At 35.5% G+C, this 72,089-nt stretch overlaps 1 long non-coding RNA gene across 1 annotated transcript; it reads left to right on the forward strand.

Annotated features, from left to right (window-relative positions):
• The first annotated feature begins 21,687 nt into the window (after positions 1–21,687).
• On the forward strand, positions 21,688–23,021 carry LOC146761463 (uncharacterized). Its single transcript, XR_014944999.1, has 2 exons — positions 21,688–21,795; positions 22,648–23,021. It is a non-coding gene; the product is annotated as an uncharacterized LOC146761463 (long non-coding RNA).
• The last annotated feature ends 49,068 nt before the right edge of the window (positions 23,022–72,089 follow it).

Consider the following 72,089-nt stretch of genomic DNA (forward strand, 5'->3'; position numbering starts at 1 on the left):
AAGAAATGGATAGATCTAATATGGGAAACTCAGGAAGATATTAAGTCCTTCTTGCTTGTTTCATTGCCATGCTTGCAGTGGGGATGAGGGGGAAGGAGTAGAAGGAAATTACTAAAATCAAAAAAAAGTCTATTGTAGTCATAAAATAAAGGCAGAACTTCTATAAAAGCTCTTCTGACTGTTTTCATGTAAGCCTTTTCTTCTTCTACTTAGTGGAGAAGGTACTCCTAAAGAGAGCAGTAGTTATGCCCTACGACAGACCCAACTGAGGTCCCAAGTGCATCTTCCTGAAACAGTTAAATGGAAAGAGTATGAAGGGAAAGGGTTCAGTGTGGATGTAATGGGAGAGTAGGAAACAGTGCTCTCTGTAGAGGATGATGCAATAGATGATGTTTCTGATCTGCAGGACATAAAAAGATACAAAACATCAAATGTCACCAGTTGAATTTCTCTATTATTAGTTATTTTAATAGTAATTCTTCTTTTTAAGAGAGAGAAAATGAATAAAAGATTTCAGGGTGGGCAAGGTATTTTTCTTATTTTAAACATGAAAAGGATGCCACAATTGAATTCCTCATAGATCAGAAAAGAAGGGAAAAAAAATTAAAACCAACAAGTATTTGATAATATATATATTTGATAAAATTTCTCCAAATGGGCATTTTATTTTATATTCTTTTCAGAATACTTCATTACACTTCTATATGTTAAATGCTTATTTTATTATTGAAAAGACTGGCAGCATGAAAGTGAAACAAACAAACAAACAAACAAAAAAAACCAAACAGAGTGGCATTAACTAGCATTTGAATTGGCAGTTGTGTGATACTAGGAAAACAAAGCAAAAATAAATTGACTTCAGCAACATTTCCACTAGAATTAACATAATAGGATAAGATAATACTTTGCATATTAGCTACAGTGTAGCAGAAACAGACTGTGGGACATGCCTAAGTACAAAAAATATACCAGTAAAAATATCAGTAAAGATTTGATCGTCAACATCATTGTATTTATTTGAATCACGAGATCTGAGAACAGATCTTTCTTTTTTTTTCTTTTTTTCTTTTTTTCTTTTTTTCTTTTTTTTTTTTTTTTTTTTTTTTTTTTTCCTGTAAATTCTTTATAGGCCACAGCTACTCATAAAAGGAAAAGAGATAATGTTGGGGCAGTAAATACTTCTCCCAAGAAGACCTTGTGCCTTTCCTCACAAAGAGATGATTAATTTGCGCATAGAGTCATAATATGGTTTAGGTTGGAAGGAACCTCAAGGACCATCAAGTTCCAGTACCCCTGCCACAGGCAGAGTTGCCAGCCAGTTGTCCTATTGCTATCTACCCATGTGAAATGTTGATTTCCCTCATGTTTATAAACTACCTTTAAATACTGGAGGACTGCAATGAAGTTTCCTTGCAGCCTTCACTTTTCCAGGCTGAACAAACCCAGTTCCTTCAGCCTATATTTATAGAAGTGCTCCAGCCCTTGGATCATCATGTTGATCCTCCTCTGGACCATCTCCAAAACCTTCATGTTTTCCTGTGTTGGGGTCCACAGTACTCCAGATAGGTCTTCATGAGGGCAGAATGGAGGGTGACAATCACCTCCCTCAACTTGCTGGTCACCTTTATTCTGATGGAAACCAGATACTATTGGCCTTCTGAGCTGCAAGCATACACTGCTGACTCATTATAAGTTTTTCATCAGTCAGGATCCCTGAGTCCTTCTCAAGAGGACTACTCTCAAGGAGTTCTCCCATACTGTATACATAACTAGAATCACCTCAACTCAAGTGCAAAACTTTGCACTTTTCGTTGTTGATCTTCATTAGTTTCACAAGGCCCCACCTTTCAAATTTATCAAAGTCCCTCCAGATGGCATCCGCTCCTTCTGCCTTATCAACCACTCCACTCAGCTTGATGTCACCAGCAAACTTGCACAAATCCATCCAAACTTTCTCAATCCCATCATCTATGTTATTGATAAAGATGTTAAAGAATACTCGACCCAAGACAAACTGGGGTACACTGCTCATTAACAGCTTCCACCTGGACATAAAGCCATTGACCACCATCCAATAGCTGCAACTTTCCAACCAACCCCTTATCCATCTAATAGTCCACCATTCAAATCCATATCTTTCCAATACAGAGATAAGGATGTGGTGGGGAACCATGTTAAAGACCTAGTAGAAGCCCAGGTAGATGACATCAATTGCCTTCCCTTTGTCCACTGATATCATCAGTCTGTAGGAGACCACCAATTTGATCAGGCACTGCCTTCCAGTGGTGAAGCCACGCTGGCTGTCTCAGATCACCCACTCATCCCTCATGTGCCTTAACATGTCTTCCAGAAGGAGCTGTTCTATGATGTTCCCAGGCACTAAGGTGAGGCTCACTGGACAGTATTTCCCTGGCTTCTCCTTCCTCCCATTCTTGTAAATGGGAGTGATGTTTCCCTCTTTTCATTTCCTAGGGACTTTGCCTGACAGCTATGACTTTTCAAAGACAAAACATTCCTGTATTTAAACAAAATTATATGCGCAGGAAAATATTTTTTATATAGCCTCAAATGCTAGCTGGACTCAGTGCTTCCATACTTTTCATTCTCTATCGAGATACATATTTTGACATTGTGTAAGGAATTATTATTTTTTATAAGTTCAGCTCATGTCAGTCAAGAAGAGTACTAAGCAGTAAAGAAGTGATTTTATTTCTAAGTTTATTACCTCAAGGGAATAATTTTTTAAAAACTCAGAAGTATATTAATTTAAGGAGTGAAACTTCTGTCAATTAAGGCTTATGGAAAAAAAAAAAAAAAAAAAAAAAAAAGGAGATTTTCCCTTCTTCCCATTAGAAGATTAGAAATAGGGAATCAGAACAAAGTGTTTCAATATAAAGGGCAGCTGAATTAAACGAATTGGAGATCATAATTACAAAACATGACTTTACAACTTTGAGTCAAGGTTCTTTTGGGCAATAATTCATAGAAATGAAAATAGAATTGCGAGAATAGTCATAGAAAGGTGATGTGTCCCTGTATAAAAGCAGTTCCTTATTTGAGATGTATGCATGGGTCGTTTTATGAAATCCTTGTAGGTGGAAAACATGAGGGTATGAGCAAGAGCAGCAAGCAGTGGGCAGCTTTGAAACTATTGTCAAAAACATCGCCTACAGCATGGCAAAGCTTCTCAACCATGGCATGTAGATTTGGGGAACAGTAACATACTTAAGTGAGGGGGGAAAAACAAACAAACAAAAAAAAACAAACCACCATGATTCTGGAAAAGATAAAAATGTTCCATCCAACACAAAAATTTGTTTACCTCTAAAATAAAGTGAAGGATGGAAATCCACAAAGACAGTACAACAGATTCTACATAGTCAGTTACTGATTACAGGAAGAATAAAAATAATATTTTGAAGAGGTGGACCAATTGCCACTTAATTATATGGGAAATATAAAATTTAAGGATACTGAAGTTTCAATAAGAAACTTGGTTTTGAACCAAGAAAAATACCAAAATTTTTTATTTTATTTTATTTTTTTTCATTTGATCAATCATCCTGAGGAGGAAACAACGTACTATTTATTAGTGGGGCCATGTGCTTCCATGCAAGTGTTATTAATAACACAGGTAGATGTTGAACTTCAAGGCTGAAGCAATTAATAAATACCAAGTAAAAATTTCTAAATGTTTCTTAATAATCCAAATCCAATTTTTATACATGACTTTGAAATTGTTATGGTTTCTTTTGTAGGATGCTGAAATAGAATACTATGTGAACCATTCAATTTAAGTCATCAGATGTCATGTTCATGCATTTTTTATTTTTTCTGTAAGGTATCTCACTCCCAAAAATCTCTCATCCATGTATACAGCTAAATATACACAGACACATATCTTCCCAAGCAGTTGAGTAGATCTCACATTTTCAAACAGCAAACAGTGTTTGTTTGGAATGGCCAGAACATTATACACTGGAGATCAATAAGACACATTTTTGTCTTTGAGTACACATTTAGAAGTTTTAGACAAGCCCACTAACTTTTTTATCTCTGAAAATTACAAAATTAATACATAACAGAAAATTCATTAAGCAAAGAAAACAGTATCCAAAATTGAGTGGTAGTCCAAACTTCATCTTTATTTACCCAATACATTTAATGTTTAGTCAGTTTTCTAAATTTACAAGTGTTTGCATAAGTAGTCTTTTTCAATTACTGATCTGTAATTTACTCTGATTATTTGTCTGTGTGTCGCCCACACATTAGATATGCCTCTTAACAGATTGGTTTATGTTCATATATAATATAGACATTACAGCTTGAATAAATCCCAGAGGCCTGACCCTGGATATAACCAATAAACAAGGTCTCAAAATCTGTTTTAATGCAATAAGTATGGATTTTTGTGTGCTAAACAGTCTTAGAGCTTAATCCCTTCCATGTCTGATTAATCAATAATATAAACATTAGCTGCTACCTTCTGTTTCATAACATTAGAGCAAAAGCAGTCTTTCAGTTTTAAAATCAGGAGCTATCTCTCTGAAAATCTTTAAGTAATGTAAGTTCATACACAAGAACGTATGAATAATACTAGAAATATATATATATAAATAAATGTATACGCTTATATTTAATTAGTAAGTGGAAAAGAGGCAATGATTAGTTTGGAGAAATTGTTAAAAAAAGGACACTTTTATGAGCTAATCAGGACATTAAAAGATGTTTTGAAATTATCTGGATCTGTCACCCTGTGTATTTATGAAATTTCCATTTTGCAATGACATATTTGTAGGTGATAAGTGAAGACAGACTGTTGTCCTTTTAGGGATGGATAACAGAATTTCACTAATAAATAAAGCCTCAAGACTTAGAAGAACTCCCGTCCATGCGTCTATAATTACAGTGTCAGTGGAACAAGGTTGGACCCTTCTTGGCACAAGAGAAAAATTGTTTCCACAGTGAATGAAGTGTACTACTTCCCATCCCCTTGCCATGCAAGTAAGTCACAAAGCTTGGTTCATGTACAGTTGTCTACATTCCTTTCTCATCTTAAGGAAGCATGGTCTTACTCACCCATACTTCTTAGATCTGCCCTGGTAATGTATTTCTGTATGATGTCTGAGTGCTACCTGAAGAGAGCATGCTGGTTGGTGCCAAAACTATGTCAGGAACCATGCTGACAGACAGTGCCAGGACACATATTTTGCTTATGAGTGCTGATTAGTCTGGGAAACTAAATCACAGCTCACCTCAGTGAAGAGTTTTGTTTATCTGAAGATGTGTGGCATTTCAGTAGCTAGTACTGTTTACCAAAAAGGTGTCCTCATATGTCACCAGTCCCCATGGCACATGGCTGAGGCTTCTTTGACTTACTGATAACTACAGACTATGCTCTTTTACAGTTTCTTTAGTTTTCTAAATCTCTCTCACGTAAATAATGAGTTCTTAATTTAAACATTCTTTTGACAGACTTCTGTGCAAAGGCTTTTTGCTTGTAGCTGTGTGCATGACAACCTATTGAACATGGTTGAAATTTGCTTGTATATGATTAGCAATAGAAATCTAATTATGAGTTTCAGGTAATACAAACAGAAATTCAGTCCTTTGTTTCAGATGCAAATACATTGAAGCAAAACATCTCATTTCATCATTCTGTTTACTTTTTGTTTTTGCTAGAAGAAGACATCAGGGTCGAAGACAATCATATATGACCACTTCAGCCTAGGGATATATATTCTTAAAAATATCCAGTGATTTCTACTTCAAGATCCTCCATGATGCCTTTTTTTTTCCTCTTGATTATGTGAATAACTTTGCATAGGCTGATGCGATCCCTAAAAAATAAAACTCATTCTAATATAAATATTCAACAGAAATAAGCATCTGATTTGATTGCTTACAGATTGATCTCATCCAGATGTTTGCTAATGTTTTCTTACCATGGTGCACAGCTATTTAGACTTAAGTTGTGGCTAGCGTGCACTGGATAAGGGGTGTGTATGCATGGAGAAGGGAGAGTATCTTCATCATTGGAGATAATTGCATCATTTCTATTAAAAAGCAGTTGGACATTTTAACTGAGTGAACTGAAGAGAGGAAAATATGAGCTGTCAGGTTCAACTTACTATTCAGCCAGCAGCTAAGTCCAAGTTCAGTCTGAGTATGTGAGCCATTCTGGATCCTACAGCAGCACAGACTTTGTTTCACAATACAGCAGCCAGGCTCTATTATAGGCCAGACTGTTGCATGAAGATAATGGTAGTGCTTTACACCGTGGGAACTCCAGTACTCCTGAACTCATTTTGGAACATTTTGTTCATTTCTGAACTGCCATGACTTTCTTCCATAGATGTCTTCTATCTCAGTATCTCCATACTTTGTTATTCTGTAAAACTTGGATGTTTCTTTGGATTTACAATTTCAAAGACTTTTACATAAGTCTGTCAAATAAACCAAGTGATAATTCTACTTCTAGCAAAACAGACTGAGATTTATAAGCTTCTCCTGACTGAAAATCACAAAATACCTATATGCCCCTGGTAAGGCAAAACGATGTGATCATAATGGCATGATATTTTTTATTGCCCAAGTACTAAATGATGTGAAAAGTGACACAAACAATTACAAATGATAGTAGAATCGATTTTGATGATAGAACTTAATTAAAAAGTATAATTGTATATTTTCTAATGGAATGCTCAAATTCCATTGCGTTCATGAAGTCATGGTATGACTAACATTTTTACTGGTTACTAAACTATTTCAAAACAATATCCCCCCTGCACACTCTATTTACACTGTACCACTGTACATCTTCTCTAATTTTACTTTGTTTGGGTTTGGAAAGCAGAAATAAAATGATATTTTCCAAAAAATATATATTTTTAAAAATTATATATATATGTATATTATTATTTTTTTCCATTTATGTGACTTCATGAACTAATGAAACCTCAGCGCTAAAGCAGTCTAATCTGTTAGTTGCCACTACTCACGGTTGTGTTCAGCAATAACGAGAGTATAAAATTGTGTTGAATATCTCCTGCTGTTGTTTCCATACAGGAGCTTTAGCTTTGCTGCTGCAGCAAGGATGTTTCTTGTTACCAGGCAAAATGAATTTAGCAGTTTGACTTTTTTTGAGGAAATACATTCTGACAAATATCTGGAAATATTCTAGGGAAAGAATGCCTCATGTCAAATACATTGATCTGCTGCACTGACACACACAGTGCTGTCAAATTCAAGACAGAATTCCTCCTTACCAAATTACACAAACTATCAGTGTACTAATGTCAAAATATTTTGCAGTGGAAATCCAAAATTTAAACTAAAGTGCAAATATTTTTGGCAATCCAATTGTATAGAATGGGGAAATATTCCCCACTGTTTACATGACATTTTCTAGTTCACATTATCCAGTAGTTTATTGGCTATGCATTACTCATGCATGTCATGACTGACAGAAAACGCAATGCAACAATAAATATGTACATGTTCAAATGCACATATCAAGTTTTCCTTAAGACAGAACATGGTCACACAGAATCACAGAATCACAGAATTACCCGGGTTGGAAGGGACCTCAAGGATCATGTAGTTCCAACCCCCCTGCCTAGCAGGGCCACCAAACATACACATTTACTAGATCAGGTTGCCCAGGGCCCTGTCCAACCTGGTCTTGAACACCTCCAAGGATGGGGCATCCACAACCTCACTGGGCAGCCTGTTCCAGGACCTAACCACCCTTCTAGTAAAGAACTTTCCCCTAACATCCAACCTAAATCTTCCCTCCTTCAACTTAAAACCATTTCCCCTAGTCCTGCTATTATCAGCCCTTTCGAAGAGTTTACTCCCCTCCTGGGAGTAAGTTCCCTTCAGGTATTGAAAGGCTGCAATGAGGTCACCTCGCAACCTTCTCTTCTCCAGGCTGAACAAACCCAACTCCCTCAGCCTGTCCTCATAGGGGAGGTGCTCCAGCCCCCTGATCATCTTTGTGGCCCTCCTCTGGACCCTTTCCAAAATCTCCATATCTTTTTTGTACTGAGGGCTCCACACCTGGACACAGTACTCCAGATGGGGCCTCACAAGAGCAGAGTAGAGAGGGACAATCACCTCCCTATCCCTGCTGACCACCCCTCTCCTGATGGAGCCCAGGATCCCGTTTGCTTTCCGGGCTGCCAGAGCGCACTGCTGGTTCATGTTAAGTTTCTCATCTATCAGGACCCCTAGGTCTTTTTCAGCCGAGCTGCTCTCAAGGACAACTCCTCCCAGCCTGTACAGGTGCCTGGGGTTCTTCCGGCCCAAGTGCAAAACCTTGCACTTTGCCGTGTTGAACCTCATTAGGTTCACCCGAGCCCAGCTTTCCAGCCTGTCAAGGTCCCTCTGAATGGCATCCGTTCCCTCCACCGTATCGACTGCACCACTCAGCTTGGTGTCATCAGCAAACTTGCTGAGGGTGCACTCCATTCCCTCATCGATGTCATTAATAAAGATGTTAAAGAGCACCGGTCCCAAGACAGACCCTTGAGGGACGCCGCTCGTTACCGGCCTCCACCTGGACATAGAGCCATTGACCACCACCCTCTGTCTGCGGCCTTTCAACCAATTGCTTATCCATCTAGTTTTCCACCCATCAAATCCACCTCCCTCCAATTTGGAGATGAGGATGTGATGGGGGACCATGTCAAAGGCCTTGCTCAGGTCCAGGTAAATTGGTCTTGAATTACATAGACAATATTTGAGATCTCTTCCAACACAAGCTATTCTATGATTCTATGATGTTTTTCTAGCTATGCTTTTGTTTATATGAATTTTTGAAGATTCAGGAAAAGGCTGTACTAACTGTAACCTAGTACAAAGGCTTAAAATTATTATTAGCATTTTTCTGTGTGTAAGGTATAGCATATTAGTCAACTGATGAACAAGATGCAATAATTACTTTTCAAATATATTACATAAGAGGACCTGTAGGGTCATCACATTTTATACTGTTACCAACCAGTAAATCCCCTTCTGTATCTGTCTTCAAATAAAACATTAAAAAATGTTAAATTGTGACTAAGTATATATAATTGGGGAAAAGATAACTAAAGACAATATTTGTCTTGTTAAAACAGTAAGATTCACAGCAGCACAGAATTGTAGGGGTTGGAAGGGACCTTTAGAGACCATTGAGGTCAACCCTGCAAAGCACACTCCTTACAGCAGGCTGCACAGGTGGGGTCTTGGTAGTCCAGGAGGGTTTTGAACGTCTCTGCAGAAGGAGACTCCACAACCTCTCTGGGCAGCTTTTTCCAGTGCTTTGTCACCCTTACTGTGAAGAAGTTCTTATGCACACTTAAGTGGAACTTCCTAACCTTCAATTTGTGGCCATTTCCCCTTGTTCTATTGCCACGCAGCACTAACAGTAATCTTGAAAGTGTACACTTATCTAAATCTTCTTGTCCTATAAATATGAGACCATGTAAAAAGTCACTCCTTGGTGTTTATAATCTCTCTTCAAGTACTGGAAGGCCACAATGGTCTCACTACACCAATGGTTTCACATCTCTTTTGACGCAGTCCATGTTACTGCTGGCCTTCCAGGATGCAAGCACACACTGCTCCTGAGGGACACTACCTATCACTGGTCTCCATCCAGGCCCCAACCCTCCAGCTGCTGCCATCCAATCATTCTTTTTCCATCAAGCAGTCCACTCTTCAGACCTGTGCTTCTCCAATTTAGAGATAAGGAGGTGGTGTGGGACCATGTCAAAGGCCTTTGGAGACAAGTCCAGATGAACAGCATTAGTTGCTCTTCATTTGTCCACTGATGCTGTCACTCCATTGTAGAATTCATTTCTCATTCTTCACACACTTCTAATCTCTCTGTTTGATCATCATGTCCTCATTCAGCATACAATATTTTCAGTTTATTTCCTACTTTCTGAAACTGAGAGGTAACTGTTTTTAGCAAACCAGATCATGCACTGAGGGGCTCTGCAGAGAAACCAAAGAGAAGAATATCTGCTTTGTAGGATGGATGCAGAGTTCTTTAGAGATAATGACCTCTATTCATGGAATGAGTACACTATGTGCTGATCCACTGAGTTCACTACAGCCATGTATCAAACTTTGATTTGATAATCATCAAAGTAAAATTAATTTCCTGCTAGTGTAATTCATTTTTTTCCAAAACAAGCATAGTAAATCCTTCCTTGGAAAACCACACTTTTTTTTTTTTTTTTTTTGTCTTCCATTGTACATCTTGATAAAGTTCTTGGCATAACAATGTTTTAAAAGATTTTTTTTTTTAATCCAACACTTTTTTTTTTTTTTTGGTCTGTAGGTTTAAAATCATTTTTCACTTTTAAATAGTGGATATAGTATCCTGGGTTTATTCTTCTTGTCTTTATTCTCCTGCAATTATTTCCCAAGAACTAGATTATCTGGAAACTGAGCTTCCATTTCATATTGAACTGAAGTGCTTAGAAAATATTTCTTTACTCCTGATATGTTAAGGAACTTGCTTTAATGAGAGATTAAGCCTAATGACATTTTACACAGTACAATAGCTCTGTTACTTTCAACATGACTGTTTACACTGCTAGTATCTAAAACAAACATTTCCTGACCCATTTTTGGCTCCTTTTCAGCATTGTGTTATATGTAATACAGTGCTTACAGGCCAAGTCAGTTTGGCAAAGTCTCATTTCCTCTGAACGTGTTGGTTGTCAGGGAGTTACTTTTCAGATCTGTAGTTTTGTAAAAACCACTCTGAAAGGATAGATATGGCAGTGTGGACATACTAATTCCTAAAACAATCTTGTTTAAACTGTACAGGTGCAATATCATAGTAACAGTAACTTACCAGCATGTGTCATACTGGATTTGGATATTACATAGCAAAATACTTGTTCTGCTCTATTTTATTGTTTAATGATGAAATCCAGAAGTAAGCAAGACCCATACACACCAGGAAGATTTATTTTCCTGCTGCTAAGCCTCTGGCATAGATAATGGCCTCACCACTAGTTTGCAACCCTAACCATCAAACAGGCTGATGACAGATGCAGATTTGTTGTATATATCAACCTGACAGGGCTAGAAGGGCACCTCCTGCGTTCTACTACTTTTAATATTTATAATTTTCCTAAGTAGGGTATAAATATATATTGCTAATAAACTACTTCCCCTAGACATCATTAAGAACTAATACTATTGAGAATAATGTCTACATCTGTGATATTTTATAATATTCCTCTGCATACTTCTTCCATCATCCTCATTTTTACTCTTTTGCCCATCTCTATTTGCAACTTTGCTAAGACTGAGATGTAAGCTAGCTTGAGTTGTAGGCCTATTCCTTGTGTTTCTGAATTATCTGAAACTTTAATAGTCTCTCATCCTTAAAAAAAATAACACCCACACCTGCCATTCACCTTGATCCTAAGCTTGGTTGTGTTGCTTAGAAAACACCATTTTTTTTATTCTTACTGCTGCTCCAGGGTTTCCAGAAGACTAAGGTATTTCTTACTTTTTCCATGCCTCAGGATTTTCCTTTACTCCTACTGTAAACATCAGTTATAAAATATTTCAGTACAATTAGCCTTGATTTGGGTCACATTCCAGCAAAACTTTCAGATTCCTTGTTTCACTTTATCTTCACACTAACATCAAGCTCAGCACTGGTGAGGCCACATGTGGAGTACAGTTTCTGTTCTAGGCCCCCCAGTACAGCAATGACATACTGAGAAGAGTCCAACTAAAGGACAGCAAGATGGCCAAGGGACTAGTTCATCTCCTTGATGAGGAGAGGTTGGGAGAACCGGGATGTTTCATCCTGGAAAAGGGAAAACTCGGTGGGAGGTTCCATTGGTGTCCATACATACTAGGAGGGAGGGTGCAAAGGAGACAGAGCCAGGCTCTTTTTAGTGGTGCCCACTGCCAGGGCAGGGTGCAATGGGTGCAGATGGAAACACAGGAGGCTGCCCAGGGAGGTGGTGGAGTCTCCTTCTCTGGAGATATTTAAGACCCGCCTGGACGCCTACCTGTGTGACGTGGTGTAGGGAGCCTGCTTTGGCAGGGGGGTTGGACTCGATGATCTTTAGAGGTCCCTTCCAATCCCTACAATTTTGTGATTCTGTGATTTAGTGCCAGCTGGCCCAGGTAACTCAGAAAGGCTGTGGAGTCTCCTCCGTGGAGATCTCCTTGGACCTGCACATCCTGCTCTGGTGTCCCTGCTTGAGCTGGGGTTGCGCTAGATGGACCCAGAGGTCCCTTCAAATCTCAGCCATTCTTTGATTCTGAAAAGCTTCACTTCACATGATATCATGCACTTATGGTGATAGGCTACTCAGCTTAAAGAGTTAATACTACTTATAGTAGAGGAAAAAAATGTTTCAGCTGAGGTTATATTTTAAATTTATCAATGCAAATGATTATATATGTGACAAATGCTTTGTTTTGTTTTCCAAAATGTTTTGAAAAGCCTTAAGAAGAACATTTCATCTCTGTGGGAACTCAAAAACATCAGAGTTACCCAAATAGCTAACAAAAATATTAACATTAAAATTTAGTGCACATCTAAGTAAAAGCAAATTGAAAATTGTGATATGGAGAGTTATATATATGGTTGGTTGCTTTTATTTTTCTACAGGATTCTACACTCAGATAAAAGTGAATTTCTATATTGTATTTCAACTGTCTTGTATCTGAGAGACACTGAATCTTTTTTTGGAAGGGAGGGCTAGGGGCAGGACAGACAGGGTAGACAGAGAAAAAATTTGTGCATCCTATTAGAGGGCTTTACAGAGAAAAATATACATTTTAAATTAATTATACATAAGTATTATCTAGTGTCAAAGTTATATATGTTTACACTACATCTTTTACAGCAATTCTTCATATCGATGCTGGAAGTGTAATTTGCATCCTAACAAGAGCATTAATCTTCCTTTGAACTTGAGGAAATGTGCCCCTTTGGGTATGATATATTCCTACATACGGAGCAGTTTATCCTTTTGCATTTACCATGTTAATTTGAAAAATAAAAATAGTACTTAATTTAAATTTCTCATTTCATAAGCAAAGCAATAGATAATGTAAAATTAAATACTTTCTAGCAAGCAAGTAAATTGTACTTACAGAAGACTTTAGATACTGTTTCAAGTATTTCAGTAAGGTGGTTAGAAACTTAGAAATAGTATGTGAATTACATTCATTATAATAAGAGGAAAATAAGAGAGTTAAATGATCTGTTATAAAAACTTATATAAATTTACTTTTTTTTCTTTTTGGCTTAAGCCTACAGTCTGTGGTAACTACAATGTCTTTACTGAGCTTTGCACTGTATTTTATTTTTCAACAGTTTTCTCCCTTAACACTTTACTTCTCTTTCTATTTTATTCTATTATTAGGTAACACAGAGTATTTCATAAAAAATCCTGTTCTTATGGCAGTTGAAAAGCTTTAGAACTTCAGGCAATTTAGATGAATTTGGATAAGAATTTAAATCATGAATTAGACCTTCAGCATATTTGTCTTAAACAATCTGAAGGTTCAGTTCTCCCCTTATTTATTAATTTTGTCTGTAGACAAAGTATCTTCATTATATTTTTTAATGACTTAAGATCAAGTGTACAACTTTCTCTGGAAATATTCAAAAGATACCTTCTACAGTTTATGGCATTAAAAAAACAAAAAACAAAAAACAAAACAAAACAAAACAAAACAAAAACTCGAGTGCAATAGGTGGAGAACATGCTAGACTCATTAGACCAGACAATTTGAAACTTCAGAAATGTACACTTTTGTAAGGGATACACAGAAGTAAATTACAGAACGTTTGTTATCTGCCAACTGCATGTACTTATCACACTACACATGCATAATAGCTGATTTCACGGGAGACACAGAAGGACGTATGTATGCATCAAGAATTAAGCCATCAGACAGGAGACAGTAATGCATTCACACAAATAATAATTTTCTGATAACTGCTTTATAAAACTATCATCAATTGTTTTAAATCTTTCACAATGAACATCTACAGCTCAGTACGTTAAAGAACACAGATTAAATTGTCTGGGCTGATGAAGTACAGAGGGACAAATAATTACAGGAATAGTATTTAAAAACACATGTGCTAGATGGAATAATGACAAATAATACATTATTCATAAAAGTTGCAGGGTTCATAGAGGATACAGGCCTGGGGTGCTGCCTAAAGGAGCTGTCATAGTGCCTGATCCACCCTTTTTTCAGTCTCAGGAAACTTCATACGTCTCAGATGATACAGAATTCTGCTGAATTTTAATTTCAAACCACAAGGCCTGTATTACTTCTTCAACTGTCTGTGAAACATCATTTAAGGCTGTGTCTTTCTGCAGGGAGTTGTAGTATCAGCTGTCGCTCATGATGATATTGTCATTCCACCTTTGCGCATGTGAGGCGTGATCAGCAGTGCTTAGTAACCTGTATGCTCTGGTTTGGCACCATCCTCCTTTGTACTTCACCATTTCCTTTTATTGCTGACTGAAAAAGCAGATGAATTATCATTGTGCTTAGGGTATACGCTTTCCTATCATCATGGAATGTAGGCAGTGACTGTATCTCCTTTCTCAGTAAAGAATCTGCAGTGTCTGTTAGGGAGATCAGTGAAAATAATCATAGTTAGTGTCTGGTTGATTGGCAGGTTAATTTCTTCCCAGAATAATATGCAAAGGCAATAGTCAATCAGTGCTAGCCACATGTCTCACAAAATTATGTTACAGTTAAGCTTGCACTAACTTAACTTAAAAAGTTGTGCTGTACATAATACAGTTAAATTAAATCATGATCAGTTAGATGCTTTCATCGAAATCTTAAACTTGTTCCTTTAATATATATGTATATAATTTTAAATTACTAAATAAGCCCACTGGGAAAAAAAAATAAAATAACAAAATGTCTTCTGACAACATTTTAAAAAAATTTACTTGTAATGTAAAGATATCCTATATTGCCACACTACCCTAATTGTGAGAAAGTATTTTATTTATATCCAATCTTAAAAAGATGTATCCTTCCCTCTTATATACCCCTTTATATACTGAAAGGCATCATTCAGGTCTCCCCAAAGCCTTCAGCCTTCTCCGGGCTGAACAGCACCATCGCTTGTACCATTTCTGTGGCCCTCCTCGGGATGCACTCCAACAGGTCCATGTCTCTCTTGTACTGAGTACTCCACATCTAGACAAAGTACTCCAGGTAAGGTCTCACCAACATAGAGGGGCAGGATCACCTCCCTTGACTGCTGGCTATGCTTCTTTTCATGCATACCAGGATACAGCTGGCTTTCTGGGAGCAAGGGCACATTGCTGGCTCTTATCCAGCTTTCTATCCACCAGTATCCCCATGTCATTTTCAGCAGGGCTGTGCTCTGTTCTTACATCCCCAGTCTTGTACTAACAGCAGAGGTTGCCATGACCCAGGTGCAAGACTTGGCTTTGTTGAGTCTCTCGAGTTTCACCAGGGCCCACTGCTAAAGCCTGTCTAGGTCCTTCTGGAAGGCATCCCATCTCTCAAGCATGTTGACCACACCACACAGCTTGGTGTCGTCCATAAACTTGCTGAGAAACCACTTGATCACACTGTCAGTGTCACTGATAAAGAGATTAAAGAACACAGGCCCAGAGTTCCTGAGGCATACCACTCAACACTGATCTCCATCTGGTCATTGAGCCATTGACCACCACTCTCTGGGTACAGTCTCATAATCAGATCCTGAGCCAGTATGATTTCGAAGTATTGTTTATTGTGACTTGTGGGTTAATTTATATACAGGAAATTAAGAGGCTTTGTCTGCTGCATTTTCCAACTAGATGTTTGAAAGACCCTGACTACCTCAGATGTGTCAGAGGGGGACATTTTCTGCTAGGGAATCACTGTAGCTGTTTCTGGTAGGAAGTGGGCATAAGTCATGATCACATGTGTAATCTGAACATGAGAACTTAGATGTTTAAATGAAACTTGTCTGGTGGAAATATTCTAACATCATTCTAGCCAGTAGAGATACATCTGTTGTTACCAATACAGAATACTCCTATAAAATTTCATTGTAAAACACACATGGTGCTAATATTTTGGAAACAATTTTTCCAAAGCTTCAAAGTTGGTTTTTTTTCCTGTACATTCAGAGACATCTATTCATGAAGCAGAAATGAAAACTATGGAAATAATCCAATGGTCTGTACAATGAAGATGAGTTGCAAAGAGCTACAATAAAAAGTAAAATATATAGGTCACTCTGAAAGTAATTCTTCCTACTTATTTCCATACAAACTTCAACCGATACAAAGAGCATAATAGCACTGTCTGATTCTCAGACACACACACACACACACACACAAAAGTAAAATAAATTCAACATTAGCTACACGTTTTCACTGATGATGAACAAGAGCCTGCATGCATCGCCTGTGAAAATCTGCACCAGCAGAAGTGACCCACTGTCACACTGGCCACTGCTGAAACACACTGCCCAACACCCCACTGAGCTCACGCTGACTTTTTTTTCTCCAAAAATGTTCAGCAAGCATCAATGAATGTCAGTGGGTGCAATGTTTTCTGCCTGGAAGAATTCAATGACACTCCTTTGTTTCATACACACTTCCATGTCAGATGTCACTGTCAGACTATCCCTCTGCTGCAGTCTGGCACGCAGTAGCAAAATGCAATAGAATATTGGTGAGGAGGTTCAACATCTACTGCCATACCATTACATCTGCCTCCAAAGTTGTGGGCTAACAGAGAAATATAGGAGGCATTAGTTTTGGAGCAGTCTTCATCATTCCAATTGCTCTGCTGCAGGCAAGATTGCCAGTCACTAGATCAGGCTGCCCAGTCTCCTATTCAACTTGACCTTGAAGGCTTCCAGGGATGCGACATCCTTGTCTGGGCAGCCTGTGCTAGAACCTCTCCATCCTCTGAGTGAAAAACTTCCTCCTACTATCTAAATCTCCTTCTCTGTAATGGAATATTGATGGAGAGGTTCATCCTCTACTGTCATATCACCGACATCTGCCTCTGATGTTGTGGTACAACATAATAATATAGGACAGTCATATTTTTGGAGCAGCCTTCATATATACATGTTGCAAAAAATATCCCCCAGTGGATTCAAATTATAGCTTTTGTTTTGCTGGTGTTTATTTTTTCAAAGTATTTTATAATGAAAGTTCTTGATTTGTTTTTAAAAAGTATTAGATACAGAATAATATGATACCAGTTTGCAAATAAGATCCAATTTTACAAATGTCACAGTTATGATGGGAAGTAAAATTCAGCCATCATTTCCTGATCTGTCCTTTCTCCTCAAAGTTTTCTTCTTCCTCCACTTATTTATTAAATATTATTAAAGACAAAGCAAAACACATTTTTATTTAGTAGTCCAGGCATTTAAATTCTCTCTGAAATTAATCTGATTGTGTATCCCACGATACACATTGAACTCTCTGAGGAGCTTGGGAAAGAACATTCTTTTGTTTTTATGTGGTGTTTTTAGTCTTCTTCCTGGAGCAAATCCTCTGTCCTTCCTTCCTTCCTTCCTTCCTTCCTTCCTTCCTTCCTTCCTTCCTTCCTTCCTTCCTTCCTTCCTTCCTTCCTTCCTTCCTTCCTTCCTTCCTTCCTTCTTTCTTCTTAACTTCTTTACTTTCCTTCTTCCTTCCTTCCTTCCTTCCTTCCTTCCTTCCTTCCTTCCTTCCTTCCTTCCTTCCTTCCTTCCTTCCTTCCTTCCTTCCTTCCTTCCTTCCTTCCTTCCTTCCTTCCTTCCTTCCTTCCTTCCTTCCTTCCTTCCTTCCTTCCTTCCTTCCTTCCTTCCTTCCTTCCTTCCTTCCTTCCTTCCTTCCTTCCTTCCTTCCTTCCTTCCTTCCTTCCTTCCTTCCTTCCTTCCTTCCTTCCTTCTTTCTTCTTAACTTCTTTACTTTCCTTCTTCCTTCCTTCCTTCCTTCCTTCCTTCCTTCCTTCCTTCCTTCCTTCCTTCCTTCCTTCCTTCCTTCCTTCCTTCCTTCCTTCCTTCCTTCCTTCCTTCCTTCCTTCCTTCCTTCCTTCCTTCCTTCCTTCCTTCCTTCCTTCCTTCCTTCCTTCCTTCCTTCCTTCCTTCCTTCCTTCCTTCCTTCCTTCCTTCCTTCCTTCCTTCCTTCCTTCCTTCCTTCCTTTTCTTCTTAACTTCTTTACTTTCCTTCTTGCTTCTTTAATTCCTTACTTCCTTATTTCCTTACTTCCTTACTTGTCTCTTTCTTTCTCTCTGTCTTTCTCTCTGTCTTTCTCTCTCTCTTTCGTTCCTTAAAAAGGTGTTTGGAGTCCTTGAATTTATCCCTGGGCCCAACAGCCATCCTAATTCTCAGTTCTAATCCCTGAACACCCTTAATCAAGACTTCAGTAATTTTAATTATTATTCAACATCTTATTTAGGATTAAAATTTTCAATGATTGTACAATGAATACAGATCATGAAATACTCATTGTATAACAAAAATTAAAAGAATAATCCTTCCAATAAAGTTTTGAGCTTACTCAGGGTTTAAGAGAACTAAGTGACTGGAAAGGAAATCTGTTGCTTGGTAAAATGTCCTCAAAGTTAAAACAAATGTTAAGTATTCTCAGGAAAAAGGGAATTACCATAATGTACCAAATGTGAAATCTGTCAGATTTGATAGCCTGTCTCTTATCATGGCCAGTTCAAAGAGTTTCAGAAAAAAAAAAAAAAAAAAGGTCTAAGAACTTCACAGCAGGAGATTGTAGGAAAATCTACAGTTACATTTAGATGTCATACTGATCTTTGATATCAGAGAAAACTTAAACCCTGAAGTCTGAAGATGAAGATCTCTTCAATAAAATTGGTATTAATTATAAAAATCCTTATACTCTTGATATCAATCTGTAAGTCGAGCCTTTTTAGTTAAGTTTATGAACTCAAAAATGAGTTTCCAGAGGACTAAGAGATTTACAGAAAGAGCAGCATAACTGTGTATGAATTAAATATTTAAGCAGATGCATATTCTTCCATATAATACCTGAATTGAGGAATAAAGGTATAAAAATGCACGAGGTGTACAATAATGCATTGTAAATTTGAATCTTCTTCTCCTCTATCACTGAAAATGTGCTTTTATGAGGCTTATTAGATATATTATCATTAGATTTACATAAAATAAATCTGACTGATTCAGTAAAAATTGCATTTAAAATGTGTATTTCAACCCTACAGAAGTACAGAATTAGTTGGACTCAAAGTTATATGCAAGGATGAGATAGTTAGAGGTGGCATTATTCTCTTTGTGCTGCTCTCCAGCAACCACTTTCCCTAGCTGAGCATATAATGTTCACAGTCCGGTACAGGCTCCCACGGGCCCAGTGTAGCATACACTGCCCTTGAATGGGTTTTTCAGGAATAAAAATGTTTTTGGCCTAGATGAAATATTTGAGAGTACAACATTTCAAAGGCTTTCAACTGCAATAGACTCTATTTTTTCTTCTAGCCCTTCTTTTCCTACTCTGAGCAGCAGTGTGTATTTGGACTTGCAGTATTATTCTACCCTTCTTTTGCCTCTCCACATCTCTTTGAATAGAAAGCATTGTTTGAGTTCCCATTCAATACTCCTTTTCAGTGTTTTCCCCATTTTGAGTTCATTGTACATATTAAACTGCATATGTGCAAACCCCCACAAAGTAACTTCAGAGGGAAGTATTCATATTTTGCAAAAGCAGTCCTCCCATGTGAACAGCTGAGACCTTTAAGAAAGTTGATTAGGAAAAAATGGTCACAGATTTTTCAAACCACTATTGAAAAAAAGTTTTATCTTTCAAAGGAGGACTTGGAGGAGTAAAAGAAGGAAATTAAACTATGCAGAAGAGAATTTTGTATCAGGTGACTATTTATGCCACTTCAGCAAAGAGAGAGAAAAAAAAATAAAGAAGCAAAAAATTAAAACATGACTCAAGGTGATTCATTAAGTTCCGCTCTCATTAATGAAGATGTCATTAAAATACTAAAATACTGAGAAATTTTCCCTGAATGAGACATTAGCCATTTAATCACACTGGGCTATAGCCTAACACTCACTGCCCTATATATCTATATCTATCTATATATATTTATAGATATCATACTGAGAGATTGCTTAAAACCACGCTACATTGCTTGTCATCATTTTTCAGTGTGGGACTTTGTGAGTTTTTGAAGACAGTAATGAAACCTGGGGATTGTATGTTTTTGAGCAAGTGGGTCACCAAAACGTCACAGATGTTCATAGCCCTATGAATTTAGGTCAATTTCTAAATCCCCAGTTCAGTGTTATCTCTAGAAATTACCCTCTGTGGTGAGTGGAAGAAAAACATTATTTTATTTATCTGAAGACTGAATTGGGATAAGCAAAGTGCTCAAAAAAATAATTCACTGTAGCATCAAGACTTTTCAGCAAAGAAAAGTAGTTTTTCTTTGAGGGTGAGGATGTAATAGTTTTTAGTATAATAATTTATTAATTATTATTTGTCTCCAACATAAAAAAATAATCAAGTTTTATACAAGCAAATAGAGAATATGTGAGATATCATATAGGTCTGGTTTTATACTCTGCTTATACTCTATCTGTTAGGAAACCAAAAGTGATGTGTATACAGTCTTCTGAAGGTATGTGTCAGGTCACTCACAGAGTACCCAGAGGCAATCCAGATCTAACCTTAAACTACATGGGTGGGAGAGGGGCTTGTAAGAGATGGGTCAGAGCTAAACTAGCAGTTGCAGCACGGACATGAAAATCAGACAAGAAGCACTATTCAGCAGAAGAAACATTGTTTGCAAAGGCCATATATATATATTCTTAGAAACCTGTATTCATCTATGATCTCAGATTCTTAGTACTGGCTCTTGAGCAGATTTGGCTGAAGGCAATCAGCACTCTTTCATACATTTCCTCCACCAGTTAGCATGGGCCAAAGTAGTTTTCATAAAGTACTAATTATTCCTGAAACTCCACACTGAGATTTTGAGGAACAAATACACTATTAATTTTTACTGAGTTTGATATTTCTCCAAGATCTGGTTTAATACGATAATTAGGCTACTATCTTCATTAAACTAAATAAATGAATGAAGAAGAAAGATGAAATGAGGAACTGATGAAATTTATGGCTATGCCTCTCTTTGATTTCTTGCAGCCATGTTTTCTATTCTAATAATAAAATTCAACAGACAACCTTTTTCCATCACATAGTGGTGTCAGCAAGTTGAAGGAAACAATGAAAAATGCAAAAGTATTTCATATAAATATTGGAGTTAGCATGGTATTGTTGAATTTGTTTAAAATTACCAGTTCATATCTCCAGTGAATAGGAAGACTTCTGGTGTTACAGAGACCGATGGTATAGACTGTGCTCTGTACTCACAGGGAATTATCGGACCTTTCCAAATAAACTATTTCAACAGTACGTAAGTAAAATAGTTGGCACTGATTCAGATAATATTCTGTAACTTACAGACTGACACCTAAAAAAGCTACCAGACTTCTCAGTTATTTCACAGCACTAAAAAGGGAGATTGACACACATGGAACAAAGTAATCCACTTGGTAACAATAACAACTGACTAATTTATCTCAGTAGGCTCTAGTACGATCGTATTGGTTTTACCTTTGTTCATAAGTTATTAGTTGACTTGAAACAGAAACTGAAACTTTCAGTAGCTGCGTTAGTTCAGCCAGACGTCAGCTTTCCAGGACACCTGGAAGTAAATATGAATTGTGGATGTTATAGGTTCCTTACTGCTGTCCAGTAAGTACAACCTGTGCTTGCTTTGTTGATGTGAAACCTTTGCTTTGATAAATAATGCTATTGCTGATTTGCCCTGATTTGGTATACTTAGTAGGAGCTGATCTGATTGATGAATGGCTCACTTCACATGTCTGTTACTCAAGGATCTCCAGTGTTACCACTTCATTTCAGTCCTCAGGGACAACAATTGACCAGTAACCTTGAGTATTTCAACCCCATCCTTTCTCTACCTGCTGAAAGATTCTTACTGTAACATAGTTCCATTTCAAAGTTATAGTTTTTGTACTCCAGAAAGTACCAAGTTAAATCCTAACCAGCTGGATCTGTCCCAGTTGCTTATTCTGTGTTAATTAATGCCTAGCACCCCCGCTGAGGCAAAAGGCCTTGCCAGTGCCTCCTGCAGTGGTCTATGTCTTAAAGGCACACATTAATCGTTAATTAACTAATTATAATTTAAAAAATAAACTCCAAACAGCTAATTATGGTGACATTTAAATTGCTCCATTCAGTTAAATAGGATGACAGTTTATTTAATAATGATCACATTTCTTTTTCTGTTATTTTTCCCCTTTTAACAGCATTCTGTTTTGTTTTTCTTTTTAAATAAGTTACTGTCAGCAAATGCAAATAGCCTCTTTACGAAACAATATTGCAAGAGTTGATTTGACTCAGACTTCCATTGCTTCTTGAGGGAAGGGACGATCTGGAAGAACAATCTGTTCCTCTAAGGAGCCAACATTGAGTATTTTACTGTGTAAAATATTAATTATAGAAAATAATATCTTTTTGGTTAAATGAGGATTGTAGGATTCAGCTGACTTTACAGTTCTAAGGATATTTTTTCTTTTTAAGAATGATTGGACCCTGTGAAATGCAAGATGCAAACAACACCACAGGATTTTTCTGGATAGAAGCATCCTTCTGTATGATCCCCCCATGAAAAGCGGTCATGCATCTTCTGAATATGTTTTACCCTCCTTCTCTTCTATGGCTAGTTTTTGGAAACTGCAGAAGGCTCCAAGCAATTCTTTACAATTCCCTAAATAAAGACATCACTGCATTGGCAGAAACAGTACATGAACAGAAATGGGCAGCTGTTTCCAAGAGCAGGGGGAAAAAAAAAAGAAAAAAAGAAAAAAAAGAAAAAAAGAAAAAAAGAAAAAAAAAGAAAAAAAGAAAAGGGCACTTACCAGCTTAGTAAAAAGCTTGAAAGCTGTGAAATGTCATTATACTGTTATTATTGAGTGCATGTCAATATGATGCGTCCTTCCAGTTTAAAATGGTGCTTCAAACAGAAGATTCAGAAGATTTCTCACTTAAGATATATTAGCCTAAGTATATGAGCTGTTCTGTGAAGGGAGTCTTACCAGTCCATCATAGGTAATTAGAGGCAGAGAGTAAACTTCAAGGACAAAATTTGAGGAAAAAAAAAAAAAAAAAAAAAAAAAAAAAAAAAAAGAAGAAGAAGAAGAAAGAAACGTTAAAAAAAAAATCCTTTCATTTGAGAATATTACAAAAGATCTATTAATATCATCTTACAGAGAATACAGTAAGGATGATCATTATTAACCCCCTCCACCCCTGTTTTTTTCATTCCATTTTATAGATCAGATGCAAAATATAGACAATGCTTCAGCATTTAGTTTAAACTGAACTTTCTTTATACTATCTTATTATTTGTTACATATACATATTCAACTAATAACTTAAATATTTGCTGCTGAAATTGTCATCCCCACCTCCCAGTACTTAGTTTTTTCTTGGATCAGTTCTACTGCTAGTCAAATAATCCATTCCTCGTGTATAATGCTGTTTCCTAAGTAGCTGTGCCAAGTATTCAGTTTGTTTTGTGAAACACATACCTTTAACATTGTCTCATCTCTGCTTGTGTTCATTATTGTACTCTTTAATTACAGGATCAGACAATGTTTCTCAAATAGAACACTATGATTTTATTGTATTTATTCTTGGATTTTCATTCTTTATTATTGTTATTTATTTTTTTTTTTCCCCTCTGGAAAGACTCAAAGACACATACCTGCAAAATTAATTTTTTAATGTCATTGTTTGATTCACTTAAACTGTACAAAAAACAAACAAACATTCCTTAATTCAATAAAGCACATTCTTCCTCTCCTCTTTTCTTGGCTGCTTTCAAAACTGGCCAAATACCTTGCATAAACCGTCTTTGCACAGAAGACTGTTAACAAGCAATAAAAATAATGGCAGTATCAGTAATTATCATAGATAAAACAGGAAACATTTCAACATGAAACCTGAAGTTTTCAGAAAATCTATGAGAGATTACAATGAGATACTATAAAAAGCACTAAATTAGACAAAAATAGATTTGTACAGCTCCCACTTAGTATCTCTCTCATGTAGAGTAATTGCAAATTGTTTAAATATACTGTAGGAAAACTGAATGAAAATGTATTTACCTATTGAATAATATTTTTTTTATTCACATTTTCAAAATCATAATGCATGAAACTGTGCTTAAATATAAAGATTTTATAACATACTGTGCTCCAAAAACCACTTTCAACTAAGTATCTGATTTTATCAAGACAGGTTAGGGTTAAAGGACTAAATCTTGATATTGCTCTTTATTCATGATTCAGCAGTGGGTGAAAATCTTACTTTTCCTCCAATGGAATATAGCCAATTGAAGGTTCCTGTTTCTTTTGATCTCAGCCCAAAATGCATTAAAATCAATATTTGTGTTTCCATTGACCTTGAGTATTACTAGTACCAGCTATTCTGAAGGATAAGTGGAGTGGATTTCTGTGTGACATGAATACAGTTTTACAGAAAACCATTGGTAACTTTGCTTCCCAAATGCTTGTTCATAGTTTTCAGCTCATTACAAAGAGCAAGACGAGCACTTAAACTGCAGGAAAGGAATTAAAGGAAGAAACTGGATAACAGTAAAATTATAGTGTCTTTTGTTTATGTTTCTATTCTATTTTGAACTAATTTAAAATCAATAGGCAGCATACAGAGTGTAAAATATTTCTGCAGATAGGACAGTTTTCTGTAGAAAAATAAAATTCCTAAAAGCAGTATTGAAGGGTGTTAAACACCCTATCACTTCAAAGTTTGTAAAACAATTGTTTCGTAAAAATTGAAATCAGTGGAGATTTAATATAAAAACAAAATCATCAAAGAAATATATTTTTTGTTTTTATATATATTCATATATATAACTAGAAAGGATTATTTTTAAAAGTGTTGTAAAAATAGGTAGAGTCTTTAGTTTTTAAGTAAAACATAACAATAAGCAACAAATATTAATAATAATTAAAAAAGCAGAGATCAGAAAGAGTAACTATATAGTAATTAGAACTAAAAAAAACCAATCTTTCTTTTTGTTTTTTTTTTTTTAATTCAACTAAAATATTCAAACAACAGATTGACTGATTTGTATAAGCTGATTTGTACTTATCTTAATTTTCTTCTCTACTCTGCTACATTTCCATGTTGTGTTAATTTAAGTTAGAGATAACTTTCCTTAGTCTGTATGTTTTATACAAATCTTTGTTCAAGCTACTCATATACACAAAATTGAGCACATTTATTTGCAAATGCTTGCTTTATTTTCTTTCCTGTAAATTTTTCAGATGAAAGTTATTCTTCTTATATAGAAAACTGGTGGGTTTGTTTGTTTGCTTGCTTTGTTATTATTATTATTTTTATAGTTAATATTATTATAATTTAAACAACAACAACAACAACAAAAGAAACAAAAAGAAAGAAAAAGGGAAGAAAGCATTTTGAGTCAGGGTCTTGATTCATTTCAGTAGATTTCAGGTTCCATGACAAAGTTTTACTTTTCAGCTTAGACAATGGTTATACACTGAGAAAAATATTTTCTCCTGAATGTTATTTCTACAGATAATTAATAACTCTGTGTGTCCCGGACTCAGTTCTGAATTTTGCTTCTTAAGGACAAAATGAGAACTGGATGCATGAATTATTTTTCTCAATCCTTACCATCATAAGGGTGACAAGCATGAAGTAGGCCAGAACCACACTGAAAAGATGCAAATGATCATCTTCCTTGATAGTTCCTAATTAGTTTCTGGTAAACGTCTACTGCTATATCATCATCTGGACAGAGCACAGATGTGTAGTCTCTGTGATTCAACCTCATATGCAGAGAGTGTATGTCTTTTTTTCATATATGCTTGATAAAGACTAATGATGAAGACTAATCCTGAATATAGGCATTAGGAAATCACCATCATCTCCTTAAGTTGCATTATGAAAAAAATTTTTTGTAGACCAGAACGCTGTATCACTTGCAATGATAAAATATAAACAACCAAAATGCCATAAGCAAATTTCTGTCCTTGTTTTCACACATTAAATTCCCAGTTCCAATGGCAACAGTGTGTTTCTCAGTGCTTGAACATTTACCTGAAAGACCCAAAAATAAATAAATAGATCTATAAATCTTCTTCAAAAAAAAATATTAACTAGTGATTTATGTTTAATTATAATTAGAGCAGTCAAATAATTAAAAGGAATTGAAAGAAAAGGAACACAATTCAAATGAAATGAGAGGCAGTTTTACAGTGTCTGTACTTAGCACTGACTTGTCTGGTAACATTTACATCCTCGATGATCAACATTAGCCATGTCTGAAAAGAACAGGAGGCAGCTCAAAGATGTAAAGTTTCTAAAAGTTTTGCCAACTCTGGAAACTCAAGAAAAGAACAGAAACCATTGTTCCCTCAGAGGAAAGAGCAATTATAACAGCTAATTTGGAGAGGAACAGAAGGTGCTGTGAGATTGGGAGCTCAGTGTTGTGAATTTTGTGTATGTGGGAGGGGGCATGGTATTAGTTAGGAATATCGATGTAGTCTCACAGGAAAACTGTCTTCATTAATTCTGCTAATTTAACTTCTCAACTAATTTAACTTAAGCACAGTTACAATGAGGCCAAAGCTCTCAAATGGATAAATGCTCACTATAAGCTGATTGTTACAAATCTGTTACATACATACAGATATGTATTTATCTATATTTGCATATATAGGCATATATGTATATATGTGTGTGTGCATGTATATATAAATGTATATACAGATGTGCAAATGTGGATACATGATTCTAATAGGGAAGGTGCCAGTAGATGGCACTCAAGAATATGTGTAACTGATGGGTGTGTTGGCTGCCTTTTCATAAAGAAATCAGTAAGAAATCTTATCAGATTTTTGAAACAATGATGGTCTCCACCCTAGACAAAATGCAAAGTCTCTATGTGAAACTAATTAAATGATTCCCTAACCTCCAAAAAGGCTTTCTCTGCATTGTCTAGGGAGGCATACCAATGCTTGGGTAGGACAATATTTAAGGTATGGCTCCCACCAAATAGTTTAGTTAGTGGTTCCATTTATTTAGTTCTTTGGTTGGTCTCTGACCGCACCTGTCCTGCTATGATGTTTCACTACCAAGTTAAACTTCCTTATCACCCAGATAAAGCAGCCGCATTTCATCTGATGCAGCTGCATCCACATTGCCCGGTAGAAGCTTACTCAGCCTTGCCAACTGTTGCCTGACAAACTCAGGGTGAAAAATAGTTTACTTGAAACAAAACTGTGAGGAAACTGCTAATTGTATAAGCAGACAATCCCATCCTTGGGACTCCTTACTTTTTGGTTATGATTTCTTACTTTGCTTTTGTAATTGACATTATTTATACAACAGTAATAATGAAAACAGTCATAAGGATTACACTGTTTTCAGGACAAACTCATTGGTGAAGCCCTGGTAAAAACAGATTTGAGAGAAAGCAGTAACACCAGTAAAAAAAATTATTTCTTCTTCATTAACCTTTCTAGTCTAGGGAAAACAACTTAGTCTACATGCAGTATAAACATACTATACCACACCTAGACTTTAGTCTTGGCAACCCAATCAGAACATCTTCATGTCAGATTGAGACACAAGAAAATCTGAGAACAACACAGCCCCACAGCACTGCAGGCCTAAACAAGTGGGAGATAAGAAACTAAGAAACTCTCTTGATATAGACAGAGCTAGAATATGCAAAGAAAATAAATAAATGAATGAATAAATAAATAAATAAATAAACAAACAGTTTGAGATCTCCATGAAAAATTACAAGCAGACTGCAAAAGCACTAAAAAACCTTGAAAAGATACCATGTAAAATCATTCACAGGAAAAAATAGTTTAACGTTGCAAGTAAATAATTGTGAATGATTCTTGCTTGATTGTTTATTTTAAATTATACTATTTTTATTTCTTCTATTTTCAGGAAAGCAGTCTTTTGTTCTACAAGAACAAATGGTTTTTATTTCTTATTTTGCTACTGATATTCCCCTCCTGTGAGATTTATTTTTTTTTTCAGGTCTAAAAGCTCAATCTGACTACTCAGACTGGGACTGATATCAGTTCCTTTAGACAGGAAAAGGAAAAGGAAAAGAGAAGGAGAAGGAGAAGGAGAAGGAGAAGGTGAAGGAGAAGGAGAAGGAGAAGGAGAAGGAGAAGGAGAAGGAGAAGGAGAAGGAGAAGGAGAAGGAGAAGGAGAAGGAGAAGGAGAAGGAGAAGGAGAAGGAGAAGGAGAAGGAGAAGGAGAAGGAGAAAGGGAAGGAGAAGGAGAAGGAGAAGGAGAAGGAGAAGGAGAAGGAGAAGGAGAAGGAGAAGGAGAAGGAGAAGGAGAAGGAGAAGGAGAAGGAGAAAGGGAAGGAAAGAAAAGAAAAGAAAAGAAAAGAAAAGAAAAGAAAAGAAAAGAAAAGAAAAGAAAAGAAAAGAAAAGAAAAGAAAAGAAAAGAAAAGAAAAGAAAAGAAAAGAAAAGAAAAGAAAAGAAAAGAAAAGAAAAGAAAAGAAAAGAAAAGAAAAGAAAAGAAAGGAAAAGGAAAGGAAAGAAAAGAAAAAAGGAAAGGAAAGGAAAGGAAAGGAAAGGAAAGGAAAGGAAAGGAAAGGAAAGGAAAGGAAAGGAAAGGAAAGGAAAGGAAAGGAAAGGAAAGGAAAGGAAAGGAAAGGAAAGGAAAGGAAAGGAAAGGAAAGGAAAGGAAAGGAAAGGAAAGGAAAGGAAAGGAAAGGAAAGGAAAGGAAAGGAAAGGAAAGGAAAGGAAAGGAAAAAAAGAAAGGAAAGAAAAAAAAGAAAAGAAAAGGAGATGCTCACTTCTTGTGAATTAAGATGTCTCTTTTTAATGACTTAAATAATTCTGAGGTATGCTACACTCTGAAGCAACCATGATTCCTGATCTAATTTTCTCACATTATTTTTTGTCTTTTCTCAGCTATAATAAAAACACCAACAGAATAAACTGAGATGAAAGTAGAGGTTAACCTATTGTGAGTCTCTCTAATGACTACTTATTGCATCATTTTGCATAATGGCTTAATTAACTAGTTATACCGTATATATGCTATCCATAGCGAGCACTTATTTAAACTTTAATCTGTATTCACACAAGCAACTCTGAACATAGCTTAAGATATAAATGAATTTTGTTGGGCTTTTTGTGCGTTTGTGTGTTGTTTGTTTGTTTGTTTGTTTCCTGATGCTTTTTCCTCCAATTCTCTTAGCAATCAGCTAACCGTAATTATATTTAGCCTACAAAAGGCTGCTGTATGCTGTTGTAATACACCACCTGAGAGAAATCTCCTTGAACTTTGGTAGAGTTTAATAAAAAACTAGTAAGTGAAGGATAAGTCCCGGAAAGAACTAATGCCACAAAGTCTCTTCAGTTACAGGGGAGTTCTCCCTTTGTGGCACAGTCATGTGCTACTCCTAAAAGCTATAACTGGTTCAATAGACTTCTGTTTTTCACTACATTTCTTGTTCAGCCACACTTCTTTAAGAAAAGCTACTTTAGATTTGTACTGTAGACCAGTACTAATACTCTTGAACAAAAAATAAAGCAAATTAGCTCGTGCAAATGCAGTTATATTACTTCCAATTTTAGTTGTTTTACTCAAAATAACTAAATAAAAAAATAAATAAATCTACCCTGCTTTGTATCCGGTGTGTTTTATCACTAAGGTAGATCAGGTTTGAGGGAGGAAATTCACAAGGAACATTTTTTTTTTCCCCCTACGGTGTAGCCACATTACTGACAATCAACCTGTGAAAAGAGTGTTACATTCTTATTAAAGGCAAAGCTGCAAACCAAAGTAGGTCAAAAGAAAGAGGCACCTAACACTGAGTACAGTGATCATAGCTAAGAAAAAGAAACATGCCTCTGTAGTACTATTGCTAATGACATGCTGAACTTAGCCGAAAAGGCTCCTTTGAGGGAAGAACTAGGAGGAGGGGCAGTGAAATACAGTGGCGCATGCTTGCCTGAGTTTCCTCCTACTCAGCCCTGCTATCCCTCCATCAATCACAGCTGATGACTGCATTACATTCTAATTCCTAAGACACATCTCCTGTCATCTGAAAAGATCAAAGGGAAGCTTGCTCAGGGACAAGGGAACATGTTAATCGCAAGCCCACCCCTTTGTTTGTAAATCCTTTGCAAGATTCCAATTGCAGTGAAATAATTAAACTGGTTCTCACACAATGACATTGGTTCTACTTATGTTTCTGTCCTCTTTCTTTCTTACTCTCTCTTTTTTAATCCCTTAAAAGATATATACATTGTAGTATCTCAGGCAAATAACATTTCAAGGATATGAATATGATCTTGAAACATTATGATTACAGAGCACTGGGAATCTACATGTATTTTTTCTCACACAAGCACTGCATTAACATTTCACTTACTTTACCTCCCAGTAGAATTGTGAAGGCATCATTTATAAGAATTGTATAGGTAGTATAGGAAGAAGAGAGGATTGACTGATTCACAGGGGAAAATCATATTTCTTTCAGGCATATTCCTAAATTGCTTGACACACATTTGCTTATATGTGAAGGCCATACTTGAAAGGAAGCTGACAGCTGAGCTTGAATAAAATATATTTCAAGGTAGAACTGGCAGAGTTCTAAGAAGTGGTGAAAACTGAGATTCAGACTACACAGATATTGTATATGCAAGCAAAATATTTCAACAAATTAGCTTCCAAATTTTTTTTACCCAACACTATCTCATTAAACACATTTATTTCAATTTCAGACTGAAATAATGAGTATTAATTTATGCCTGTTCTTCCAAGCATGTTCCCAGTTGACTTACATCTATCTTAAAGACTTTGTTCAAATACATAAGGTATGGAGAGTGAATTTAAACTCATACATCTAAGCTGGTGTATACACCTGCTGTAGATTCTTCAGTACCAGCAAAAATATTCTTTAATTTACTTCAAGAAAGGGAATTTATTGTGTGGAGACAAAGGCTAATTTTAGCAATGGTTCCATTAGGATCCTTTTGCTCATCTACTGTATTGGTGTTTCCATAATGGTAGAGTGTTCTTAATACAGATGCTTCTTAACACTCTGAACCCAGAATAAGAGCAACATCTCACCTGTATAAATTCAGTTAAAAAATGAACAAATAAATAAACTCAGTTTAAATGAATACATTTAAAAAAAAAAAATTTAAAACGTCTATGCCATACTGAAAAAAAAAAACAAAAAAAAAAACAACCCCACAACAAAAACAACAACAAACAGACAGGAGTTTGTTTATCCTAAAATATATTATTTTATGAAGAAAATAATAGATATTTAGAGATATTATGTTTTGTTGTTATTGTTGTTGTTGTTTTTGTTTGTTTGTTTTTTTAACAGATATTTACTTTAAAATTGGAATCTCAGGAAGAAATGAATTTACTTAATGATTTAACTAGACAACAAAATGGAACTTGTAAAACCACATGCTTATGGTTTTTTTCCGAGCAAAGAAAGGAGAAAAGAATGGTCTTGAAGAGAACATATATTAGTTGGGCCTTCAAAGTTATTTAAAAAGGAAGAAAAACAAAAAACAAAAACAAAAACAACAAAACTTTGAATAATATTTTACAGTAACATCACCTCAACTTGTTACTGGTATTCCATTTGGGTAAGAGGAAAATTAGCACTGCCTTCATATTTAGATTCTTATGTTAAAACAGTGTTTCATTCTATACCAAGAATTTTTAGAGTCAATTTTTGTAAGAATTTTTAAGTCGGTGCTAGAGATCTTTAAAGTTCCCTTGTCAAGGTGAATTTTCCTGGTAGTTTGACAAGAAACATCTTCATGTTAAAATCTTATAGCATACATATATATATATATATATATATATTCAAATAATTTCTGCCTGATTTTAATGAAATGGTGTGTCCATTCCTGTCTGCCAAAATTAAAAATAAAATTAAAAAAATAATAATAAATTGTTTTCTCCTTTTTCTTCTTTAAATTAAATTATTATAGACTGTTAATAAACTTTTGCCTCTTTAATTTGAGTGCAAAAAGTCCTGTTCAGTGGAAATTCCTCATATCCACATAGCTGGTTGCACCGGGAGGCTACTGAAAGAAGGAAAGTACTCAGTATTCATAGTGATTAGGACAGGTATCAGCAGTTTCAACTGCAGCAAGAGAGTTTCAGGCTAGGAGGAGAGACAAACTTTGTAAGGTAACATTAACCAATCTCTGAACTACATTAGAGGTTGTGTGCAGCACTACAGATCTTTCAGAACATTGTAAAAATGTATACATTGTACAAGAAATATTGGTTATGATTTGTCTAGGGGATATATTATGTGGTAATCTGAGAACTATTTTAGTTCTGCTGTTCTCTGATTTTATTATTAATAACTTCCTTTAATCTGAGCTTTTAGCGGGCAGACTTTTGGCATCTCCCTTTAGAGCCTTTCTCTTTATTTGTGCTATATACTATCTATAATGTAGATAATTAAACCTTTGTGGCACTTGTTTAGCTTTGTATAAGTTCTTTTAATTGTTCCACAATTTTATGTAATTTTTCTTTTAAAATATTCTGCTTTTGTCCTTTTTCTTCTTGAGACATTTGCCTAACTTTCTAATTAAAATAAAGAAGATTTTCTACATTAATAAAGTCAGAATATTTTAATTACATATTTCTACTACTACTACTAACACAGGAGAAAGCCTTTGGATGAGTTAACACACTAAGCATCTTTTGCCACAGTAGCTAGAGGAAGTAATAACACAGATATTTATATACATATGCATAATTGTGCTAATATTTCTACCACTACTGTTTTAAACTCAAAAAGGTTGATCACAGAATCCTAGAATCATATAATAGTTAGAGTTGGAAGAGACCTTTAAGATCCTCTAGTTTCAATAATTGATATATCTGATTCTTTATAAAAGGTGACATGCATACTTACATGATGAAAGAGATAACCGTGGAGCACCTTACAGTGGGCACAATAAATCTGGAGGCACAATAAAATTGAACGTGTAGTTTTTAAATGCAAGTCAAATTTCATTTTATTGAGTATAATACATAACTTTTAACCTTTTTCTAATAACATCTCACATTTTTGTCATCTCAATACAGAATGGGTTCTTCATTAGCTTTTCTGCTTAGGTAGTGTTTTTCATAGGACTACTGTAATGCAAGACTCAGTTTATTTTCCATTTCTTCACAAAGAGGTGAAATAAGACATGTTTCATGAGTGAAACATGTAAATTCTTAATGTATCTGCTTTATTTTCCACAAAGTGAGTTTGTAATTGATAAAAGAGACTACAGAAACAATAATCTAGCAAATTAGAATGTTCACTTCTAACTGATTCAAAAACCATCACAACCTATTATTCAAAGTTCTGAAAATGAACTATCACAGAATCACAGAATGACCTGGGTTGGGAGGATCCTCAAGGATCATGAAGTTCCAACCCCCCTGCCTGGCAGGGTCAACAAACTTCCAGATTTACTAGATCAGGTTGCCCAGGGCTACCTAACTATCCCAGAAAGGCTACTGAAATACATATCCCATACATATTTTTTTGTATTTCAGTACCAGATTTTTAAAGATATTTGGGAGTCATTCAAGTTATCTAATGCATGACACTAGAGATGTACATCCAAGCTATATACTTTGTTCTGTCTTTCTTCCAGTCAGTCAGTCAGTCAGTCCTTGTAGGAATTAATTGATCTGTGAATAACATAGGATATTATTCTAATGAATAATATAGGATTACATGAACTTACAGTGAGTACCTATCTTGTTTCTGATGATAAAAAAAAAAGTCTTCACAATTAGCTCAAAGATTGTAAATATAAATCTATATAATGCTTGCATTTAGTAAATAAAACCTACACTATTTTTAGTACACTGTGATTTTAACAATATGGATTTGTATAGGGCCTAAGTAATCCGTCAGCAGATTACTTTAAAGTTGTAGGTGTGAGAAGTGCAAATTATTCTGTGCATTATGGAAAAAATAAAATGGAGCTTGGTATGACTATACATGTTTATCATTTGGATCTTATTGCTTAGAATCAGTACCATTTAATAAATTTGCCTTGCCAGTGAACCACATCATCTGCACAGCTGTATTTGAAATGCATATATGAACTTCATTAGTGAAGCATTGGTAGGAAGTAGATGCTTAATCTTCCACTAAATAGCTTTACACTGAACTTTGAATTACACGTCTAATTCAGAATTTGAGGTTCACAAACCTAAATGGACATTTCCTCCATAAAAACTAAGCCACATCTCAGATTGAGTAGTGGTATCTGAAATGAGATGAGAAAAAAAGAAGAATCCACTTACCAAACAATAAAATTGTATAGTTCTCAAATCATTAGGTAAATGGATGACATACAGTCCTAGACCTAAATCTAGTGATCAGACTTAAGAAACAGATGTATCAACTCTTTCTGTTCACAGTCACTAAAACCTCACCTGTTTATACACTAATTTTTAGATGAAATGAACTGTTCATCTTGAAGTACTATTGTTTTCCTATTAGCTATGCAGAGTACCTAAATAAACATTTTAGATTTTGTGCCATTTAAGGAGCTGTAGAAGGGATGAATGAATCCCTTTGTAGGTAATCATTTCATTCTCTAAATTGAACCTGGGTTCTACATGACTACATCATAAGCAGGGAATTATTTTCTGAGGATCTGACAGACAAACAGAAAATATCTAGAAAGCCTTTAACAGTTTTCTTAACTCCATGAACTCTCCTAAAAATGCCATGTAGTAGCTCTAAAAAGCTCCATTTCAAGGGATCATGACAATTAAGAAAAGGTAGTGTGATTGCTTAAGCTGTTTTGAAATGTTGGCTTGCTGCCTACACAAAACTAAACAAAGGCTTACTCAGCTTTTAGGTCAGGCTAGTGTAGGCCAAGCTTGAGCTCTGATTTACCCCATACAAGGAAATATAATGGACTGGAAGCAGCAGCTACTTAATATAGGAGTTAAAATTACCCGTGACTGAAGTGAGCACATCAATCAAAAGTTTTGGCATGTAATGAGCTAGAAAAACTGGTGTGGTAGGTTTGGGGGCAGGAAAAAGCTTCACCCTGTATTCAGCAGTTTCCAAATTACCATGACATCCCTTTGCATAAACCACCCGACTTCCAGCAGGTGGATTTTACAGGCATTGTGCTGCCAGCACAAAGATGGATCAAGTGGGATCATTTGAAACAGCTTCCTGTTTTGTGTTCTTCAAATCAGAATTCCATGAAGTCTAACAAATTTTTTAACATTTTTAAAAGCTATGAAATAATAAAGTGACCATAAAATCAAGGATGAAAAATGTGTCAGATTTATTACATTACATAAGCAAAAGTACTTGCTTTTTCTGCCCAGGGGAAAAAATAAATAAATTACAAATACAAAAAGATACATTCAAATGCATTAGAGAGAAATGCTCTAATCTTTCTGAGGTATCTTCCTAATGCATACATGTCATTCACAATTCATTGCAAGAACAAATAGCATTTCCACTCTTACCACCTGAATAGTTTTGGATTCATTATTCCTGTCTTGATCTTTTAGACAAGATGTTTACTCGTCTAAAATTATTAGCTAAAAAACCCCTCCTAAGTATATAATGATTGCAAAAGTGCATTTGTGAGGAGAACAGATGCACATTAAGTCACTATTCTATATATGCCTTCCAGGCACCTATATATATAGGGGATCAAATTTCCTTTTTTTTTTTTTTTTTTTTTTTTTTAAACAAGGCACTCTAAGATATAAAAGCTGATTCTTCTGTTTCTATCCCCTTTGTTTAAAAAATGCATAATTTAGTTGAATGTTGCTATCATTGTTAAGACACATTTTTGAATGAATGTTATGTTAGACACTGCTTGGTTCTGCAACACTGCTACCATACTCAACTGAATGTTCACTCTGAATCAGTGCAAAAGGCATAAAATAAATGCTCTCATAACTGCACCGCATTAGAAAAATAGTCCTACAATTTCTAGCTGCTTAGAGCAATGGTTTGATTTCAGGATATACTAGGCTGTAAAACAAAGCATTACAGAATAGAAACAGTTACTTGGAAGTGTTTTCCTTTTCTTCTTATTTATGTCCACTGCAGGATACTGGTCTAAAACAGGGCAGGAGCTAGAAGGCTTGAAGGAGAAAGATTATTTGAAAGAAGAGGAAAATTTCAGATCTACAAGAACAATAGGAAAAGACTCTGTAATTCAGTAGTGGTGTCCAAAAGCTGAAGAGAGGGCATTTAGTAAACAAGATGTTTTAAACTAGAGTCAGAATATAACTTCATAAATGCTTCAGTATCTAGAGCTGGACACAATTGTTATCTTGGGAAAAACAAAACAAAACAAAAAAAAACCAAAAAAACACATGAAATCTAGGCTCCTTTGCAATCAATAGATGTTTGCTATTGATTTCTGTGAAGGTAGAATTTTCCCCCAGCTTCTCATCAACATATTACTGGAAAAAATCCCTCTGTTGTTCCTTTGTAACCCAAGAATGCAAACTTCAGAGGAAGAGACAACTGCCTCCAATTTCAGCTGACTTGCCATGCTCTCATGTCATCTGTTCCTTCTCTTCCCACAAAAAAAAAAAAAAAAAACTAAAAAAAAAACAACCCACCTGCTTATAAACCATTTTCTCTTCATAAAAAAAACAAAACAAAACAAAACACTTATAAACGAGCTTTTAAGAAGTGTTACTCATCACCCATTTAATTTGTTATACTGTGCAAGAAAGAAGAAACTAAGGATAGTATTTTTGAAGTGCAGAATATTACAGGAATAGCAACATTAAAAAGCAGGTTTTCTGTTTGTCTTATTTGCTTACTTTCATAATTATCACTTCTGTTTGGTCAGAGAATTACAAAATATATATATTCATTTAAGAGCATGCATTTGTAGTCTGGCACTCAAATGACATGAACTGGCTCTATATCAAGAAAATTCTTCTAATGTCTTTTCTTTCCTGACTCACTAAATGTACAACACCTACCCAAGGCCCCGTCTATCTCTTTCCCTACCTTTAATGGAACAAAGTGCTCTGAATTAAAGCCAAAAACATTTTGAATTTAATCAGTGGTATTGACTGTTGATGTCTCCTTTTAAGACTTGATAGCAATTTGTTGGTCTGAATATTTCATGCAACTTAAAATGGAATCCAAATATTTCATTAATACAGATAAAAAACAATGATGAAGTTGTTATTTTAACTGCAGTAAAGACCCTACCTAAATAAATGATTTCTAGGGACTTCAGTGGCAGCTGTGTCAAATTCTGTGTAGTTTGCATTACATTTTGTCTTTTCCCTTTTTCAGAATATGAACAAATAAAATAAAAACATCAAAGAATATTTTAAAATTGTTTAATCATTACTCAAAGACTTAGATTCCTCAACATCTATATCCACTCTATTACTTTTAATATTGCTTTCATAGTTCAATTGTCTTTCTGAGATGAGGGTAGGGGAAGAAAGGAATAGAGACGCCATGCCCAGGCACAGGTAATGGATGAGCTCTTTGGAACAGGGTACAACAAGATGCCTACATTAAGCATTAAAGTCAAGGAAAAGAACAAAAGAAACTCAAATGACTAATGAAAATATAATTAAAGAAAGGTGAGAACTCCACAATTAAGATTTTAAAAGAAAATATCACAGAGAAGTTGGTTAAATCTGTACATGTTTTTCTTTTTTTCTGTAAATGAAAGCAAGATGGAATACTTATTTTTCCAACTAGCTAGGGATAATGCCTCTTTAAGCTAAGGGAATTAAACATCTGCTTTTATCCGTCTTTTTCTCCTGCAGTATATAATCACTGTCTGTCACTCTTTGATGTCATAATCATCCATTGAAGCTTCAGTGCTGAAGAGCAAATCTGCTTAACTGGAAAGGAAAAAAAAAAAAAAAAAAAAAAAAAAAGAAAAAAGCACCAAAACACTTGCTTTTTATTGCTTCAGTGGCAACAGTGTTGAATTGCAGGCTCACTAACATCAGTAATGTCGCTCTGGCCTCAGTGAAAGTCAAAACACACTTTTAAAACTATATCTTAACCAGTAAATGTAAATGTTTGCTACTAAGTAGGCATAAAGACTCCTTTCTTGTGAGTAGTGTATGTGAGCAGCGTGACCTCAGTATCAAATTGTACTTTACAGTATCATTTTGCCACCATTTTTCCATATAAGGATGACATTGAAACTTTGGTATAGATTTCATCTGTGAATGAAATGCTCTTTTATGTATTCAGGGTTTCAGAAAGGTTGGTTTACATTTGGAACAACAGGCCCAAAATGAAGACAGTATTCGGTTCACTTCTGGAATGATGTTGAAAATTGCCATCCATTTGATGTTGTATATTTTGGATTCCAGTGGGAAGTGTAAGCTCTAGTTTAAAATTTTCTTTTACTTATTTATATCAGTCTTCTTTTTTTTTTTTTTCCTGTTTTTTTACTTCTTTTTGATTTCTCTCCGGTTTTTATCTTACCAACAGTACCAACAATTCTCTACATCCCTTTATTAAGATTAATTAAAATAATCAATGAAGATAAAGGATTTCCTCATTTCCAGTAATTGTTTGCATTCTCCTGCTGATACAATTCTATTTGGTCAGCTATTACAAGGGAAAAAAAAAAAAAAAAAATCAAAGAGAAGGAGGGAAGAAGAGTGAAACAATCTGTGCTCAGTATCAGTAGACCACATTCATTGTTTTGTATCTTTTTTTCACTGTGGGGTTTGCATAAGACAATTCCAGTTTCCCTAAAAGAACCAGCTTCTCAATGTAAAAGTACAGCTGAATATTAACACCAAAACTTAGGAAGGTGCCTTTGTGCTGCAATTTTTTAATTCTTTTTCTTTCTTTTTCTTTTTCTTTTTCTTTTTCTTTTTCTTTTTCTTTTTCTTTTTCTTTTTCTTTTTCTTTTTCTTTTTCTTTTTCTTTTTCTTTTTCTTTTTTTTTCCCCTTAACAATAATATTATTATTACTATTAAAAACAACAGGAATAAGAAAAACAATGTGTTCCTAACATTATTCTAACACAGTGTTGTTGGCAAGAACTCCTGAACTTATACTTATTTCATAATAGTGAGTTTGCAGAGCAGCTGTATTGGCATGCCAAAAATACCTCCTTTCTCCATAGAATACACAGTGTTCTTATATTAAGAAGCTGGTCATTTCAGTATAATTATCCTTTTGTTAGATAATACTTAGTGTTCAAAATGCTTTCCCTATTACATTTGTATGGTGCTTTTCCTGCCTACAGGGCTTCCAAATGATATTTCTCTTTACAGTATAGAAGTAGAAATGGTGGCTCCTGAGTATTTATACTCAATACAGATAGTTGATATAAAGTTGGTTGCTTCACTCAACAGAGTAAGTTGAAAAGTTTGTTGCATTTTATTACCCTCATTACAGAGCAATTTTAACCTAGTTTAGGCTTTAACTACTTCAGTTATTGACAGAATAATCAAGGAACAATAAGCTTATTTGTGCAGAATCTCTGCATTAGATCAACTGCACTATAAAAGACAAGGGACAACGGACAGCCAATCAAAATCCCCAGAGCACTGGTTAAGGACTGCAGGTACCTGTACAGTTGTCAACTAAATCTGGTTCTGAAAACTTCATCTCAAACTTGCCAGTGTGAACCTAAAAAATTTCTCATTCTGTATCTTAGTTACAAAGCAATAAAGAGAATACAGATAAAATGAAGCTCTTGTAAACACAATAAAGTGATAATTTTAATAAAATGAAGAAAGAATTGGATCCATAAGGCAGCCTATTTTGGATTAATGAAAGACACACTCACTGGCTGTTCTCAGCACAACTGCCTGTCAGCTTGAATATGATGATCTAATTTTCTCTCCTATTATTCTGAATATACCAGTTTAATAACATTATGGACACTTTAATACATAACAGTCTACAAAAGAAGGAAGGAAATAAATTATAAGGGTTTCTTCAAAGATCCAGCAACTATTGTTTGAGTTCCTATGCATGTTCTTTCATTATTCCAGAATGAGTTCCTTTTCAAAGCAAGCAGAATGGTCTGACACAACAAAACAAATAGCTCTCCTCCCTGTCCCAATTAGACTCACAAGCCACGTGCAGGTCTGCAATGCTGCACTAAGCACGGTGTGTTTTATAAGTCAGTCAATTTGTGCTTCTCTACAACAGCAGAATCAACTTAACAGTGCATTCTACTTTTAAATGTAAAACTTTAAAACAATTTCCTTCCCCCTCTTCCCCACCCCCCGCAGCACTTGTGAGGAGCCAGTAGCATTAGCTGAACACAAGCCTTTTGCAAGTGAGTGTGTCTGAGTCAAGATCCATCACTGCAAAGAAAACATTGTCTTGATTCATGAAATGACTTCTGTCTTTAGGAGAAGTGAGGCCATGCTAGAGAAGGCTGCTACATAAAGGACTGTTTGGTGCCTACTGAGTTACAAACCTGCTTCAGTAGTAGCCATAGCATTGGAATTACACAGTGAAATGAACATATTAATTAATGCATTTTTAAGAGTATCAAAGAAGAGGGCTGTTGTTTGACTTTCTGTTTTGCAGTCTGACACCGTTCAGGCCACAGTTCAGTAAGGTGATTAGATCAATTGTAAACATGTAAATAGCTTTACTGACTTCAACAGAATTGTTGAAGTCTCAAAGCCATAATTTAAACAAGTGTTACAACATAGAGTAATATTTTCTGATAAACCCAGTGATATAATTAGAGAGAGAAAGACAAACTTTTAGACATAAAATCATTTTTCACTATTGAATTACCACTTAGTTTAGCAAAGAACTACTTCCTATAAGCCTTGCTTCCTTTTGTAATCTTCGGTCTTTGCAGTCTCTGCTCTCTTCCATTCCTAATTTTAGACATTATTTAAGAACCTGCTCTATCAGAACCTGAGTGAAAAATGAGATAATTTGCAGTAATTCAAATGACAACCAGAATATCACAATTCTAATGTCAGTTCTGATGTGGTAGTATTCTAAGTGCAATGCTTCATTACATGTAAGCGTTCACCATGTGATTCCTGGGCAACCTAGAGCAACAGAATGACTTGGACTACTGTTACTGCCAATAAACATACAGTATATAGAAAAAGAGTGATTTCTATATTCTGTTTTATTCATGATGCCAAAATCTTTACTGCTCAATACAACCCCTACATACCTGAAACACCTTGTATTGCCTTGCGTAGCTTTACGTGTGCACACGGAAAGAAATCTTTCAGATTATCAACCTTTCTTATTTCCAAAAATATTTTTGTCTGAATTCATCCAACCAGATCTGAAAAGATCCCAGGCAATTAGGAAAGAGACATAGAATGGTAACAAAGATTGTAGCAGGCATAAAAAGCTTTTCTCCATAAAAACTGTTGTCAACAAAGACACAGGACACAGCTGACTAATAATTCTGAGATTTCTTTCTTTTTTGTAGCACTATTTATTCACCGTTCTAGATTTTGAAGTTTTGCATGCATAAAGTAATGCAGTTTCAGTGCAGAGAGCAAATTAAATTAAGCAATCTGTGGCAGATGTTTCTCTAAACTCTTATTAACCTCCATACTGAAAATCATGGAATTTGAGCAGCTATTTTTTTGTTCATTTTGTTTTTAATAGACATTGCTACTTTTTTTTTTTTTTTTTTTTTTTTTTTTTACTGGTATAATTTCTAGTATTTACATTGAAAGGCAGCACTGCTTTCCATACAATTTTCTAAGAACTCTGAACATACCTCTTCTATGAAATTTGTACAGATATTGCTCAGACATAATTTTATAATAGATTCAACTCCAAAAGGTACAACTGTGTATCTCTCTGTACAAAGACGTTTTCTCAAGTGACTTATTCAACTGTGAGACTTAAAGATAAGCTTCTTCTCATAATTCATCGTATCTTGAAGATTTTTTAATACCTCTGCTATTTTATTTATTTATTTTTGCTGTACACATTCCATAATACTTGGATGCAGCATCAGCATCTTATATGAAAAGAGCTATTTTCTAAATTAATTTCAGGTACATTAAACTGATCTTTGATTTTTCTCACACCAAACTTCTTTCATTTATACACAGTCATTTATGATTTTAAATGATAGTACTGTCCCATGCTTACTGTACTGATAACAGAAACTTCCTTGCCTGTGAAATACCTTAGTAGTTAATCCATTCTGCAAGGAAAAGCTTCATGTGTTTGAATAATCATATTCTAAAAGTCAGTGAAAATTCAATTTCTCCATGTAAGAGAACTAGCAAATAAACATTTAAATAAATAAATATGACACTTAACTGTCAGTCCATCCAATTTGCTGAGTATCTCCTCACTGGCAGAAAGTATTTCATATCTTGCAGAGAACTGCAGCATTCACGTTTTATATTGCTTATTTTTTATATTGCTTATTTTTATTGTGGTGGCCATGCAAAGTTTAATCCCACCACCATATGTCCTTTATAATTAGCAAGAGTATTGCTATATCTATAACTGTTTAATTAACCAAAGAGGTACCCATTTATTCAATGACTTAGGGATTTATTTCACGGAGAATGATATCTACAATATGCAACAACTGACTTTTTTTCCTTGTTTAATTCACTGGTAGTAGTAGGACTGTTTTTTAAGATCCAACACAACATTATTCTGCAATATGTCTTATGTACAAATCTGTTAGAGACTATTGCCATAAGTTATATTATCAGGACTAAAACAAGACCAAGCCAATATAACTTACTTACACTCAATTTTCTTGATCCCTGATCTTTCTATTTATCTGAGAAGTTCCACCACTGATCTTGTTCCTGTTGTATGCTTATTAAGTGTAATTTTCATACCAATAGATTTCATATCACACTTCTTTGAAGAAAAATAACTTCTCAGTGTATGCTCATCTTGAACACCCATCTTAATTCTCACATGCATTAAAGGGAATGCACACAATCTTGGCAAACGTCTCACATAAAACCAATACATACAGATGCTGCCTAGAACACAGGAGTTGGAACTAGGTGATTTTCAAGGTCCCTTCTGACCCAAGCCATTCTATGATTCTGTGATTCTGTTTCAGTGATACTGTACTTCCTAGGAACTGTAATTCACTGTAGTGGCCTTGAACTGTAAGGAATGTCTCATGGATTTTTCCAGATGTTACCTCTTCATACCTGTGAAAATTTTCTCTACAGAATTAATAGAGAAGTGTATTAAAAGAGTATATAAAGGGTATGTAAAAGAGTTAAAAGTGTCTGTTACAATGAATTCAATGAATTCAATGAATTCAATAATGACATCAGGTGTCTCAACCATATGTAAAAAGTTCTCAATGAAAAACTGAAAGATCTTCACTTGAAAATGCTGCACTCAATTTAAAAGTAGTTAACAGATGTCTGTTAGATTATGAGTAGTACAGGAATAACAGCAGTAAGGATAACAAACTATCTTTAAACATATGCTTAAATATATTATCATTTTTATAGTATATGTGAGTTCTCACCAGAGGTCTCTTCTAAGTCCTGTGATTCTGTGATTTTGGAAAAATGTTACTTTATTTTTAAAATTTAAAAAGACTAGATCTATAAAGACAGTAAATTAACCCATTGCCTCATTCAACTGTTACATATGTCCTATGTTCTGCAGTTGAATTACGCCTTTGTATCAGAACAACATTCTGTTCTGTTGGATGAATCCTAAAAAAAATAACAACAACAACAAAAAAAAAAAAACAAAAAAAAAAAACCAAAACAATCAACCAAATCATAATGCTTCTCAAACACACTTTTTTATGAATGGAAATATGAAAATGTCCTCATAGTCTTTAAATACAAATTATTAAATTTCATTATAAAGAACTTCAATTGAAACATAATGGTCTTTCCTTCCTTGTGAAGTTTTGGATGACATTTTAATATTGCTTTTCATAAACCTAACTCTCTTCTTTTAATATACTACTCACTTCAGTTAGTTTATTTTGATGAGTGATTATTGTTGTCATTTCTTGATATTCCTGTAAAAGCTTTTCTTGACCATTTATGCCAGGAATATACATTTACATATTTGATTCATTGCTTTGCATTCTCTCTGGTAAGAGAGAACATTCCAAATCCAAATACTAGAAGTCCTTATTAATTCTTGTGTAAGTGTGCAACAATTAAATGCATGGTCCTGGCACTGACATAGAGAAATTATTGCTTGTTCTATCAATCACTAATTGTTAATCACGTTTTTTTCTTCCAGTGTTTTATCAGCTAGGACTTTCATTATTTTAAGGACATTAGTCCCCTGAGCCACAGCCTGTCTTTTTAGATAGTATATGTATAGTGTCAGGCAGAGTAAAATCTCATTCTCTTGCATAGTAGTAAACAATAAAAATAGAAAAAAATAATAAAAATTATATATCTTTATTGATTTAATGGATAAACAAGGCTTAGTTTCCTGTTTAAAACAACAACAACAGAAGCAAAAGTGAATCTTCACTCTTCTGTGTGTAAAATTTCACACACAAAACTTTTCCCCACTCATACAGGAATAAAAGATTTTCTCAAAACAACATGACAATGTCACAATCTACTGCAATCCAACTATAGGCATGTCCTCAATTATCAGATAAAACTGGAGAACTTGAGCAATATTCCCATTATGTAAAAGATTTACAGGAGAACTGATTGAAAAAGTAAAGGAAATTCTGTAGTGATTTGATAAACTACAACGTTGTATTTACAGTTTCTTAGCTTGTTGATACACATATACTATTAGAATGTTTAAGGTAATTTTGATTTGTTATATAATTAATAAAAAAAATGCAGAGATTGCAGGATTGTGACATGATTTGTTCAATAGACGCACCATATTGAAAATAATGTGAGATAAATTGTTCGCCATTGCCTATACGGTGCTTAAAAGATTCCATTTATTATGCAGAATGTGACAGATGAGGGAGTTCATTTGTTGTACATGATTATGCTGAGTTTGTTGTGGAAAAGATACTTGTTTTTTAAAGAGGTACCTAGAGAATTCCGGGTAGGTGAAACAGTGGCTTTTATGCTGGAAGGACCTCCCTCTACCAAGTCCTGCAGTGGGATGCAGGATAAAGCTAGTTCCCAATCATACTGCTTTTCCTGGCATATTTTCTGTTGTGCTTAGTGCCCACACAAGCCAGGAAAAGCAACTTTCAAAGACTCAGATTTGCAAGTTCCTTGTGAGGGTGGACACCGCTCTGCCCAGGAAAGAGATGTCCTGATAGGAGAAGCTAGAGTCCCTTTGAAAATAGCAATGCAGAGGTATGCTTACATGTATAAACTTGAATAAATAAGTATTTATGAACCTTCAGTTTATACCTAGCAAATCAAAGCATGTTATGAAGTAAAGAACACTTAAAGGAAATCCACACTTGTAGTTGTATGTGTAGACAAAACAAACAAACAAACAAACAAACAAAAAACCACACACAACAGAATAAAACATAAAATGCACTCAGCAATGGTAAGTATGATATCAGCTTTTTCTGCAGTTTTAAACTAAAATAAAGAGTAGGCTTATCACAAACTATAACCACAACCATTCATCTGATATTCCTAGAACCGCTTCAGAATGCAACAAAACCAAATAATTAAGTTACCAGTTTTTCAGATAAAAATCAATATATCTAACAGGAACCACCAGGCCTATAACAGGGTGCTTATCACTGATATAAATGTGATAAATGTCCCTGAGCATTCCACCACTGAAATATATTTTGATATAAATGGAATGGAAAGAAAATTAACTTATAAAATGACGAAATAGATAATTCTTCTAGTTCCTGGTAAAAATTAAAATATCAAAAGAATAATTATAAAATATTTTCTGTGGCTGTAATTTAAGTAATTTAGAAAAATACAGAAAGCCATTTTTGAAACAAAATGTAAATGTAAATGTATTAAAAACAGTTATCTTACATTTCTACATGTGTTGTGTATGCTTATATATGCATATTAAAATTATATTTAATACAGAAGAAATAACACAATATAAATATATCTATATGTAAAAATTATCAAATTTATGCAAAAATATTATCAAGTATATTTTCATTAGGGGGCTATCTATTTGACTTCCCTTGTACATGCATTTTCTTGATGCCTTAATATAAATAAGCATAGATGAAAATTCATTTTCTGTGAAGTTTAGAATTTAAAATATGCTTTCAAAAACAATCAGAAACCCCAAAACAAATTCCAGTTAGAAACAATCTCAAATAAAGTAGAAAAAATGATAAGACAGGATTAAGATTCGTTGTGTGTAATCTAGCTGCAATTCAGGTTAAGCACGGAATTAACACTTTGAGAGGAAAAAATTCTAGACTAACTATGTGCGATGTTACTAGAGTGAAGTAGAAGATATTTTATTTTGATTCATTATTTATTCAGTGGAGAAGTTTGAAATCTCAAATAAATGAGATATAAATGATGTGGATGTTTTGATTATCAAGGCAATTAACTCTTGTTTACATATTCATGATTGCTAGCTGTTTGCACTGATTTAATAATGAAAATGTTTTCTTTCTCTCGGTTACTTTCCCATCCTCCTAAACTATCAGGTCATGAGCTTTCTGGCACACTGATTGCAGAGAATTAGTTGTGTGGGCAAACTATAGATTAGAACCATGTAACCACAACATTTTATTTCATCTCAGATCTCTCACTTATTTAGTTCCACAGACAATGGACAAGATTGACAAAAATGATGCCATATTTTAATTTTTCATTTCATGCTTCATTTTTCATGCAATGATTAAGAGATGTTTAATTTCTGCTGCTGTAGCTGCAGTAGTTGGTGGGTAGTGTGTAATTATGTATAAGAGCACTAGATTATTGTGAAATGATGAATTTAATAATTTAAAATAAATTAAAAAACAAAAAGGTTTTATGAATATCCTAACAACTAGTAGTCAGTGGATTCTTTTTTTTCAGATGGCCCACAAAGCCATTTCAATTACAGTGCAAAAACTTCACTTTATATACACAGATGTTTGCTGATCATGAAAGACAATCAAAGCTTATGTTAAGTTTATTAACTCTTCACCAATAATGTATCCTTCTTCTCCTTTCCAAAAAAAAAAAAAAAAAAAAAAAAAAAGTCTCTTTGTAACTGGAAATCTATTACTTTAAGCATTATCATATTTCAAGTTTTGAAAAAAAAAAGAAAGAAAGAAAGAAAAAGGAAAGCAATCAAAAACTCACGAAGAACAAGTGTCAAATTGATAAAAAGAAATTAGAAACAGAGAGTTGTGCGGCACAAATGAATGCGAATTCTCATCTGAAGTGAGATTTATGTGTTTACTATGTCAAAAACACAGATTCAATCTAAGATGTTGTGATTGTTCTTTTTCCTCTGTCTATTCCGTTTCATCCATGCCAGAGTAGTTCTTATGCAGATCACATTAATAGGCTAATTATCTACTTAAGAAAATTAATTAGGATTTCCCCTGTAACCTTTTCTCTGAAGATATTGGAATTTACTCAGAGGCCATGATTTACTATATAATTAGTAGATTAGTGTCCAAAATTTTCATTGGAATAGAACATACACCTTGCTTTTTAGGTTAAAATTCTACGAATTGCCTTGAAGTAAATGGTTTTATATGAAAATGGGCATTACCCTAGTGATTAAATTGCCTCTAGGACTATATTTGTTCTTTCTGAAGGAACAGAAATATCTGAGACTAAATTAGAAAAGTCTTGCATCTGAGTCATCAGAAGGACATCAATAACTGCATAAGCTGCTTTGCCATTAATAATTTAGTTTTAATGAAACAATGTATTTATTCTCTTCCATTGTGGCTATTTCCTGTGTTCCACAAGAGGTTTATCTACTCTAGTGATCAAAGATTCTCCTGGAATAGCTTCTTTCAGTCAGTATGTTATTTTGTAGAGAAGAGTTGTGCACTATTGTCATTTTCATTATGGAACTGTTTCCAAAAATTTAATAAAATAATTTTCTCTTTTGAACATGGCCAATCTCTCTCCCAAAAGGACTCATCCTTTCAAATATTACTGTATCAGTAGCACCTTATTTATATTATGTATTCTGGGTCAACAGAATCAATTCAGCACTTGATCTGTGGCTTGTGGTTTGGAAAGATGCAGTGTACTGAAAGTTTGAACTAGATTCACGGGACTTTGGTATAATACATAAGAATGACATGTTACTATCAACAAAGAAAGAGGATTTTGAAAAGTAGGAGTAGTATCTTACTGTTTAACAATTAGATGTGATAGGGTAAAGACAAGTTTGGGGGAAACAATCTCTTCAAGAGATTCCCTATCTGATATATTCTGTCTGCAGTCTCGGTTGCATTTCCTTAAGGATTCTTTTCTTTACTTAGAAAAGGAAATACTAAAGGAATAAGGCAATCTCACAGAAGACTATCTACTTTTAGCAGTATTTCTGCCCGCTTTTACTAAAAGATGACTACTTTTAATATGTACAGTAACTTTATGGTGGATATAGGATCTGGATCAGAGCTGAAGATGACTGTGCATTAATCAACAGAATTCTATACAGTGGAATACTCAGAAATCAAACAAGATCAGTTTTTGTATTCCTTATTCTTGATACAGCTGGATTTTTAAAAGCATTCTGTCCTCATTATGAAACAAAAATTTCATGATTAGGGTTACTATGTAAGGTTAGATTATTTAATTAGCATTAATGAATATTTTTCACTATTGTTCCCAGTCAAACATATGTAGTTATGCTTTAGAGAATATGTAGCTTAGTGGGAAAAATTGGAAAGATCTGAAGAATCCGTTAGAGGTGAAGGGATCATGACTTAGTTAATAGCCTAAACTAGTTGGATTAAGCTGATCATTCTGACACCTAATTTGTATCTTGAGGTGAAAATGAAAAATATAGATCTCTTAAAGACAAATGCCTGACCTGTGACGAGAGATCTGAAAGGCCTACACTGACAGTCTAAAAGAATTTCTGTAACCAGGGCAAGCATATTATTCATGAAGCACTGTTAAATATTTGCCATCATATTCCAAAAATATGAATCTCTGCCTAGGAGTAGGCAGAATGCCAGTGAATTGCTTGGATGTCCCAGGATCAGTATATTCAGGAGGAGATGTTACAAAAGCGGTTCCCAAAAGAAATGATTGATGCCTTTTATACTGTAGCAAGAATACAGCCCAATATTGGAGACATAGATGATTTAGAGCCAAGGTGTATGAATCAGTATTACTCATAAATTTAGTTTTCGATATTTAGAAGGATGTATTAGCAAACAACCAAATGTGGCTCACACATGTATGAGAATAGTTTTAATGAAGAATTTTATTCAAGCTTACTTCATTGCTTTTTTCCTTGGCAGTGTGAACTGTGAATTAAGTTGAATACAAAAGGTTTTCACCACACTGAATTACCTGTTTCACCTTGAAAAGCCACACAAAATGAAGCTCTTAAAGCCTTTTGAAAATGACCTTTTTCCTCAGCAATGATTTATCTTTCCCTTCGAAAATCCCTTTTACAAAAGGGAGTATGATTAAAGGAAGCCAAGCAGCACAAACACTTGGTGAAGATCCTGCTTATCTGGAACTCACTTGACAATGTATGTTTTTGGGGTCGGGAATGCTGCAGGTTCAAGGGATAATTCTGCCTTTCAAACACTTCAATTTATTTCATGCCTGAGCACTGTCATTGTACACAGACAAGATGAAACGCATCGTTGTGTAAAGAAATTGAAATGAAATCCTACTTGACCCAGCAGGACGGGGCATTATGTTTGACTCAGTAGTGATTCCTGGAATAATATCTAATTCCAGGAGGAAAATTTCTTGATATGGCCACCTGCTGTGAGTGTCTTTGTCCAGGGATCACAAGTTGTTCTGGGTGACTGGACTCAGGACATGCCTAGAAGAAAACAGCCAGCCTCCTGCTGGCATTTAGATCTCTTCATTTTCTGTGTGCTGCTATTCAGTGAGAATGAGTGAATGAAGAACTCAGGAAAGCTGAAGCATTTCCACAGGAAGACAAATGCTCCATCAGAAATGTGAGCTAAAAACCATTTGACCCAGGTTTCACATGCAGGTTTCTTGAGGGGCGGAAACCTGAAATTAAGAATCAGTGTTTTTTTCTTGACAAGCAAGTTCTTAATTTTTTTGTTCACGTAGGCTGGTCACTAAGATGTCATCCTACATTTGGACCCTGTGAAGTGTTTACTTTGAAAAGGCTCCACACTACTAGATTAAATAAAATGGAAGCACTCCATGTCTCACAAGAGGGAATTGAGCAGACAGCTTTATTACTTCTGTCAGAGAACAAAGGTTTTCCCAGCATGAAGGGGATTATTAGACCAGCAGCAAATAAACGGAATGTGCAATGTCAAAACTTCAAATATGACTAATAGATAGAAGGGGGGGGTGGGGGACACGGACGCTGGGGTGGGGGGGGTGAGGGGGGAGAGAATCCGTAATTGATTTCTCTACTGCTACAACATGAAGAATTAAACTATTCAGGTGATATCACCTGGCTCACTTCACTATTGTGAAAGAAACCAATTATGGTGTAAATTTCTATAATTTCTGCTGATATAATTACTAAAGAAGATAACAATTGCCATTTTTCCACCCACAGGAGAGCTTTTCTGTACAGTATCAAAATATCAGTATGCATATTAGAAATAATTTTTATTGAGGGGGAAAAAAAAAAAAAAAAGACTACCCTTGCTGGTTTAAAACTTCATTAATTTCATTAGCAAGTTATTAGTTCATTAGCAAAAGTTAGCCTTTATTTATTTAATCAATAAAATAATTCTTCCTTTTCAGTATACATTAACACCTCTTCTTCTTTTTTTTCTTCTTTTCTTATTTTTATTTTATTTACAGTTCTTAGACAGGAAAATTCTCTCTTTTTTTTTTTTTTTTTTTTAAATTTATAATTATCTCTGCTCTTAAACTTTAGTGTTCCAAATAATCCCTGATTAGAGCTATAGCCAACAAATTTTTATATCGTCATTTAGTGTGAGCTGGGATTTTCTTGTATTGGCAGCTTTCTATGGTATAGATTGGAGTACTGATTTTATAAACACTATCTACACCATGGCATAAGTGAATTTCTGAATATCTTAGGAAATATAGCAGTGTACAACTACACAGTAAGAGTGCTTAGAAAAAAAAAAAAAAAAAGAAAAAAAAAAGCTAAGCTTTAAGCTTTGGAGCATGTTCTGTCTGGCACCATCTTGTCTTCTTTCTCTATAGAAAGAAAAGAAATTTATGATTGAAAACACATGTGTAATTAAAAGCTAGAGAGAAAAACATTCGTGGCAAACATTTGCTTTCTCCTCATAATCAGTTTTGCTTTCTGTTACATCCTGACACCAAAACGAATTGGAGTACAGTGACCTAAACCAAGGACTGTACTTACCCTTTGATATGTCAACCAAATGCAGACACTGTGGTTATAAAGCAGGAAAATATTGTTTCATGATCAGTGTTACCATACTTGATTTTGCAGAAAACTGAGTAGGTAAGGACACAAAATATATTAACAGAGAGGATAAGCTTAAGATTTTTTATTTTTTCAATGTCAGGAACAGTTCAGAGCTGTGAGTGCCTTAGGCCATGAAGTAATCCTAGTGCCTGTAATGAAAAGACTTTGTCAAAATAAGGCATGTCACTTGACTTAAAAGGAACAGGAGCCTTACTCACAGGCACACTGTTTAACAGTTAAAGTCCAAATTCTGTTCCCATTCAGATCAGTGGCAGACTTTGCCATCAACATGAATAGCAATAGGAACAAAATCCTTGAGGCCATATTTTCAGTGCCAGCTTCTGCAGCTTTGTGGAACACTTGGCATCGGCAGTGTATCCCGGTTATGTACACCTGCAATTAATTATCAGTACAATAACATAGGCTGGTTTGAAATCTTTCTTCCATCTATCCTTTAGTGTGCTATTAAAATATCACTAGTCTTAACAATAGACATTTCTTTTCACCTAGCATAGCCTTCATCCCTAAATAAACCTGGAAAAAATTATATTTGTCAGAATCGAAATGATACTGTGCATATACCACTGAAACTGTTTTGTCTGCCAAGGGAGTAATCCCTGAACTGCTGATTTAGCAAGTGTAAAAAGCAGCTTTGCTGTCTAATCACACTACTACTTAATGTAGAGGATACAGTGCTATTGTTTTCTAGATGTTTTTGAGATTTTGCAGGCACAAAAGGAAGAGAAAATACATTTAACTGTGCAAATCTGACTGTAGAAAAAAACTGTATACATTATCATAGAACCTAGTCTACCAATCAAGCTACTGACCTCTATTTTTAGTAAAAGCCCATATCAAGATAGGCCATCTGTTCATAATGCTTTGGTCTCTACTATGAAAATTGGCATTTATGTAATGAAATGAATAGGACAAGAAACAATGTAGTTGAATCTTTTCTCTTTCTTCATTTTTTGATTTAATATTGTACATTCATTATTCCTGTTCCCAGTTTCAGATAATTTCTGGTGTCATATAATCCAAAGGATAATCCAAGGGATTTGTCTGTAAGTAGTGATTTTGAAGAAAAATGGTGATTTCAACTTGTTTTAGGTTTGCTACTGCATATATTTAAATATGTTTAATTGCAAGAGGCTGGGAAAAACAAACAAACAAACAAAAAAAAAACAACAAAACCCAACCAATTAACGAAGCAACAAAAAATAACCTGCAGAGCTTCTGCCAAGCCTGGAATTTCTATCTATTTACTGTTTAATTCCATACAGAAATATTTGAAAATGTTATCACAAAATTAAAGAAATTTAAAAAAGTAAGATATCTGTTCCTAGAATTACAGAATGTCAGGGACTGGAAGGGTCCAGTCTCTCTGACAGAGCAGGAACACCTAGATCAGGTCACATAGGAAAGCATCCAGGCAGTATTTGAATGCCTTCAGATGAGGAGACCTCACAACCTCTGTGGGAAGCCTGTTCCAGTGTTTCATTACCTTTACTGTGAAGGTACTTTACTTTACTTTTCCAGTATTTATGTGGAAACTCCTATGTTCCAACCTGCATCCATTGCCCCTTGTCCTATCACTGGATATCACTGAGAAGAGCCTGACTCCATCCTCCTGACACTCACCCTTTACATACTTATAAATATTAATGAGGTAACCCCTCAAACCCCTCCAAGTTAAGGAGACACAGCTCCCTCAGCCTTTCCTCATAAGGGAGATGTTCCACTCCCTTAATCATCTCTGTGGTTCTGCAATGGACTTTCTCCAGCAGCTCCCTGTCATTGAACTAAGGTGCCCAGAACTGGATACAGTATTTCAGATGCAGTCTCATCAGGGCAGAATAAGGGGGAGGAGAACCTCCCTACTAAACACACCCCTTCTAATACATCCCAGGATGCCACAGGCCTTCTTGGCCACAACTTACTCATGGTCATCCTTCTGTCCACTAGGACCCCGAGGTCCCTTTCCCCTGTGCTGCTCTGCAACAGACCAGCCCCCAATCTATACTGGTACCAGGGGCTGTTCTTGCCCAGATGCAAGACTCTACACTTGCACACATATTCATACCTAGACAGGTGGATGAGAAAGGAGAAATGTACCCACCAGCAAAAAAACAGGGGAGTTCGGAGAGAATTTGTAATTTCATGGACTTTTCTTTTTCTGCATAAGTATACATGTAGAGAGAGCTTAATCCTTCACTACCAGTAATGACAATGAACAGTATATAAACAAATATCCCAAGCAGAACAGTCTATGAAGAAAGAAGGAGCTAGTGTGGAAACTCCGTTTCACAAACAAACTATATGTGTGCCTCCGGTGGCACAGTGGTTAAGGATGCCACTTTGCAACACTGGAGGCCTGGCTTCGAATCCCCCCTGTGGCGCAAGTGGTAGAAGTGCTGCTCTGCTACACAGGAGGCTCGAATCCCAGGGGTTGGACTCGATGATCTCTAAGGTCCCTTCCAACCTTCCCAAGACTGTGATACTGTGTGTGTGATATATGAACAGATAAAATTTGTAGCAATAGTCCCCAGCTCTCACAGTTGCAGACTGAAGTCTTGCTTTGATTCATTCTTTAACTGATAGCCTAAGTAGATTATTTTCCACTTTTAATTTTTGTTATTATCACAGGAGAGAAAGAACATTTAGCATACAGACAGAGTTGGCACAGGTTGACAGAGCATGCTTTTGAGTTCAGAGCAGTAAAAACACTACCGTGCATGTTTCTTTGTGAAGTTAGATATCTTTGAATAAGCTGCACTGAGAAACAAGAATGTGGTTTCTCCTAACTAAGACAGAATTTGAAGGACAGGCTGCAATCTGACAAGCAGGTGCCTTGAAAAGGTACTTCATTCAGTTTTGTTGGAACCTCTTATTTCACAGCTGGTATGTATATACAGTTTAAAAGTTGCATTAAAAAAGAAATGCAATTTGAATCAGATTTCCCCTCCAGCAATATGCTCACCACCAGTCTTAGATATCAATACTGGGAAAACCATCAACAATTAGAATAGGTCTAATTTTTTGAAGTGGACATGCTCTCTGATGAACTAGTAGGTATTTTTGGAATATTTCATTTTCATGTGAAAAGAACAAATATTTAAAAAAAAAAAAAAAAAAAAGAAGAAGAAGAAGAAATGTAGTTCACTTAAATATCCCAGATCAACGTTTGAAATGAATCTAGTCTGAAAGGTGAACATTTAATCACAGGGAAATGTTCTATATTTTTACTAGAACCTTATTCAGTATTCAGCCATCCTCCAACATTCACTGGCACATATTGACACTTTATACAGTCAACTACCCAGATTTAAAGCTTCTGGTGAAGACAAAAAGAGGTCATACCTTAAATTTTGGCTGTATATCTCTGTGAATATATTTGGAGCTACAAGATAATTAATAAATACATCCCATATTTTTCCAGGTGCTTCAAATGCTTCAAATTGCAGAATATGACTTGGAAACCCCAGAGTGCTTCAGATTTGAATGCTTCTAGGGCTTCAGAGAAGTGCCAAGTGCTTTGAAGTAAGATTAAAAAAGAAATGCTCAAAGCACCAGGAAATTTGAAAGGCATTGCAACAAAACCCAGCAGAAATGCTCACAGACCTGCTTCGGTACAAGTAGTGTCAGCTACAGAGGTGGAGGTGGCAAGGAAAAAAACACATCTTGTCAGTTCTGAGTACAGATGTACAAAAAATCTCAGTGTCAAAGGCAGATGAACCCAGGGGACTTTGCTCACAGTTTTGCTGGATATTGATGCTGCTCTTCCCCATTTCCAGACCTGCAGTGGGGCTCAGTGCATATTTCAAAAAAGAAATACACCTGAACACAACAGAAACATGCTAGGCCACATAGATCAACAAACAGGACAAGATGGGCTTTACTGTCAGCCACATTAGCATATGTGAACAACACAGATGGGTTTCTTGTGTTCTTCACCTCTAGTTAATCAGGTTTGAATTTCACTACTAGGAGCATGCATACAGTCTCACTCTCCTGAATCACAAGAACCAGGTGTTACAAGATTATCAACAATTCATGAGCCTCAGCTCCTTTTATCCAGCAGCCAGCTCTAATCTTGACTCTTTCAGTGTTTCTATGCCCTCTTCCTGCCATCAGTTAGTCTAGCATAAAGTTCATTAACAAATTAAATACGCACATAGCATTACATAGGAAGTAGAATTTAGGAACAGAATAAGACAGGTTTCAACAATTAAAGACAAGGATCAACCAGGTAATTTTACTGAGTTACTTTTTTTACACATGGCCAACTTGTTTTGTCATCGTTCCTCATTTTACCACAGTGTTTCTTACATAATCCCTTTTAGTTCTACAATTTCCACTTTTCTCTTTCTAAGTGTCTAAGTGTCTCCTAACAAGTTCAGAAAACTTTGTATATCTCCAAAGCCTCCAAAAAACATCCCATAATAAGTTATTTTTGTCACAAAATCTGTGATAATCTTTTCTTCTCCTCTTGCAATCATTTACAGTGTTCTGGTCGAATCTCGAGATTGTTCTTGAGTGGTCCATTCAAAAGCCTCAAAATTTAAACAGCCCAAATTACATAGCAGTCCTCAAGTTTCTTACTGTCCATTTCCTATTCTGCTTTTCAGGCTTGTGGATATGAGTGTTTAACAACTATTTTTCTTTCTATTTCATGATAAAAAGATGATAAGCAGATGTCCTTACAAACCCAACTTCACACCAGTGATGGCAGCTGGAATCAGAAGTTGTAGAAATACTGTGTTGAAAGCTATTTGTGCACTTATCAACAATGATAATTTCTTTGTGTTGTATTTTTCTAGTACAGTGACACTCTCCAAGAGAACTATTTGGCCTAAGTTTGGCCTCTCTGTTAAATTTTGTTGTTCTCAAGATTAAAGGCTCTACCACAGCATAATTTTTACTTTGCTTTCTGATGAGTCCTGCAACCTTCCTCAAGAAAACAGTGCAAAAAACTAGGTCATACTTTGTCACTTTTTTATATTTGCTGGTAATCTAACATAACAATCCACTCTCAACTATCTTATATGGGATACTCTTTTTTTTTTTTTGCTTTGTTTTTTTTTTTGTTTGTTTGTTTCAACAGTTTAATAAAAGTTGGTTTCATTACTTTGATTTTCCTTTATTGTCTAGTTAAAACTATTATCTGCTAGTGTTACTTCACTCCTTTTGGAAGAGACCTGGATCAGAACTACAATACAATTTTTAACTAAAATGGGGCTAAACAGAGATAATAGCCCTGAACTGATAAACTTCACCATACTACTGTTCACGTTTCCATTTTGGACATCCTATCCCTTACCACAGTCCTCTTCCTGAAAATCTCTATAGGGAAAGGGACAAAATCTATTGTTTCAGCTTCTGGTGACTTTTACACACTTTCAGTACTAGGAAATTATAATGGCAGGGCAACTGTTAATAATTAAAACCCCTCCCATGACTATAATTAGCTATTCTCAGCTACTGAAGACATGTTCTGGTAACTTTCAGCAGAAGGAAATTAAATATATCTTGAAGCTCAGTGGTGTTTAAAGGACTTTCCAGAAGAACTTCAGAGGACTTCACTCATAAGTAGCCCTTGAGAGCTCAAAATTCAAAACTTGCAACTATTTTCATCATTATCATAGAAGTCGGAAATGTCCAGTTTTAACTTTTTTGATGTTTCTTTGGCTAAAATTAATTTAAAAACCTATTATTTATCACAATGTGCTTGATTTTAAAATCTACTTACGCAATAATATTCTGATTTATCTGGATCAAGATTGTTGTACTTCCTTGACTTTTTCTGTTCCTCGACTTTTCCTTATTAGCTTCCATTTATTTATTTTTTTTTTTATTTTAATTGCTTGTATGAGCTGAATGTCCCAGAGTCACATCACTGACACCAGGCAGGATTCACAATATATTCCAGACAGTTCAATTCTATAGACAACATTTACAGTGTTAGTGTATCAAAAAATACTTTCTCAAAGCACATTTTCAGTTTCTAAAGAATAACAACAAAAAAATATCTTTTCTTGGACATACAAATTAAGTTTGTGCTACTCAGATGTGTATGAATGCATCCATATTTGTTTCTTAGATGATATTGTTGAAAAGACAGGAATATTTAATTGTTTCTGGACAGATATTGTAATAATGGTAAATACTTAATAAAGATATACACTTTGCCACTGTAATAATTGTAGAGAGAGATGGAAGGGACGAGGAATCCTCAGTCTGTGAGACAAGAAAAAAGGTTGCAGAGGTCTGATTAGTGAACTAAGTACCAATGACTAAGTCTGGAAGAAATGGTGGCAATGCAGATGTAATACGTTCAGCATTTTAAGTAGCCTTCACACTTGACAAAGAATGTGTGAGCATTCATACAGCAAGGAAAGATTCTCTCATAGCCATCTAGTGCCATCCCCAACTGAAAGCTCAGTCAAATACACCTGCATCTAATAGAGTTTGAATATCTGCAGGGATGGAAATTCCACAACCTCTCTGAACAGTCTGATTTAGAGGTTAACCACTTTCATGATGAAAAAAAATTTTCTCATGTCTGGTCACAATATCTCTGTCACAGTTAACACTGCCTCTTGTGCTATCAGTGTGTACCACTATACCTCCTGCCAAGAGTCTGCCTATATCTTATCTATATTCCTATATGAAACAGGTGAAAACAGCAAGTGTTCCTCCCTTCAGACTTCCTTTTTTTTTAGCCTGAACAAACTCTCTCTCTGTGTCACAAGATACGGTATGTCTATATCATGTTGGTGGCTCAGTGGAATTACTCCAGTATCTCAGTGTCTTTCTTGTACTTGGGACTAAACCCACTTACATTACAATTCAGATAGTATCACAAGTACAAGGGGAGGAATCATCACTACTCTGGACCTACTGTCTATGCTCTTGTTAATACAGGCCAGTGTGAAATAGTTCTTCATTTCTGCATGGTTACAATGCTGACCTGAAATCAACTTGTGCACCTCAGACTCAAGTTCCTTTTCTATGAAACTATTTTCAATTATTGTGATGCTCAGCATGTTCAGTTGTGTAAGCCTCATCACACATGCAGGCCTTTGCATATGACTTTGCTGAACGTTCTGAGGTTACAGTCTGCCCCTGTCTCCAGCCTGTCAAAGCCTCACTCAACACTGAGAGTCTGCTTGGTCCAAACTGGTACTGATTGGATTCATTCTCCAGTCTTTCCAGTGAAACCAGTCTGTCAGAAAGTGCTCTAGACCCTCTGTCTTGCCTTTCTTGAATACAGTTATGACATTTGCATTTTTCTAGCTTTTTTTCTCCTTCAGTTCATAGCTCCACTTTAGAGGAAAAAGCAAAAAAATTTAACTGATAATTTCCATTTGATAGATGAGTACCACTGTTGACAAAAAAAAAAAAAAGTATAAACTATTTATCATATATGTATACATACATATGTGTACTCCCAAATCCTGAACACTTAACAGTAGGAAGCACACATAATTCAAGAAAAAAAGGATTTAAGGAAAATGATTAAGGGAAAATAATTATCCCTAAATCAAAACAAAATATTTTTTTGCCCATTCTGAGTTTAGATAAAAAACAAATAAAAACGGGCATTTTAATAAAATCAAAATTAACTCATCTAGAAAGTCTTAATTCTTAAGCAGTAGATTTCATAGAATAATGTTACATTTCTAATTTTGGTGGACTTTCATTTACTGAACTAAAACATGTTTTACATAGAAATTTTATTTTTTATTTTTTTTTCCTTTATGCTGTGATTCTGTGAAGAGGATGACAGAAGAGAAACTTGACTGAATATCAACTCAAATAAGAAAAAAACCCTACACATTAAGCAAGAAGCTGAACAGGAGAGGAACACTTGAAAAGTACCACTTGAAGTACCAGAAGCCAAATACAAGAGAGGCAGGAGGAACTGAGGGACATCATGCAGCGTAAGACATATTGAAATTGACCTGCAGCAGAGTCTGGAATATCATTTGCAAAGAAGACTGTCTCTTTCCAGTAGGATATTACTTAGTTGCACCTGATAGAAGAAATTCAGCAGGCTAGACATAATGTACAAATCCTGTGATGGTCTTTCTGTTGGAAAACTTCTAGAGAACAAACACGGACAAGTTGTGATAAACTTGAAGGAATTCCTGTAATTTCCCAAATGATAAAGACCATTTTTCAATTTGAAGATATTTAAAATATTTCCAAAGCCCTTTTGAAGATTTACATTTATTACATATATACAGATATATATGTTTTACATTTATGTAAATATATACAGACATATATATGTGTCTATATGTATGGTGCATTAGCCTGAGTTAACAGGGAAATGCCCAGAAGCCATTATCTCACTCCTCCTCCTGAGTAGGAAAGAGGGAATAAATAGGATGAGAAAGCTCATGGAGAGAGGAGATTACTTACCAATTACTGATGTGGGCAATATAGACTGCTTGGAGAAAAATAATTTATTGCTGATTAAAATAGATCCAGGTAGTTGGAAACAAAAAGGAAATATCAAATATATCTCCTCCCTAATCTCACAGGCTCAATTTCACTCCTTCACTGCAGACTCCTCTATCTGCTCCTCCAAGCAGCAAATGTCACAGGGGGAGTTAGGGTTCCTCTGAAAATCACTTCTCTTACTTTACTGTATTAATACAATAGAAATGAGAATTAGTAAAAATGAAAAGGGACTGATGGTACTAATCTTCTCTGGGGCCTTTTGGAATCAATCCTCACCTGTAGTGAATTAGACCAAATCTGTAGACACTGAGGACACTTTGCACATGTCATTTCCCCAAATGCGTTTAAAAATAGGTTACAAAAAGGGGAGACTTGAATTTTAAAATAGTGTGACTTAATGTTGATGGATTGTATTAAACACTACTGCTTCACTTGTCATATTATGATATAAAAAATGAAAATAGCTAACACTAGGAAAACCTAGAAAACACTTTAAAGCATTTATATAAAACAGAATGAATAAGTTAAATACCTCAGGGTACAGCTTCGAACTTTCAATGACTTAATGTAGAAGCATACTATCAGAAAGCAAGTGATGACATGAAGACATTTTTAGAAATAGAGAGGAGAGGGGAAAAAAAAACAAACAAAAAATCTCCACCCATAAAATCACAGATAATATTTGTATCTCCAGCCTAGGAATCATAGATAAGAAGAGTTTTTGAAATAATTAATGCCGTAGTTTCCCTGTAACCATGAAAAAAATTTCTCTGTTTATGAAGCAAAGTATGTGGTGTGTACTCAAAATATAGTTTTCTCAGTTCAAAACTTATGCCTGGTTACTTTTTGATTTGGGGCCAAAAAACTATCCATAAACAAGCCAGTGGAGTAAAGTGAATGTTGTAACGCATGTAAGTTGATTAACAGCATCTAGAGGTTGTTCTGAGCAGAGAAAACAGAACTTATCTGACCTAGGCAAGAAGAGCAAATTTTCATAAAACAGTGTCGGGGATAAAGGTTTAACAAAAAAATTAAGCATAACCAAGAGGAAATTGGACCAAGGACAGAGATGAGCAGAGTCTGATGGGCATTTTGAGTTCCTGTGTCCTTTAAGGTCAAACTATTCAGCACATTTGATTACATTCTAATCCAAAATACAACTGCTTATCTACCTTTATTTCCATGAAGCTATGTTTTACTTTAAACTCTTAACTGGGTAACATGGGACATTAGAGTGATAAAGTTGATGCAGCCTTTCCATAGTGAGCATGTCCAATTTCTCTGTGCTTCTCTAAACACTGAAACCAGAGTTCAAGTGCTGGAGGGTTTCAATTCTGCTGTCTTAGAATCTTAGAATCACAGAATTGCTCAGGTTGGAAAAGACCTTAAAGATCATTGAGTCCAGCTTCAACCTGACCATATTACCCTAACTAACTCCAACAACCCTCCACTAAATCATACCCCTGAGCACGACATCCAAACAGTTTTTAAACACAATCAGGGGTGGTGACTCAACCACTTCTCTGAGGAGCCTATTCCAGTCCTTAACAACTCTTTCTAGAAATAAATTTTTTTCTGATATCCAAGCTAAACTTACCCTGGTGCAACTTGAGGACATTTCCCCTCTTTCTGTCACCTGGCACCAGTGAGAAGAGACCAACCCTGCCCTCGCTGTAAGCACCTTTCAGGTACTTGAGGTGAGGCCTCACCAGTGCTGAGTACAGGGGCAGGATTACTTCCCTAGTCCCGCTCACCACACCATTCCTGATACAAACCAGGATGCCATTGGCCTTCTTGTCCACCTGGGCACACTGCTGGCTTATATTCAGCTGACTGTCCATCAGTACGCCAAGGTCCCTTTCCACCAGACAGCTTTCCAGCCACTTCGCCCCAAGCCTATAGTGTTCCCTGGGGTTGCTGTGACCAAAATGCAGGACCTGACACTTGGTCCTACTGAAATTTATGCAGATTACCTTGGCCCATCAATCCAGTCTATCCAGGTCCCTCTGTAGTGTCTTTCTACCCTCTGGCAGATGAACACTCCCTCCCAGCTTGGTGTCATCTGCAAATCTCCTGAGGGTGCACTCAATCTCCTTGTCAATAAAATTAATAGAGATGTTTAAATAGAAGTGGCCCCAGTATTGATCCCTGGCGGACACCAATCATGACTGGCTGGCAACTGGATTTAACTCCACTGACCACAACTCTTTGGGCCCAGCCAGCCAGCCTGTGTTTCACCCACCAGAGTATATGCCCATCCAAACCATGGGCAGTCAGCTTCTCCATGAGGATGCTGTGGGGGACAGTGTCAAAGGCTTTACTGAAGTCCGGGTAGACCACAGTGACAGACTTACCCTCATCCACTAAGTGGGTCACCTTGTCATAGAATGAAATCAGGTTTCTCAAACAAGATCTAGCAGTCATAAATCCGTGTTGACTGGGACTGATCCCCTGGTTGACCTTTAACTGGTTCACGATAGCTCCCAAGATTATTCATTTCATAACCTTCCCTGGCACCAAGGTGAGACTTTCAGGTCGGTGGCTACCAGGATCATCTTTCCAGCCCTTTGTGAATACGGGTGTTACACTTGCCAGTCTCCAGTCCACTAGGACATTTCCAGTTAGCCAGTACTGTCAAAGGATGTAGCAGACTCCCATGATAATGTCAGTCTTATTGGCTTTCACTTTTATTTTGACCCATAAGCTCTCCACCCTATCATCAGAACCATTATTTTCCATTTTCATTCTTTCTTAACATAGAGGGCCACACCACTGCCTTTCCTGCCTTGCCTATCTCTTGAAAAGTCAGTAGCCAGCCATCAGAGTACTCCAGCTATGTAAGTCATTCCACCATGTTTCCCTGATGGTGACTAAATCATAGCTTTCTAACCACACAGTGGCCTCCAGCTCCTCCTGTTTATTACCTATGCTGTGTGCATTGCTATAAAAGCATCTGAGCTGGGCTACCTTTTGCATAGGAGTAACCCAACCAACAACTAGAAACCCTCTTTTCTTCCCTGAGGAAGAGTATATCACGTTGCTGGAAGGCCTATCCAATTGAGGTAAGATCTCTTGAGCAGGTTGCCTATCACAGAATCATGGAATGGCCTGACTTGAAAAGGACCTCTAAGATCATCTAGTTTCTACCCCCTGCAATGGACGGGGTTGCCAACCAGTTAGACCAGGCTGCCCAGACCCATATCCAGACTTGCCTTGAATGCTTCCAGGTATGGGGTACTTACAGCCTCTCTGGGCAACCGGTTCCAGTGTGTCACCATGCTCTGGGTGAAAAACTTTCTCCTGATATCCAACTTAAGTCTCCCCTGTCTTAGTTTGAAACCATTCCCCCTTGTCCTATCACTATCAACCCATGTAAGTAGTCGTTCCCCCTCCTGTTTGTATGATCCCTTCAAGTACTTGAAGACCACAATGAAAGGCCCACGTGCCACCAGAACCTGCAGGAGCTGATTCTGTCCAGGAAGCCTGCCAGGTTTCCCTGCTGAGCTCGTGGTACCAGTGTAAGAATCCCTGCTTTGGATTGATATGAATTTTGTGCAGTTAAGTATACAAACAGGAAAGATGATTTTAACTCTGCTTTGTACAGTTGTAGTAAAGTTTTATACAGAATTATTGAGGTAGTTGTAAATATATATAAAATACATAAAATGCAATATGTAATGTTAGAATCAATACAAATAAAAGATATCTGGTTTCTGCAAGGCCAGGAAAAATCTTTTTACTGCAGTCAGTTTGTCAGTGTTTGAATGGCCCTGTCATATTAGACTGTCAGCTTTTCATTTTTAAAAACTCCTTATTAGGAGCATGATTCCTGATGTATATGTCAAATGTTTATATTAGTATTATTTTTATTTCTTGCTAGTGTATTAGTACCTGGTGACAAAAACTTTTTCAAATTCTACCTCCCAGGAGCTGGCCTCTAGTCTTTTTATTGTACAACCGAATGGTCTTTTGCCTAAGGTTTCTAGCAGAGATTTCATGAAAGACAGATGAAATGCCATAGTGAAAACACAGTTCCCACCTATCACATTCCTCCCACTGTGGAGCTGGAGCTTCACACTGCAGGTGCTGCATTTATCGCAAGTCTACTAAATACAAGGGTGTGGAAGTTGATCATCAAGACATATTTCCTACAAAGCAAGAGAGCAGTGTATATAACCATCACACCAGAAAATAATATGTGACTGCAGAGTTTATAAAGAGATAAATTTAGCATAAATCTGACCAAAGGCACCATAGGAAAATGTAACTAGATATTCAGATCCAAACTGTGCAAATAACATCTCTCTGGTGTTACAGGTGTGGAAATTGCATGCCGTTTTTTCACTATGGGAAATAATTGGATTATTATAGCATACCACTGTGCATATCAACTTTTATTTGTTTTATGCTTTTATTGGACTTAGGTTAGTGTTATGGAAGGTCTGCAGTTCAGGAGAAGGAATTAAAAGACAAATGGTTTCTATCACAGGATTTGAATCATTATTATTTAGCAATTAGTACAAATGAGTCATGCTTTACAGAAATTTTCCCAAACAGTGAACCCATTTTGACAGCAACATCCTTTGGATTTATTTTCACTATTTATTTTAGAAGGAGATAAGCACAGACCTAACTATGGAGCAAAATACGAAAACATATGATTATATTTAATTATATAATTACTGTAATAATCATTCTGGACTATTTCACAAAAGAGATTAAAGTTAATTGTCAACAAGAATTTATCATATTACTTGGAAAAAGATATAATATCTGGTTATAACCTGCAAAGAAGGCAATGAGAATGTTTAAATGTTTCAGGATCCCTGCTGTAGATGCACACTAGTTTTATGAATGAACTCAAAGCTCATTTACTTAATTTGTCAGAATACATATTGTATTTATTATATGAAAAAAAGAAATAAATAAACTGGAACTTTTGTCTAACTATTCAGAGCAGATAATGCTGTATGAGGAAGAAATCATGACAGGAAATCAAGTTTCATACAATAAATGGACTCCCGCACAGTAGATATCATTTATTTGGAACCTTCTTCAGGAAGAAAAAAGAAATAATAAATAATAAGAAATAAGAGAAGAGAATGCATCTCAACCAATCTTCCCTGTCTCCCTAGAATATGTTTTAATCACTGAACTTTTCATTATATCTATGTTCATCCTTTGGATGGAAAAAAATGAACAAAGGAATGCCTAGGAGGGGTATGTGTGAGATAGAACAAATAGCTGCTTATACATTTAAAGAGGGATTCCCTGAGGTGGATGTTTTGTGGTTTAGAGAATTTTACCGAGAAACAAAGCAAACAAAAATTAAAGAATTAGAGTACCTTTCCAGATTATGTGATAACAAAGCTGTTAAGTTGCCTTAGCAACCTAATCTGGTTGATAAGACCTTTTGAAAACATACACTTTTCGGTGCCTGATTGATAGAATATGAAAGGAATCACACAAAGTTATCCACAATATAGGCGTAACAGCAGTGCTCTTCTTACCAGCTCCCAAGACCAGGTTGACTTGGGTCTTAGTGGGATCACATCTCGAGGGCAGTGTCCAAATTCTTCTTGAATACTTACAAGTATGGAGCATCAACTGCCTCTCTCCACAAAGCCTGTTTCAATGTCTTACCACCCTCAGAGCAACAACATTTTTCCTAATATCCTGTCTGAAACTCCCCTGGTGAAGCTTTGTGCCATTCCCTAATGTTCTGTCATTGGATAGCTAGGAAACAAGACCACTACTTCTCTCCTCTGGGAAACACATAGCTAACTGTGTGGGCATGACCAGCAATGGCCAGGCTAGCTTCTCTCAAATTGTCTCTAATCAGGGCTTAAATTTAAAAGAACATCTGCTTTTTCCAATGAAAAAGGAGAGTATGTCCATATATCAGCACATAGACCTCCAATAATAGGCTCAGACATCAAAAAGTGAATTTCTGAAAATTCTTAAGTCTTAAAGCTTAAAATTCATCGCTAAATCCATTTCCTAAATGAGCGGAAATGGAAATTTTGAAAAAAAAAAACAAAACAGTTCCCAAAATGTAATAAAGGAATTTGTCTCTGAACATCAGAGAGCTGAATCCAGTTCAATAGTGTCAAACAACCAAATTTCAAATAACAAGAATATAGCTATAGGCATGTTGCAAATCAGGTTTCTTCCTAAGCAAAAAGTTTTCAATTTACTGCTTAGCTAAGTAAGGCAATGAAGCAACTCCACTTTACACCTGAAGCTATTCCACTTCCAATTTCTTGCAGTGCTGCTAGCATTAATCAGTTGCACAAGTATAATCATTAGGGAAAACAAATTAAACATTACTTTCAAAGGAGACTACATGTGCAGTTTATACATTACATCTCTTGCTATGCCTTTACACCCAGGTACAACTAAGGCTACATTTCAGTGAAAATTGAAATCACTTGTAAAACTCATTCTTTTTTGGTTAGACTATTACCACTTTTAAAACTACTTTTATAGGAGTGGCTCAAAATCATTAGTCTGCTTATCTCTGAGCAATGCAGGTCTGGGACTTCTTAGCCTAGAGAAGAGAACATGTGCAGGGGAATCTCATCAATGCATATGAATATCTGAGAGACACAGGATCTTTTCAATGTCCAAAGCCAGGACAAAAGACAGTGTGCACAAACTAGAACATGAGAAGTTCTGTCTGACCAACACGATGCACTTATGCACTGTATGCATGATGGAGCACTGGCAGAGGTGGCCCTTTAGGTACTGCAAAGTGCTTTAGCTCACTCTTAGCAGATAGTAAATTTTCCCTTCCACCAGTTGGTGTCTAACTGGTATCTTGGTGCATGAAGAATGATTGCTTTTAGTTCTGTGCACTGCCTCACTTCTTTGACTGAAGACCTACTATGTCTGATAAATTAGCTATGATTAATATACTTACTTCAGGGAATACATAATATTTTTATTATTTTTCATAATAGTTCTCAAAACTAGTGGCATAATTTCCTCCTTTATTTTTCAGGTGAATTTTTTTTTTTTTCCTCACAGGTCAAGTTTCAGATATCTCAAACAGTAACAAAAAAGTGCAGATTTTCCCTCAGCAAGTAGGTAATGCCAGTCATCTATAATCTTTCTAGAACAAGAACAGATGAGAAATAAGCATTTGAATCTGTTTAACTGAATTTTTCTTGCTGAACACCTTGTTGGCATGCACAGACATTTGCTGGGAGAAAAAATAAAAAGATAAATGAGAATTCATTCTTAAAGGCTTCACAGTCCTATCAACATGCGTGACCAGCTCAGCATATACTACAGGGGCTGCCAACACTGTATGAATTCTTAATATGGTAGATCAAGCAAGAACCATTTTGACCAAGACTGCTTGACAGCTTTCATTACAATCTCTCAAGAAATATCCCTAAGTCTACTGCAGTGTAGCAGATAATCATTCTGAGTTTGCTTTTTTAGTGTTGAAATTTAATTCTATAGATTTAGATCTAGTTGTTATTTTAGCCATTATCCTCTGATTTTTTTAGACATTCTAAGATACTTAGCATATTCCCTCTAAAAGTTTGCTGATGTGTCTTTAGGAAAAATGATTGAAATTACAAAGCTGTTTAAAGAAAATAAATATTTTGTAAGTCTTCTTAAAGACAACCACTACTCCCCATTTTTAAAAAGAAAATCTCTCTACTGATATATTTTCCTTATCTGCCCCCCTCCACCTCCCCATTCTCAATGAATTCTGCAAGCTTAATTTGAAAGCTTTTTTCAGTACTTTTGGTCCACCCTTTACACTTAGTCAAATCCTATTACTACTGTATCGATAGACTGCTCTCTTGGTAAATTTGAATTTACTGAAGGCAGGTTTTTTTCTTAAGTAGATCTCATAAACTGCCAAAATGATTATATGGAAAACAGTTTTCTGAAGTTCAAATGGGACTGTAAACATAATGTATGTTTTATTTTGACATGGACATACCAGATATTTGGGTAAGTCTGTCCTTTATTTGAGATGATGTGAAGTATATCCTATCAAACAGTAGGTGGATAGTATGAAAATTATGTTCGGATAGAAACATTTCTCATGTCATAGCTCCTTCATCATCTACAATTTCATGGGCTAAGCCTTGACTATTTCAGCTACAACTGGTGTAAGAGTTCAGGTAGAACTCATTAAATATATGCAATTGAGGCCATGAAATGAGAAGTAGGCAGTGAAAGAGTTGCATTCGTACCTCAAATACGTCTGCTTAAAATGCTTGCTTAAAGTATCCCAATTCTCCTGTTTTTCACAGTGATATAAGTGACTGCACAAGAACAGAAAAATGGTAATATGGTATTTCTCTACTGTGAGTTACCACCTTTGGAGTTAAACATCCACAGGGTACCATCCTGTGTTAAGATGATTCCTCTTATGTCAGAAGTCAATCAGCAAGCAATATTTGAGTTGCCCATCATAAATGATAGTGCATGCACCTGTATATAACGCCCATATCAACATTATATGGAGTATGCTGTTTGTTACTGAATGGCATTAGGCAAATTTTCACTTGAAGCTGTTTTACACCATGTAGTAGGGAATTTATTAACCCACTTGGTACATGGGGGTAATTGTGAAAAAGCATCAGAGAATAATCATTAAAGGTATGATTCTGTGATTCCGTGACTAGTATTGGTGCACAATAAAACATGTACTGTTTCCGGGAAAACATAACTTATAAAGGGTTGAATATCTAAAAAAACCTGAGTTACTTTTTGAAAACAGACAAACTCAAAGTCTGTAAGAGACACATTTAAATAAAATTCAGTGTATTCAGGCTATTTGAATGAAGTTACCAACCATTCCTAGAAAAGTCAAATATAACTATTGATTATATGAAGCCCTATGAAAGTGTCTTGCCAACTGAACTTTGTGACAAAATTCTTTAGTCTCTAAACTGATATAATATATTTTAAAATTTGTTCTTTTAAACAATCTGTCTTAGACTTTCAGCAACTGTAGAAGATTTAGGAAAAGACAAAGATCATATTCACTAGACACATTCTTCTCGTGTGACAGAGCCACATTTTTTTAGAGAACATGATCCAGTCACTTGACCTCTCCCAAATAAACCTTGAGGTTTATGAGCCAAAGAGAACAATTAACAACTCTATTGCCTATAATAAATTAACAAAAATTGATTTTTTATAATATACACTTTTAGTCAGTATTTCCATCTGTTCTGTTCCAACTAAAGATCTGCAGTGTTTACAATATAGTCATTTATGCCAAAAGTACTGATCAACTCTTACAAGTAGAGCAGACAATGTGAGGAAAAAAATATAATACAAAAGTAAAATTTATAACAGACAAAACCAGAACTTTTTAGCATAATTATCAGAATAGCTAGTGCTGTATTTGATAAAAAGCATTATCTGCGCCCTTGGTATATATGACATCTATGGAAGACATTAATAGCCTTGTGCATGCTTCTTTATGATATACAGTGCATCAAATAAATCAAAATGATTTTTCTGTTATAAAGCCAACTATTTCATACCTAGAGGTAGTCAATTAAGCAGTAAGACATGACACTAGGTATATTGCATTAATTCATCTTGAGCTCAGTCATGAAAGGTGTTATCTTTCTCAGGCTTTCCCCCACCCACGATGACTTCTAATGAATGCTGAAGCTACTTGATAACTCACAGGATTAAATCCCCAGTAACTTGTAGTCTCATTGGATGCATTCCCAGGTACCTGGGTACCAGGATCTATATCTTGCCTGGTTTTGAGTGAAAAAATATGAATTTCCTTCAAAGTATTCAACATTCATCTTTATATTTACATAGAATTAGAATAATGTTTACAATATGGGGTATGTATGCTTGTCTGTTTGTTCATAGCTACTGCAGTAATTATGGTTCTTATTTTAAGGGAGGAAGAATATGTGAATTCAGCTAAGTATGTGTGAGACTGTTTACTACTTCTAAATAATCTCTTCTCCTGACTTGTACTGATACTGATACAAACATATGTACAGGACATGACAGCTGATGTGTATGGCTTATCTTGTTTTAAAGCTAGGATGAAAATGGATCCGACCTCAGTTTACCAGAAAAGACTCTTTCAAAAGCTAAAGGACTGGAAAGGGCCTTGGGAATTTCTCTGCAAGAGGAGGTGTTCTAGTAGTCTGGACCGAAGTTAGTCATGCAGATATGCCTCCCTACAAAATCAGACAGGAGACAGTTTGTGACAGTTCACAGATGTACAAAAAATATTCCTTGCCCTTTTTTGCTGTGTATTTTAAGTAGAACATCCTCAAAATCATTATTAGAAATTAACAATTACAGTTAAGCACAGAGAAGGCACACAGGCAGGGAGAAGTCCTTATTTGAAGAAATTAATATACACTTGTTTGATAGGCAGATAAACTGCTTAAGTTTTTGCCCACTTATTCCACCAGGAAAAATGACTCAAGTCTCTTTGATTTTTATATTTCTGCAGCAAGCATATATAGCATTAAAAATAATAACAATAAAAATGTATTACAAATTCATTAGGTAATAGTACTTTTGCAGCTGAAAGATCAAGCATTCATAAAAAGAGCTGCATGCCATGCCAGCATTTCTGTTTTGCTGCTCTCTAAGCCCCTGTAAGACCTTATTTTCTTTTAGTGTGCACCTGTACTGACAAAAAGATATGTCTCTTGTCATTCTCCTTTTCTTAGAAAAAATACAGAAATTTCCAGCGCCACCTATTGGTATAACATGACATCTAAAAATTCATTTTGCCACCTGTAGGACAGAAAGCAAAAAATAAATAGATATCAGATGAAGAAACAATCTTTATGCTATAGTGTTTTTATAACATTTTGTCTTTTTTTTTTTTTTTCCAAACAGTTATAAAATTAAAATAAAATCCAGGAATCATAGAATGTCGTGAGTTAGGAGAGACATTAAGTATTATGTAATTCCAACTGGTAGGCAAGTTTGCCAGCCACTAGATCAGACTGTCCCCAGCCCCATCCAGCTTGGCCTTGAATGCCTTCAGGGATGGGGTATTCATAGCTTCTCTGGGTAGCCTGTTTCAGTGTTTATCACTCTCAAAATTAAAAAATTTCAACCTCACATCTAACCTAAATCTCCCTATTTTAGAGGTCTCTGTAGAGTTTTCTCATCTTAAGCTAAACAAGCACAGCTCACTCAACCTTTCTTCATAAGAGAGGTGCTCCAGACCTCCAGATGCTCTTCATGACTCTCCTCTGGACCCATTCAGATAGCTCCAAAGTTTCCTAGTAATGGGGACACCAAACCTGGCTGCAGTGCTCCAGATGAGTCCCACATGGGCAGATAGAGGTAAACAATCACCTCCTTTGCCCTGCTGGCCACCCCTTTTTTAAAAAAAGTTAAAAGCAAATCCATATCTAATTTTGGTTTCTTACTGTGGGATGTGTTTTTGATGAATGAAAAAGTAGCCTACCAAACTCACAACAATTGCTGAAAACAGATGGTCATTAGTTTCTTGTGAGGTTTTCATACAACCTCACCACTTCTAACTAGCCTTTAAGATTCTAGACTTAACAGTCATTTCTTTTTCTTTTTCTGTAAAAAACAAGATTGTGTTTTCTGTAATCAACTCATATCACCAATTGCAAACACTTTATCAGTGGTTGGAAGAAATGATCTTATTGAGATAAGTATCTTTCCTCAATGACCACAGAAGAAGACTAGATTGCTAGTTTAGACTAGACACACAAGTTTGAGATAACGTGGTAGATGAATCCTACTGTTAAGATATGGGTAAGAGGTGAGATAAAAATAATATGAAAAACAAAAGCCAATCTTTCTTAAATAAAATATTTAAGTACAGAAGTAAATTCAAGAATGGGAACAGCTGTAACATTGTCAACTGAATTGTTCATTAGAGGCAGTGTAAAGGTGAAGGAAATAAATAATATTGATAGCAAATTTCAAACTGTTTTCATTTAACAAATTTCAAATGGGTCTCAAATTCATTTCTTTAAAAGCATTTATGACATATCAA

Source organism: Coturnix japonica, chromosome 3, assembly GCF_054131305.1.
Source record: "Coturnix japonica strain WE chromosome 3, WE-NBRP24, whole genome shotgun sequence".
NCBI lineage: Eukaryota > Metazoa > Chordata > Aves > Galliformes > Phasianidae > Coturnix > Coturnix japonica.